Consider the following 72,089-nt stretch of genomic DNA (forward strand, 5'->3'; position numbering starts at 1 on the left):
ATCGATGTGCTTTATTGTTTGGAATATTTTCATCAGGGAATATTTAATTTTGTACCGTAGAAACACTAATTGGTTCCATAGGGAGATGCCAGTCTACACATTCGTATTTTCCAGGGAGAAAGCTAGAGGAACTGCGGCAAACAAACATGATATTTCCGTTTGTATACATGACATTTTTTGCACTTACCTACCGAAACGACTTAGCTTTTCTCCAAAAACATTTTTACTGTGATTTTCTCAGTGCATTACATCCGAATTCCACCAAACTTTTTCTCGATATGACTGGATGAAACCAGAAATATCCGGTTGTGTTTTGGCTAACTGACTCCCAGATATTGCTACAGCCTCTGTGTTTGTGATTTTGGATATTATTAATGGACTTGATGGTTTTGAATATTTTTTATCAGGGAACATTTAATTTTGTGCTGGGAAACACTAATTGGTTCCACTTGGAGTCACCAGCTCTACATATTCGTATTTTCTAAGGAGAAAGCTAGAGGTACTGCGGCAAACAAACATGATATTTCTGTGTGTATAGATGACATTTTATGCACTGGCCGAAGGAAAAATCTTTGCTTTTCACCAAAAGCATTTTTACTGTGATTTTCTCAGTCCATTACATACGAATTCCACCGAATATTTTCTGGATATGACTGGATGAAACCAGAAATATCCGGTTGTGTTTTGGCTAATTCCATCCCAGATATTGCTACAGGCTCTGTGTTTGTGATTTCTGGATATTTCAATGGACTTTATGGTTTTGAACGTTTTTTATCAGGGAACATTTAATTTTGTGCTGGGAAACACTAATTGGTTCCACATGGAGACACCAGTCTACACATTCGTATTTTCTAGGGAGAAAGCAAGAGGAACTACGGCAAACAAACATGATATTTCTGTTTGTACAGATGACATTTTATGCACTTGCCCAATGAAAAGGCTTTGCTTTTCTCCAAAACCATTTTCACTGTGATTTTCTCGGTCCATTACTTATGAATTCCATACCACTTTGTCCGGATATGGATGGATGAAACCAGAAATATCCGGTTGTGTTTTGGCTAACTCAATCCCAGATGTTGCTACAGCCTCTGTGTTTGTGTTTTCTGGATATTTTCCATGGACTTTATTGTTTTGAATGTTTTTTTCATAGAACATTTAGTTTTGTACCGTAGAAACACAAATAGGTTCAACATGGGGACACCAGCTCTACACATTCCTGTATTCCAGGGAGAAATCTAGAGGAACTGCAGCAAACAAACATGATATTTCTGTTTGTATAGATGACATTCTATGCACTTGCCTAAAGAAAAGATTTTGCTTTTCTCCAAAACAATTTTTACTGCGATTTTCTCGGTCCATTACATACGAATTCCACACCACTTTGTCCGGATATGACTGGATGAAACCAGAAATATCCGGTTGTGTTTTGGCTAACTCAATCCCAGATATTGCTACAGCCTCTGTGTATGTGTTTTCCGGATATTATCAATGGACTTTATGGTTTTGAATGTTTTTTATCAGGGAACAGTTAATTTTGTACCGTAGATACAATAATTGGTTCCATACGGAGACACCAGCTCTACACATTCATATTTTCTAGCGAGAAAGCTAGAGGAACTGCCGCAAACAAACACGATATTGTGTCGGAGGCCACCCGACAAACCACATGGAGACACGCAGCACTCAGTCAATTCATCACCACGTTTATTGCCTCATCGCGTTCCAAGCCATAGTTGGGGGCCCGGCGATGAGGGACTGGAGGCAGTCTCCCTAAGGAAACACTTCATTCTCCATCAGCAAGCACCAAGAAACACAAGGACATATACCCCAGGCCCCATACAGATAACATTCATTGTGTGCAATCATGCATAGCACAGGAACAGAGCAAGTTTACAAAGTAGCAATGATCAGGGTACAAGCTCTGCAGATAGTGCAAAGAACATCATAAACCTTCATCAGAAGTCACATCCTGCCTGCAGGAATATGGGATGAAAAGTCTTGGAAACAGGATTAGATAAGGGACAGCCTCAGCCTGCTGCATCTCATGTCGGGCCAGGGCCACTGGCCCCGAAATCTCCCCCTTCCTGTTTGTACAAGAGTGGCCTGGTGTTTATGGTAACCGGTGTCTACACTGTCCAGAGGGCCGCAGGGGAGGATCCATCCCCCACAAGTCCCTCGCGTTAAATGCTGAATGGCGTGGACTCATGCCTGTCTTAGGTGCCCCGCAGCGCTTACTCTGCTTACCCGTCATCAAGGATATAGGAAGCATGTCCTGCCCTCTGTCTTAGGTTGCTAGAGAAGCCTGCGAGTGCTTACCCGTCGTTGACTACCGGTCCACCCTAAGAACAGTGTAGGAGCAAGCGGTCAATGAGGCAGTTAGGAAGAGAGAGACTGAGGCTTTCACGGCATATCACATACTGCAGCCCCCTGTTTTAGAGTGTCCTAGAGGGTATGTACTGTCCTTTTGATAGCCTCTCTGTTTGCACACATTGGAACGGTGGGAACGTTTGGTTGTATTACTTCACATCAGTCTACAGGCAGGCAGAAGACAGAGGTTGTGGGGGCTGGCTCCCCACAGCTCCCCCTTTTTTTACTTTAGGACCAGCGCCTGTCTTAGGCGCCCCTGAGCGGAGTGGCAGCTTACCCGTCTTTGCCAGAGGGTCGACTTGCATGAGCAGTCTCAGCCCTCCGCTGTCTTAGGTTGCATGCCATCCCTCAAGGCACTTACCCGTCTCTGGCTACTGGTCCAAGAAACCAAGAAACACCTGCTGTATTGCAGAGGAGGGGGGTTTTGTAGCGATGACTTCGAATGGGGACCAAATATCTATGTCCAGTTGTGTTAAGAACCCAATCTCTTGCCGTAGTTCACGCAGCAAACGAGTGAAATTACTATCCCAGGTATGGTTTAAGGTGGCACCTAAAGAGCGAGACAAATTAGCAAGATGAGTATAGTTATGCCAGGTAAACGGAGTAGCGCAAAGCACGACAGATTGAACCAAGCAGGGGGTTCCCCACATCCCCGTCTAAGATTCAGTTCTTCCTGGAGAACGTTGACCCGTTGGTTTAGTAATAAGATTCCTGAATGGATATGCTGATCCACTGCCACTCGGAGCGTTCTTGTTTGATCATTCTTCTGGAGCATGGGAATAGGTGACCTTTTTTCCTTTTAGGAATTTCACAAGCCAAGACTGACCTTGACTTGTCTATGACTTGTTTATGGGCTGCCTACATCTCCCCCTTTTTTATTTAACTGAGAATGGCCTCTGTCTTAGGTTGCCCTCAGTCATCTCTGTCCTTACCCGTCATTGGTAACTCTGGCAGCTTGGCCTAGAGCCCTGTCTTAGGTTGGTACAGGATGCTGAGCGTCTTACCCGTCTCTGAGTACCATTCCAGCCCAACATTAGGTGAGAGATGAAACATACAGCCAAATATTAATTATTTGTGATTACAAATAATGATGAATGTCAGTTCATACAGACTGTAGCCAAGTCAGCATAAAATGCAGAACACACAGAAAACATCCCATACCAAGTAGGAAAAGCAGTAGTGGTCCAGTCAACATTAATAACCAATGAATCCATTGAAACCCTCCAAATGTTAGGGGGTTAGTAATAAACATGTTTTGTATTTTACTCTTAAGTTTATCAATAACAGACTCTATATATGGCACATTGTTAGTAATGTTAAAACAACATTTTCCTGTTACAGATTTACAACTTATATGATTTTTTAACATCAAGTAATTGTTAGCTGCATGGTTTAAAAGTACTCCTGAGTGAACTTGATCCAATGTTTCGGCTATATTGGACAGTCCAGTAGCAGTAAGATTAATTGTTTTGGTCACTGAATATGCAAGCCTTCGCAGTCCACGGTTATTTCCAAAGGCCAGTCCAGGAACACTTACTACTGGTACAGCCATGGCCAGGGCAATGTCCTCTCCTATTAGGATGACATTGCCATTACAGTCTTTAGGTGAAGCATGTTGCCGATGCGCTCTATCCGCCACTGTAAATACAGATGTCAGCATCGGGGCCACACAGTCCAGGGAGCAATTGCAGAAGTTATCAGAGGCTAACGATGTGAAGGCATATTTGCTACATAAAAAAACCCACCCCTTAGGAGTCCATGTCCCATACCAGTATTGGATTAGGTGTATATCATTGATTGGCGAAAGGATCCCTTTATTGTACCGATTGTAAAACCTTAATAACTTGTGCAGGCTGTGCACTCCGTAACTTGTCATTTTAATTTTTACTCAATCCTGAGCAGAGAGCCCATTCCTTTGCCAAAGAGGCGAACTGAGGGTCTTTCCAGCCAGAAACTTTACAGGTTACACATTCGACTTTAGTTTTCCTTTTAAAGAAAGGAATTGTTTTGTATACTTGTAGATTCTGTTGACTATACCAATTTGTGACAGCAAATTGTTTTTTAGCTGTCTGCTGTGCACAGACTTAGTTACTTTTAGTTTAATCTGCAAGAAATACGCTGCAAGCCTTATAGTGCACACTAAAGTTATTTAGAGGAAAGATGGTAAAGGAGTATAGATTAACAGAATGTTGCAATAAACATGGCTCCATTGCTTTAATAATACTATAGCAAGACAGTCCACTGATTCCTGTTGGGAGGGCCTGAGGCTGGCCCCGCTTCCAGTTTTCTAAACTCTGTTTTTTAATGAATTACCTTTTTTATCAGTTTTGGAGTGACATTTATTGGCCCAATGCCTTCCCCTTTAGCACTGGGGGAATATACCAGGAGGAGCCTTATTTTGATTTTTGACTTTTGGACAATTTTTGTACATGTCCCTGCTGTCCACATTTATAGTACCCTCATTTATTAGGTAGTCCTCCTTGATGATTTTTGTAATGACATACCATGTAGAGCGGCAGGTTCTGAATGTCCTGTTTTTAAGTGAATCCATTTTGCTAATCCCTCATCAAAGGAACTGTCACAGAACACCTCAGTCATAGTAGCCAATTGATTCATGTTTACATTGTACTCACGTTTAGCAGAATTAATAGTGCCGTGGGCATCACTAAGCAATCTTCACAAAGCACCGGAAAAGAATCCATACTGAGAATCAGACATTATTAGTAATCATTACAGGCATGTTTAACATGTAGCTTGACTGTGTGTTCCCCTGGGATGAAGCAGCAGCAGCAGAGGCTTGCCCCGGCTCCCTCTCAAAGCCCCAAGGACAAGGGTGGCTCATTGCCAAGATTTTAGGCAAGCAGTGCATCCCGTCCCGGATCTTGGCCAGAGAGCCAAGACATGAAGCATGCCCACCTGTTTATCAGAAACATTCCTTTATCCTCCTCCCCAGGAACTGGCCAGGCTCCCAAGGAGCAGGAGAAGGTCATTTGGCAACAAAGTTACTTGTCCACCAGAGCTGAACCTAGATACAAGCCTCTTTATTTTAAAAATTTGTCCTTACATTTGGCCCTAGGGCTGCATTGAGAGGTAGACATAATTAACACATTATAAGAATACAATACAAATTTTTCATACAAGTATATATCCAGCAATCAAACACAATAATACTCAATGTGTTTTAAGGGTAAATTGAAACATAACTGAGGGAGAATAGCTTCTTGGGCACCCATGTCAAGGACATAAAAAACAGTACCATTCCAATACAACAACTCAAGCTGCTGCAGACAGCCTGAGAACTGGCTAGACAATCCCATGGCATGGAGATCTGAGGCATTGATACTTGTTAAACAGACATGTTGAGGCGCACACAATCCAATTAACAAATGCGCTAACATTTTGCATTACTCTGAAATTAGTGATTTGGGTTTCATTAAATATTTGTAACATCTCTTTTTGATAAGACAACAAATTTTTTAGCGGATGGAACATGGTGGGTAACCATTTAGCCATAATGATAGTAGCCTCTTACTATCTGTAATTGTTACATTTTTGTAGGTTTGTGCAATCTTAACTACTTGTGGCATATTTTGATTTACATTTTTTAAAGCCAACCACGCATAATCTGCCCAAGCATTCCTATCAATAATAAGGGTAGAGTTAGTACATAATACAAAAATAGAATGGGTAGTCCAGACACTTTGACACTGCTTGCTTTGTTTCTTTAAATGCGCATTTTCCATAGTTATGGCTTAGAGGGGTTCCTGAGAAATTTTTTGTCTTTTAAGTCCTACACGTGCCAATTGCTCCCCCCTTTCTCCTGCAACCGGCGTCCCAGGAGCTTTTTAACAAGGCCTTTATATCCTTGTCACATTTAGATGTGACTGTATATTCCCCATGGGCAATAGGAGAGGCTCCCCGGGCAAGCCCTAGTCTGCCACGCCCTACTCGTGCTTATGTGCCTCCCTTTTAATCCCTACGGCCTGCTACCGCCACAGCCTTCCCTCTTACAGAGGCTTACCTGTGGATGAGATGAATCCGAGTCACGGCACCAGCTGTCGGAGGCCACCCGACAAACCACATGGAGACACGCAGCACTCAGTCAATTCATCACCATGTTTATTGCCTCATCGCGTTCCAAGCCAAAGTAGGGGGCCCGGCGATGAGGGACTGGAGGCAGTCTCCCTAAGGAAACCCTTCAGTCTCCAGTAGCAAGCACCAAGAAACACAAGGATATATACCCCAGGCCCCATACAGATAACATTCATTGTGTGCAATCATGCATAGCACAGGAACAGAGCAAGTTTACAAAGTAGCAATGATCAGGGTACAAGCTCTGCAGATAGTGCAAAGAACATCATAAACCTTCATCAGAAGTCACATCCTGCCTGCAGGAATATGGGACGAAAAGTCTTGGAAACAGGATTAGATAAGGGACAGCCTCAGCATGCTGCATCTCATGTTGGGCCAGGGCCACTGGCCCCGACAATATTGCTGTTTGTATAGATGACATTTTATGCACTTGCCTAACGAAAAGACATTGCTTTTCTCTTCCAGGATCCAGAGCAGGAGGAGCAGGTCCTGATTTGCTCCAAGCAGAGGTAGTTCTTGATTCCCTGTGTAGTAGGAGTCAAACCTTGTTAAGTTGTCACATCCAGAAGCCATCACAGAGGGACTGTGGGTGCTGCGGAGTAACCTGCAGAGGCATGTAACCAAAGGTTCAGAGGACTGGGTGGCCGTCAAGCTATATAGACACTTCACTTGAGGACTAATGAGGGCTTGATTTCCAGGGAAGACAAAACAGCTGATAAAATCTTAAACAGCATCCAGTTTCTTTTGAAAGAATTAGGCTGGTTAGGTTTAAGATGGAGTTGCTTGAGCTAACTGCATATTGTTCTGCTTCTGTGCAAATTGGCTGGGCTTGCAATAATTTTTGCAAGAAATAAAAATGCTTTCATAAGATAGCTGAACTTTAGCTGAACTTGCAGTATGTAATCGTTTTTGTAACCGTTTTAGGAACTATAAAGGCAGAAGTTAACAAAAAATTGTACCCAACCTATGTCCTGTTTTAATACCACAAGTTATTACACACTACATTGACCCCTGCCCTTGCTTGCTCAAGCTAGAAATGAAAACCACAAGGCACGTACAGCATGTAACTTCTTCCCTTTTACCCTGGAAACCCCCTTCTTACCCTGTAATCCTTTAGGTTACCAAATGAAATTGTAACACTGTGGAAATATGCTAATGTTGTGGTTTTAAGCCTTAAATACTCTGTGAAATTGATGATCGGGGCCACTCTCTCTGCACTGCACTAGAGGGTGCTGTTGTGTTGTTGAGACGGCCCATTTGCAAATGCAATAAACTTCCTCTTGCTCTTGCAGCGATTGGAGTGGAGTCTGTGTTTCTGGGGGTCCGGATTGTGGGACACCTGCTTAAGGGGTCTTACATTTCTTGGGGGCTCGTCCGGGATTCAGACCCCCCCAGATTCACCCTCCATCTCCCAATCGGAGGTAAGTCTCTTCTGTTTCGTGTATTTTTGTGTGTTTCACTGTCCATTTCCCCGGGGCGCCTGGCGTACCGGTGTTTATGTTTACAGGTGATAAGAGCCAGTAGTAGGTAAGGACAGACGTGTCCGGACCCCTGGCTCAAGCCCTGGAGGACGCTCCAGCGGTGTTCTGGGAGAGGGCTGGTTAGGCAGCCGCTCCCATCGGAAGTTTTGGTTTCAGTTTTGTTTCGTTCCATTGTCGCGTGCAGTATGATTGTGTGTTTTGTAATTACGTTCTGTGTTATGATTATGATTTACTTTTTCTTTCCCAATATGAGTCAGGGATTAACCACGCCTTTAAGCCTTATTTTAGATCATTGGAAAGAGGTCCAAGAACGGGCCCAAATCTTGTCCGTGAAGGTGCGAAACCAGGTGCAAAATCCCCCAAATTGGGTAAAACCTTTTCTTTTCTCCAACAGGGTGGTGGCGGAGCTCGATCCCGCTGCTCCCGTCACCGCCCTAAAAATGAAGCCCAGCCCTGAGTTGCCAACGGCCACCCCGGCGGCGGAGTCGGGCCCCAAACCCACTCCGCCCCTATCTGTGACACCTCTAGACCCACTTTTGCAGGCCCTCCTGACTACGGAAGAAAGACAACGAGTTCTCACGGAAGCTCGGAAGAGCGTTCCTGGGGACAATGGTCAACCCACCCAACTTGCAAACGAAATTGATGCAGCTTTCCCGTTAACCAGACCAGATTGGGATTTTAATACGGCAGCCGGTAGGGAACGACTCCGTCTCTATCGCCAGATTCTCCTGACAGGTCTCAAAAGGGCAGGGAGACGCCCTACTGATTTGGCTAGGGTAATCCAGGGTAAGGAAGAGACCCCAGCGGGGTTTCTGGAAAGGTTAGCTAAAATCCTGGTCACCGCAGTGAGCAAATTAAACAGACAAGATAGGTCATGTTACGGTAGAGGTCAGACAGGGAAATACCCGGGAGATAATAATAGACCACGGAAAAGACCACAGATAGAACGAGACCAGTGTGTGTACTGCAAGGAGAGAGGACACTGGGCCAGAGACTGTCCAAATAAAAATGTCACCAGAGAAAAGAAGGAGGACGGTGTGGGGGCCAGTGAGGCCCTACTGAAACAGCTGAAACAGGAGATGTCCCTGCTGCCCCTAACGGAGCCTACCATCACCGCCAACTTTAGCCTCTTTGCTCCCTTTGGCAGTGGCTGCCCGATCAGCGGGCAGAGCCAGCTGAGGGGGGCCTTTGGAAGTGGGGCGCTGCCCACTGGCCCCGACTACTACTCCCAGCTGCTTACCAAGAATAACCTGAGTAACCCTGAACGTATTCGGTTTGAAACAACGACCTCCCTCAATCCCGCCACACTGCTACCGGAACCAGGAGACCAAAACGCAGGTCAGTCATAACTGCCAACAGGTGCTGGCCGAAGTCCATGGGGCCCGAGAGGACCTGACAGATCGGCCCCTACCAGATGCTGAGTACACCTGGTATAATGAAGACAGCAGCTTCCTCCATCAAGAAGCCTTCCCGACCAAGGAAGGAACCGCACTAATATTTCCCCGATTTGGACTACCAAAAGGTACTGGGGTCAGACAACGGACCCGCTATCGTCTCCCGGGTGAGTCAGTTGGTGGCCAGGGTGCTGGGGATTTAGTCAGGTAAAACGTATGAGCAGAACAATTAAGGAGACCTTAGCTAAATTAATAGTGGAGACTGGCACTAGGGACTGGGTCAAGTTGCTGCCGATGGCTTTGTTGAAGGCTCGTAATATTACTGTTGCTAGACTTTAATTGTCCGAGGACTAACTCTGGAAAGGAGCTAAAGTTAACTATCTGTTTTAATTGACTGAGTGTTTTGCAGTAGTCCTGATTGATCTGGCTTTGTTAGTCTTCTGGTGAGGTAAGAAGAGCCAACCAGGCTCTATGGAAAACATCAAGTATAAAAGTGTGTACTTGGTAAAGAATGTTGTTAGTAAGAAGGGCTAAAAAGAAAAGAGCTTTTTAAATAAGGAAAGGACATGGTTTGTAAGAATGACTTTATCCTGATGGCTAGTTTACTCTAGACTGGAATGGAAATGGTAAAATATTTAAAGTAAGTTGAAGAGGGTGAGTGAAAGTTACAAAAAATTATAAAAATAAAAAAATGATGGGAGGCCGGCACAGTGTTCCTAAGGCTACTGTCACATACCATAAGACAGATAGCAAGAGAAAATACCCAGATCTCCCTCGACGCCCATATGCCAGCTGTGAAGAAGTTACGGAAGACGGAACTCCATCCATAATCCCAAAATTTTGGGTATTCCGCTTGAGGGAAAATGTTAGGCAGGAAGCCAGTTGTGAGCTTATGTGTGTGTGACAGGCCTAAAGATAAGGCATTTATATGCATCCGCATCTCAAACACCCTGCTCCCCTCCTTTGTTTCAAAACAACAATTAGGGAGACCTTAACTAAGTTGATAATGGAGACTGGCACTAGAGACTGGGTTGAATTGCTGCCAATGGCTTTGTTTAGGGCCCGCAAAACACCTTCTGTATGTGGACTAACATCTTATGAAATATTGTATGGAGGCCCTCCACCCGCGGCAGATTTGTTGGGACCCAGTATTGACTCTTTTGCAACATCCCCTACTTTGCAGACTCGTTTCCGTGCCTTGCAGCTGATTCACAAGCACATAGGGAAGCAGCTGGCTGCCGCATATCAGTCCAAAGGCCCCGTGCTCCCACACTCGTTCCAGGCTGGGGACACCGTCTACGCCGCGCTGGAAAGGACCTTACACAGTACTACTGACCACACCGACGGCGGTAAAGGTGGACGGAATCGCCGCCTGGATTCACGTGTCGCACGTCAAGAAAGCAGCAACTGAACAGAGTCAAGGGACAGGCAGCCCTGCCGACAAGCCGACACCGGAATGGAGACTACAACGCACTCAAAACCCCCTCAAGATAAGACTATTTTGCTCTTAGTATTCTTTTTCAGCATGGTTGTAGTAAACTCAAGTCCTCATATCCCTTATCATATTACTTGGCAGCTTATTAATTTAAGAACCGGAGCAATTGTCAATAGCACCTCTGGTTTTAATGTTCTTAGTGATTATTTTCCTGAATTGTATTTTGACCTTTGTCAACTTTTTGATGCTGATGATGTATGTGTTGGGAAGGGAGGAACCTATGTCTGTCCCGGGGGAAAGAATGGAAAATCCCTTCCTGGTTGCGGGGGCCCCGAAGTAGGATACTGTGAAAAATGGGGATGTGAAACCACTGGAAGTGCACACTGGAAACCCTCCTCTTCATGGGACCTGATTACTATCGGGGCGGCTCCAGGTATAATATTTAGTAACTGTGGGGGTAGGGACTGTAGTACTTGTATAAATGGGACGTTGGGTAGGTGTCACCTCCAGATCCTTCGCTTCACAGATAAGGGAAAACAGGACAAATGGGTTGGGCCTAAGTCATGGGGCATATACTTGTATAGACCGGCCAGAGACCCCTTTGCCCTATTCGCCTTGAGCCGGACAGTTACTGTCGCAGCCGTATCGGTTGGACCAAATAAAATATTAACAGATCAGAGGAGCCCAACCTCCCCACACTTTGCAAAGGGGAAATCTCTTGGGCAGGTACTTGTCAGAAATCGGCCCAGTCAGACGCCTGCCAGCAGTCAGTCCAGTCTGGCTTCCCCGACAACCGTTTTCCCGAATAAGCACGTAGTAGCAACGCCTCCTCCGCCCGGCCCCGAAAATTCCTCCTTACCCGGAACGGGGGATAGGCTCCTCAACCTAATACATGGGGCCTTCCAAGCATTGAATGGCTCTGACCCCGATAGGATCCGGGATTGCTGGCTGTGCCTAGCCTCACCTCCCCCTTATTATGAGGGAGTAGCTGTCGTTGGAAATTGGACCAACCATACCAATGTCCCTCCCCAGTGCTCCAATCTGCCATCCCACTGACTAACTCTTACAGAAGTATCAGGACAGGGACTTTGCGTAGGCTCCATTCCCCCTCAATATCAGGGCCTCTGTAATAAAACTATGACTCTCAAACCAGGCACCTATTATTTAACAGGACCAAATGGGACATTTTGGGCATGCAATACAGGCCTAACCCCCTGCTTGGCAGGACAAGCTCATAATCGAACTCATGAATGGTGCGTCATGGTTGAAGTATGGCCTCGGGTCACACTACATGACCCTGAGGAAGTCTACCGACAATATGAGGGAAACCTCCGGCTCCCTAGGGAACCCTTATCCATAACGCTAGCCCTCATATTGGGAGGACTCACAGTCGGGGGCATCGGAGCAGGCATAGGTACCGGAGCCACTGCTCTGTCAAAGACAAATCAGTTTCACCTGTTACAGCAAGCTATGCATTCAGATTTACAAGCTTTAGAAGAATCCGTCAGTGCCTTGGAAAAGTCCTTAACTTCACTTTCCGAGGTAGTATTACAAAATAGAAGGGGGCTGGACCTGGTATTTTTAAAGGAAGGGGGACTATGTGCAGCCCTAAAGGAAGAGTGTTGTTTCTATGCGGATCACACTGGAGTGGTCAGAGATAGCATGGCAAAATTAAGGGAGACTAAAACAACGACAGAGCCATTTTGAGGCAGGACAGTCATGGTTTCAGAGCTGGTTTAACTCATCCCCTTGGTTAACAACCCTAATTTCCACCATCACAGGACCTTTAATAATATTACTTTTAATTTTAACCTTTGGGCCCTGCATAATAAATAGGCTTCTTCAGTTTATTAAAAGTAGATTGTCTATCACCCACGCCTTGATCCTGACCCAGCAGTACCAAAGTTTAAAAACGGAGGACATAGAAGAAAAATTTTAGGATGCAGCTATTCCTTAAATTTTAAGATTAAAATTTGCCAAGAAAAAGAGGAGGGAGTGAAAGAATTAGGCTGGTTAGGTTTAAGATGGAGTTGCTTGAGCTAACTGCATATTGTTCTGCTTCTGTGCAAATTGGCTGGGCTTGCAATAATTTTTGCAAGAAATAAAAATGCTTTCATAAGATAGCTGAACTTTAGCTGAACTTGCAGTATGTAATCGTTTTTGTAACCGTTTTAGGAACTATAAAGGCAGAAGTTAACAAAAAATTGTACCCAACCTATGTCCTGTTTTAATACCACAAGTTATTACACACTACATTGACCCCTGCCCTTGCTTGCTCAAGCTAGAAATGAAAACCACAAGGCATGTACAGCATGTAACTTCTTCCCTTTTACCCTGGAAACCCCCTTCTTACCCTGTAATCCTTTAGGTTACCAAATGAAATTGTAACACTGTGGAAATATGCTAATGTTGTGGTTTTAAGCCTTAAATACTCTGTGAAATTGATGATCGGGGCCACTCTCTCTGCACTGCACTAGAGGGTGCTGTTGTGTTGTTGAGACGGCCCATTTGCAAATGCAATAAACTTCCTCTTGCGCTTGCAGCGATTGGAGTGGAGTCTGTGTTTCTGGGGGTCCGGATTGTGGGACACCTGCTTAAGGGGTCTTACACTTTCATTCTCTCCACACAAGAATCTGAACTGCTCTCACACCATATCCATTAACACATGTGGCATTAGAGCTCTGCTAATGCTTTTTCCTGAACACAGAGTAACAAAATAATAGTAAAAAACTTTCTATCCTGGAAACCAATACTGGGCCTAAAATGAATGATTTTTGTAGTGTCATCCAGGGCAGAACCAGGGGCTAAGCACAGTGCTGGTCACCTACAAAGGTCTTTTGTTAGAAGTGACAACCAGTTTAGAACAAAAAGTTAAAAAATATATCCCTTACATAAAACATCCCATCTGTATTTCAGAGCTTTCTGTAGAAGTCCTAACTCAGTGTGTAAAAATGGGTAAGACCTTGATTAACAAGCCAGCTTGCATAATTTTCTATTAGTTTCATTGAAGACAAAGGATCATCTCTTGTGTACCTAAACTTGTTCAGCCAGTTCTCTATTTTGTTTTTATGTGTTTGTCAGAAGAGAACAAACTGTTAGTGTATCACCAAAAAACCAATATACTTAGTGTAGATGAAAGCTTAACCCCAAACAATCTTATCAGAGATGCTCATATTCAAGCACTATTCCTTCTGCATGGTCCTTCCTGTCCCTTTTCAAGAGTCAAAGGAACATGCCCTCCTTTGAAAGTTGTTTTGTATCTGAAGTGATGAGAGTTTTAGGCAGGTAAATATAGGATTATAAGGACCAGTTATCTCATGATCCCTTTTCTCTTTCCTTCCTCCAGCTGAATCTTCACACTTATGTATATTCTTCTAGGGGAAAAAATGAGCACATACCAGGTGAGTTCACGTTTTAATAACCAGTGTGTTTTACAGTAAATTTCATAAGAGTTTCTATGTCAGTATATTTACATGGACAAGTAGAATAGAAATGGACCAGACACATACATAGAAGATACTCTTCTAGAAACACACAGGTGACTAGAAGAGCAAGGGTGGCATGCAAGTAGATGCAGGGTTTTATATCTGCATTACAAATTTTACCAAATCAAACTCCAAATTATTTCTGACATTTTTGATAGTCTTAGCAGAATGGCAGACTGGAAATGATATGGGAAAAAGTTAAAAGGTTTACATTGATGAGAAAGATAAAGCAAACCTCTTCCTCATGAGATATAATCATGAACACAAACATGTTTGTTGTTCTTCAAGTGGTTGTTTAAATTAACTTGCTGAAATAACAGAATGTAACATCTACTTGTTCTTCATAGAAATAGAAAATGTAATGTTAAATGCAAACTTGCTCAGTACTGTTTTTCAAGAACTGAAACACAGTAATTAAATTAGATTTGTTTCCTACGAATCAACTGACTGTCCTGAAAATTACTCTCCATAAACATTTTTCTTTTTGACAGGCAGAGTGGACAGTGAGAGAGAGAGAGAGACAGAGAGAAAGGTCTCCCTTTGCCGTTGGTTCACCCTCCAATGGTCACCGCGGCTGGTGCACTGCGGCTGGCGCAGCACGCAGATCCGATGGCAGGAGCCAGGTGCTTCTCCTGGTCTCCCATGGGGTGCAGGGCCCAAGGACTTGGGCCATCCTCCACTGCACTCCCTGGCCATAGCAGAGAGCTGGCCTGGAAGAAGGGCAACCGGGACAGAATCCAGCGCCCCGACCGGTACTAGAACCTGGTGTGCCGGCGCCACTAGGCAGAGGATTAGCCTAGTGAGCCGCGGCGCTGGCCATAAACATGTTGAGTACCCATGATACTCAGACTGTTCAGCAGATGATCTATAATTCTGGCTTTTTCAAATGTTCCCACAATTTTCATTCAACTTCAAATATCTCTGATGCCTTGGTGTCTTTTCACACTTGCCTAGAATCTCCAGTGACCTAAACTAGATTACAATCAAATCAAGTGAATGTTGTCTTGTCCTTTCTTTACTTGACTTTACTATAACACTAGCCTGTACTTCTCACTCTGCCCTTCTGGAAAGTTCTCTGAGAGTGACACTATCAGCCCTTATCTTCTTTTATCATTTCACTTAAATCATCCTGTTTTCATCCTTGGCCCTTTGTCTTCTTTACTTTGACTGATTTCATCCTCTCACTTTTTTCTACAGCTTTATTGGGTTTCAATTCACCCATTTAAAGTAAAAAGTTCAGTGATATTTTTTAGTATATTCACAAATATGGGCAAAAATCATCAGAGTCAAATCTAGAACATTTTTATTTCCTTAAAAAGAAACTATATACTTTAACTAACATTCCATTGTGTTGTAGCTCCAAGAAGTCAATAAACTCCTTTCTTTAGATTTGCTGAACCATTTCATTAGTTCTTGTAGGACAGTTTTCTTGTGATTAATTGTCTATATTTTTCTTCATCTGAGAAGGTATTAATTTCTCTGTTCTTGCTGAATATAGAGGATTGTGGGCTAATAATCCTTTTCTTTCAGCACTTTGAATATGTCATCCCGCTGCCTTCTACTTTCTATGCTTTTTCATTAGAAACCATTTTTTAATTTTTATTTTATTTTTTTAACTTTTATTTAATGAATAAAAATTTCCAGTGTACAGCTTATGGATTACAATGGCTTCCCCCTCCCATAACTTCCCTCCCACCCGCAACCCTCCCCTCTCCCTCTCCTTCTCCCCTTCCATTCACATCAAGATTCATTTTCAATTCTCTTTATATACAGAAGATCAATTTAGTATAAAGATTTCAACAGTTTACACCCACATAGAAACACAAAGTGAAACATACTGTTTGAGTACTAGTTATAGCATTAAATCAAAATGTACAGCACATTAAGGACAGAAATCCCACATGAGGAGCAAGTGCACAGTGGCTCTTGTTGTTGACCCAACAAATTGACACTCTAGTTTATGGCGCCAGTAACCACCCTAGGCTGTCGTCATGAGTTGCCAAGGCTATGGAAGCCTTCCAAGTTTGCTGACTCTGATCATATTTAGGCAAGGTCATAAAAGACAGGGTGAGGATAGTAACCAATGATCCTAAGAGTGGCATTTACCAGGTTTGAACAATTATACAGCATTAAGTGGAGAAGAGGACCATCAGTACACACAGGTTGGGAGTAGAGCCATTGGTGGTAGAGTTGAGGTTATGATTACAAAGGAATGAGGCCCAAGTGTGCTAGACAGGGTCTAGAACAAAGGACAGAGTCATATTAGAGCAGCTAAGAAAGGTGCTGTCTAAGCTACAATGAAGTTTTCTGATTGAGAGGCAAATAGAACCTGATAGAAGGGGCTTGATAATAATCTGTTGGGCTTTAGGCCTTGAAAGTTAAGAGGCCCAGGCCTATCTATCTCTTCACATGGGGTATATCCTAAGGGAGGTGTGAACCTCCTAGGGGAAGGCACTCTGTTGACTTTCATTACTTGGCTGGGCTAGGAGGAGAGCTGGCCAGGTAAAGGCAGGTGGCATCTCTAGCAAGAAATTTACAGTTCTGCCTGCAATGTTGCTGACCCTACTTGACCATCCCCTCAGCTGCAGTGGTCACTTTGGAAGTTGGGCTGAGTGAAGGGCTTTTCAGCTTAGAGCCAATAAGATCTGTGGCTCTGACCTGGGCATCCTTCGACTCCAGGGCAGGTCCATTTCCAGTGATCCAACTCTTGGCAGAGCTGCCAGCGCTCTTCACAAGCTGACTTCTGCTGAAGCCCAGGCTTACCACATTGAAAGCACTGCAGTGGACTGGCCTGTTGGATCTCCTTGAAGGCAGATCACTGTACAGAACAGCCATTAATAGGCCTGCCACCCATTGCTTCTGATGCCTAGCTTTCTTTTCCTCCTGGTTTCTGTTAAAGCAGACCAGAGGATGCAAGTCAAGGGAGTGCCCGTTACCCATCTCTAATCTTCTGTGGCCTGAACTACAAGTCTATAGTCACAGGCATGTTCTGTAGTAGTTTTTCTAAGGCAGACAATGCCCATGAGGAAAATTATATTCTCACTTTAAAATTTTCTTTCCCTTTGGTCTGAAAGGGAGGTTTTTTCTACTTACTGTATACTTCACTGATGGCGAAGTGAATCTAGCTATGAGATTATTAGTTAAGTTCTTATTTTGGCTATGCTATTACAGAAAAATGTTAGCCATCTCTTTTATAAGGTCTAAAGATTAAATTGGGCATCCTACAGATTCCTTCATAATAGAATTAGTTTCCTACCTTGAAGAGAATAGAGAAATGAAAGAACAAGTTGGGCTTAGAATAGAGAAATGAGGGAGCAAGTCCTAGATCGCTTGCTGAAAATAGCAATATGACATGAATACTTAGCAAACAGTTAGAAACCATTTTTTAAAAATATGATGTCATTTCTCTCTTGCTGCTTTTAAGAGTATCTGTTTGCCTTTGACTTTTTAACACTTTATCATGTGCCTAATTGTAGTTGTCTTAACTCCAAGATTATCCCACTAGAGATTTATTGAGCTTTGTGAGTATATAATCATGTTCATCAAATTTAGGAACTTCTTTTTTTTAATCTAAAGATTTTTTTAAAACTTTTATTTAGTACATATAAATTTCCAAAGTACAGTTTATGGATTACAATGGCTTTCCCCCCTCCCCATAACTTCCCTCCCACTTGTACCCCTTCCATCTCCCGCTCCCTCTCCCATTCCATTTACATCAAGATTCATTTTCAATTATCTTTATATACAGAAGATCGATTTAGTATATATTAAGTAAAGATTACATCAGTTTGCACCCACACAGAACATAAAGTGTAAAATACTATTTCAGTACTAGTTATAGCATTAATTCACATTGGACAAATAATTAAGGACAGAGATCCCACATGAGGAGTAAGTGCACAGTGACTCCTGTTGTTGACTTAACAATTTGACACTCTTGTTTATGGCGTCTGTAATCTCCCTAGGCTCTAGTCATGAGTTGCCAAAGCTATGGAAGCCTTTAGGGTTCACCGACTTCGATCATATTCAGACAAGGTCACAGTCAAAGTGGAAGTTCTATCCTCCCTTCAGAGAAAGGTACCTCCTTCTTTCATGGCCCCATTCTTTCTACTGGGATCTCACTCACAGAGATCTTTCATTTATGTCCTCTTTCTTTTTTTTGCCAGAGTTTCTTGACTTTCCATGCCTAAAATACTCTCATGGGCTCTTCAGCCAGACCCAAATACCTTAAGGGCTGATTCTGAGGCCAGAGTGCTGTTTAGGACATCTGCCATTCTATGAGTCTGCTGTGTATCCCGCTTCCCATGTTGGATCATTCTCTCCCTTTTTAATTCTATCAGTTAGTATTAGCAGACACTAGTCATGTTTGTGTGATTCCTTTGACTCTTAGACCTATCAGTGTGATCAATTCTTAACCATTATTTGCCCACTGCCAGACCTTTTCTCACTCCCTCTCCGATGTGCTCATTATGCTATCCACAGCTCTTTTTTTTTTTACCTTTTTTTCCCAATCTGTTTCTCAGGCTGCATAATCTCACTGACTGTTTTATCTAGTTATTCATCCTTTTAGTACTCAAACCTGTTGACAGATTTTTTTTGTTGTATGAGATTTTTTTGTTTCAGTTATTATCCTTTTCAACTCTAAATTTTCTGTTTAGTTCCTTTTTATAATTTCTGTCTGCTAATTGATACCTTTTATTGAATGAAATACTGATCTCATACTGTGCTTTAGCCCTGACATATCATTTCCTCTAAGTCTTTGAGCAATATAAAAGAGCTGAATTAAAGTCCTTGTATAGTTAAGTCTATTGTCTGCTTCTTCAGAAGCAGTGTCTATTGATTACCCTTTCTTTTCCTGCATGTAGGTTATAATTACTTATTTACTTTTAAAATAATTTTTGTTGCAAACTAGATATTTTAAATAAAATCATGTGGCTATAGTCACCATACTGTGCAACAGAATATCAGAACTTATTTATTCTTTTTAATTTTCTTAGATTTATTTTATTTATTTGAAAGACAGCAAGACAGAGAGAAGGAGAGACAGAGAGAAGAGATCTTCCTTCTGCTGGTTCACTCTCCAAATGACTGCAATGCCCAGGTGGGCTAGATCAAGGCCAGGAGCCAAGAATTCTATCCAGGTCTCCCATGTGGGTGGCAGGGGCCCAAGTGCTTAGGCTATCCTCTTTCCCAGCTGTATTAGCAGGGAGCTGGATTGAAAATGAAGCAACCAGGACTCAAACTGTTACTCTTATATGGGATGCTGGCATCGCAGGTTGCGATGTAACCTGTTGTGCCACAATGCCTGACTTTATTTCCCTTTTCCAACTGTAACAGTATCCTCATTGACCAGAAAGGTTGTTGTTGAATAATTTTTAAAACTAACTCTGTAGAACCTATATTTCTTGTTATTTTTAGTAGCTGAAGTCTCTATAGAAATTTCCTGAAATGCTTGAACCAGTAAGTCTCCTAGTCTATGTTAGGGGGCTTTCTGCAAGTTGGGCATTCCTTCAGCAGTCATCCAGGCAATTTACTACTTTGCTGGCCTTGATTTCCTGCTTACTTCAAACCTTGAGGTCACCCAGAGGTGACAGCTTCAAGCTTTCTCACATCTTTCCTGAGCAAGCTGACAGCTCTGGGCGTTATGTTCAGTGCTGTTCATTTAGGTGGCCATCTACAGTCTCAGGAGTGTATCAGAACTATTCAGAACCTTTATGAATATCTCACTCCTCAGATTTTCCTTTTAGTTTTTTTTTTGGACAGGCAGAGTGGATAGAGAGACAGAGAGAAAGGTCTTCCTTTTCGCCGTTGGTTCACCCTCCAATGGCCGCTGCAGCCGGCACATCGTGCTGATCCGAAGCCAGGAGCCAGGTGCTTTTCCTGGTCTCTCATGCGGGTGCAGGGCCCAAGGACTTGGGCCATCCTCCACTGCCTTCCCGGGCCATAGCAGAGAACTGGCCTGGAAGAGGGGCAACTGGGATAGAATCCAGTGCCCCAACCGGGACTAGAACCCTGTGTGCCGGCGCTGCAAGGTGGAGGATTAGCCTGTTAAGCCACGGCACCGGCCCCTTTTAGTTTTTGATGAGCTGTTTTTTGTTATCCACCACCTCAGGTTGCTGGTTGCTCAGTTAAACAATTACCTTTAAATGTTTTGAACAAATGCCTCTAAGGATTGGGCCTCTTCATACCAAGTGAGCTCTGATTAGTTCAAATAGTCTTATAGGTAAATTCCTCCAAAGAACCATCATCCACGTCAGATAATGGCAGTGTTCTGGGGCTAAAGCTTTGACAGTACCATAACCCAGTTGACTTATTTCACAGTGTGGTTTTTCAAAGCTACCATGCAGTTGGAGAGAGAGGGATGGGTATAGGACAAGTTAAAATGCCATTGAGGCACTTTGACCATTTTGAGTAGCTATTTTTCTGGTGTATATATGTTCCATAGATTGTACAGGCCTTTAGTTAGCTTCATGTGTTCTGAAAAAGTTGATTCTATAATTATTGTAAATTTTTCACTGATATGTGGGACAGAGAATTTTCTCAGAGACCTGAGCTTCTGCTTGCAAATTGCTGTGAAGCCTTAGGGTACAGCCCAGTTTGACCCCATGCTGGGTTTTGAGGCCAACTCAAGGGCTGGCTCTCTGCCCTCCTTTATGCTGCTGGTGCTTCTAGTAGTGATTGTTTTCCTGGCCTTTACTACTAGAGCACTTCTTCCTGACACATCTTGCTTCCAGAGAAGGAAATGGAGCCGCAGGGCCAGGTTCAGTGCACAGAGATGGCCTGCAGGCATCTGAAGAAGTATATCTGAATATCTCTTGCTCTTGGTGGGCAGACATAAGAAACAGATGTACCAGAGGGGCCAAATTATGGTCACCTCACCAGCAACCTACTGGCTGGGAGGGTCTGGGGAAGAGATGCGAAGATGACAAGGTTAAACTACAGAACAGCATTTCATATCAGGTAGCAGACCTACATCATTTAAAGGGGTAACTTGTTGAGCTTAATCAGGAGTTTCTTCCACAAGAAGATCAGCTTCAGCACTACAGACAGAAAAGTACTTTCCTTGTGCAGTGGTTAGCATATGAGACTTTTCAGTGTGGACAGCAGGTCAAGGAATTAAGAGCATGATATGAAGAAAAATTAGCAGACCATTTTTTTCAACAAAATCAAGAGACTCACAAAGTTCAAGCAAATGATGGAGAATAATCAGGTGTGAATGATCATGTAGTAGCTAAAAATATTCCAAAAGTAGCTGAGAATGAAGAACCCCCAAGTTATACTACATATGGGAAAGAACAAATCAAAGAGGTGGTGATGTGGGATGGCTGGAATAGAAGAGAATGACCTAGTGATGATCTTCCCACTGCTTTAAAGAGGACTTCTATTTCAGTTTCTGAACATGGAACTCATCAAACAATTTCCCATCTTCCAAGTAGACAACCTCTGTCCACAAATTTGGCTGAAGATGCACAGGTGAACCACAATGCAAACCTTGGTACTCAAAACAGAACCCTTCTAACATTCTTCAGCATTTAACTAGAGGCCCAAACTTGGAGAGTGAACCCAGAATTCTAACAGCTGTACTAAACAGACTTCCAAGGATAAATTTGGTGTCTTCCATAAATTGAAGCAAAACAATGAAGAATGAGAGCTTCAGGTGGACTTTGCAAACTGTGAAAAGCAGCATTTCAATGATGTCCTTTCAATCCTAAGGAAAAACTTAAAAAAAACATAAAGTACTGTAAAATGAAATTTCTACTCCATCATTTTTACTTTTTTAATAAAGATCAGTTCTATGGGTTGTAAAGATACATTGAGATAGATTTAAGGAATATTTTAATGAATCAATATATCCATGTATATATGTGAACCTTTTCCTATTATATTCTCTAAGTAGACACTTTATTTGTTATGTTACGGTTGAGCCAAAACAGTTAATCTTTGCATTTAAAGCAAACTACTGTGTTTTTCACATTTTATTGAGCCCAATAATTCTTTCCACAAGTAGACAAGCAAGGAAAAATTGTTGTACATTTTATGTTTCACATAGTTTAATCAGAGTGAGAACAGTTACTCAGTTGAAAACTTTTTATGTAGTAATGTATTGTTAGCCCAACAGATGTTCTATATCTATCCCTTATTTCATGATCTTCAAGGAGTTATACCTATAATAATTACATAAAAAAGGGGAAATGGAAAATAAACACTGGACAACATGTGTACAAAATTCCCTCCCTACTCCTGTTATTTTACATGAGTGCTAATGTGTTTTGGCAAATAAGTTTTCAGTTGGGGCCTGCTAAGACATGACAGTATTCATGAGTTATATCTTATATCTTATTTGGTTCTTGAACTTGTGGAATGCAGGATTCATATGTATTTTCAGTTTTTATTTTTTCCTCAAGTAACACCAGTACTGCTTCACTATGGCCATCACTAGCTAATTTTTTTATATTTTCATAGTTCAGACTGGTGAAGATATTTGTGATTGAAATGCCAGATCCTGAAAGGGGCTAAATCTACTTTGAAATGAATCTGCAATCAGGATTTCAAAGCTTTTCTGATCATTTTAGTGATCTTTTATGACTAGACTTTTTCAGAAGTACTACATAAAGAATTTTAGCATGTTTTTATAAATGCACAAATAAATGTAAGTACAGTGAGGTCCCCTACTATTTTATTAAAATAGCTTAAAATTTATAACAAAAATGAATCATTGTCATTAATATGTTAGTTAAGAACACATAAAGCTCATATTTGTTAGACTTACAAAATTATTTAAATGTATTTGCCTTTTATTTAACTCTATTTAATAAAATGTATAAGTTAGCTAATCCCTGTTCTCTGATTTAAATCATTTTAAAAATCTTATCCCACCTCCTAAAACAAAAAGTTTTAATCATAAATAGAAATTTAAGATTGTCAACCCTGTTTTTCAGAAGGATGACTGTTAATTGCACACAAACAACATGAAATGCATTTCCCCCTAGTTCTAATATTTCAGTCAAAATTCAGACTAACAGTGGCTAAGAGATACGTCATTCACTTGCTGAGGTGCTCCAGTTCTTAAACTTCAGCTTCAAATTAATTAATGACCATGAAAAGATGCAATAATCTACTGTTTTTCCCACATTGTCAAACAATCCATGACTTTATCGTAATTAGAATCAGGCCATATTTAAGAAGTATTATGGTTCACAGAATTTTTTAAATGTAATTAAAGGGAAGTGACATACATCTTTTGGGCCTTAGTGTGAGGAGATGAATCTAAAAATACTCCTAGTTGTACTTCTTTCTATTTAATTTTGTAAAATCTGTACAAAAGAAAATCATGAAATTACCTTAGTTGCTTTGTCATAAAAACCATTTGGTTGTATGGTAGCTATTACATAGCAAAATTTCTTCAATTAACAACTAAGAATTTTTTTTAAGTTTTATTTATTTATTTGAAAGGCAGAGTTACAGAGAGAATGGAAGAGACAGAGAGAGAGAGAGAGGTCTTCCATTTACTGGTTCACTCCCCAAATGGCCACAATGGCCAGAGCAAGGCTGAGCCAGGCTAAAGCTAGGAGCCAGGAGCTTCATCCTGCACTACCATTTGGCTGTCAAGGGCCCAAGTACGTGAGCCCTCTTATGTTGCATTTCACAGACCATTAGCAAGGAGTTAGATTGGAGCTAGAGCTGCTGCCAGGGGGTTGAATTGGTGGCCATGTGGGTGCTGGTGTCACAGGTGGCAGCTTTACTACACTACAACACCAGCACCAGCAGCCTAGACATTTCATAACTGGAGAAATCCCAGACTAATTGATAATATTTTTGACCGTATTAACTATGTGAATCTTTTAAAAAAATATTTGTTTATTTGAAAAGCAGAGTTAGAGATGGAGGAGGCAGAGAAAGATCTTCCATCTGTTCACTCCCCATTTGGCCACAACCACTGGGGCTGGGCCAGGCCAAAGCCAAGAGCTTCTTCTAGGTCTCCCATATGGGTGTCAGGGGCCTGGATCAGAAGTAGAGCAGCTGGGACACTTACTGGCACCCATATGGGATGCCAGTGTCACAGAGGATTGCTTAATCTCCTATGCGACAACAACTACCCTATGTGAATCAACATTCTACAATCTGTTTTAGACATACTGTTTTTATGTTTTACTTCTGCCTTAAGCTTTCAGGTTTTCTTGATGTATTTTTTGCCCTAATTTAGTGTTAAGTTGATGGAAATCATCTCTTGCTGGGTTCTGATAAATTAAAAATTGAAAAAAAGAGGCTATTTATCTCTTTATGAAAGACAGAATCTTCCATCCACTGGTTCATTCCTCAAATGGTTGCAACAGCCAGGAGCCAGGAACTCCATCCTGGTTGCCCACATGGATGGCAGGGACCCAAGTGCTTGAGCCATTGTCTTCTCTCTTCTAGGTGCATTAGCAGGAAGCTGGATCAGAAGCAGAATACCCAGCACTCAAACCTGAACTCTAGTATGGAGTGTAGGCATCCTAAGTAGCGGCTTAACCTGATGGACCACAACATCCACCCCTGAAGTCATCTGGAATCTTTTCCTTTTATCAGTTTCCAAGTCTACTAGTTTTCATAGAATTTTTCTTTAATTTGTGGCTTGTAATTTTTTCTTCCAGCGTCTTTAATATTCATGATTCCTTGAATGGTGTTTTGCTACTTTTCTTTTCTCAATCCCCTTGTGTTCAAGGAAGTTTCTGTCTCTAATAACTTCAATTTCCACCCAGATGGGCAATGATTCTCAAATTCTGTCCTCATCCTAGAGTTTCCTTCTGCATTCTGAAATAATGTTTCCTGGCAATTCTGCCTTATTTTCCAGAGAATCTTAATGTTTCCACATGAACAGTTCTGTCTCACTAAAACTTTTTAAAAAAATGTAAAATGTCATCCTACTTTAAAACATATTTTATTTACTTAAAAGGCAGGGTGACAAAGAGAAAGGGAGAGACAAAGAGAGAAAGAGATCTTCCGTTCTTTGGTTCACTCTCTCAAATGGCCGCTACAGCCAGGGATAGGCCAGGCTGAAGCCAGGAGCCTCAGACTGAGTCTCCCGTGTCGGTGGCAAGAGTCCAACCAAGTATGTGGGCCATCATCTAGTGCTTTTCCAGGCACATTAGTAGGGAGCTGGATTAGAAGCAGAACTAGGCCGGCACCGTGGCTTAACAGGCTAATCCTCCACCTTGCGGCACCGGCACACCAGGTTCTAGTCCCTGTTGGGGTGCCGGATTCTATCCCGGTTGCCCCTCTTCCAGGCCAGCTCTCTGCTATGGCCCGGGAAGGCCTTGGAGGATGGCCCAAGTCCTTGGGCCCTGCACCCGCATGGGAGACCAGGAGAAGCACCTGGCTCCTGGCTTCGGATAAGCGAGATGCGCCGGCCTCAGCAGCCATTGGAGGGTGAACCAATGGTAAAGGAAGACCTTTCTCCCTCCCTCTCTCTCTCTCTCACTGTCTAACTCTGCCTGTCAAAAAAAAAAAAGAGTACATAGGAAAAGTAGTGATTTTTCAAAGATTTCTAATTCTAAATGTTTGAAATAAATTTGTTGTCACAGGGATTGGTGTCATTTGAGGATGTGAGTGTGGACTTCAGTCAGGAAGAATGGCATAAAATGAACCCTGCTCAGAAGACCCTGTACAGAGATTTCATGCTGGAGACCTACAGCCATCTCGTCTCAGTAGGTAAGCAGACCTTATTACGTGTCTCCTTGTAGAATATATATCCTTTCTTTTTCTGTTAACTTTTTTTAAAAAAATATTATTTATTTATTCGAAAGGTAAAATTGGAGAGAGGGAGAGGCAGAGGCAGAGAGCAAGAAGTCTTCAATCTGCTGATTCACTCCTAAAATGGCCACAAAGGCCAGGGCTGGGCCAGTGCAAAGCCAGGAGTCAAGATCTTTGTCCTAGCATCACACATGGGTGCAGGGGCCCAAGCACTTTTCCAGGCACATTAGCACAGAGCTGGATCAGAAGTGGAGCAGCCAGGACTAGTTCTAGTACCCATATGGGATGCCAGCACTTTAAGCGACAGCTTAACCTGCTATGCCACAATGTTGGCCCCAATATACATCCTTTTTAAAAATTATCATGACATATGGGCCCTTATAGAGATGAATATTGTACTGGCTTTGAATTAAGAGGTCTAAGGTTAAGAGACAAAAATGATGGTTTTATCCCATTGAAAACTTTGCCATGTTTTTGAATCTTCAGAATCCCAAAAGCCCATGAATCTCATCTATATATATTCTCAATTATTCTGTTTATAGGATATTGTGTTACCAAACCTGATGTGATATTCAAATTGGAACAAGGTGAAAAGCTGTGGTCCTTGGAGGACAAATTGCTAAACCAGCAGGAACCAGGTGAGTGAACACTGACAGAAAGAGATCTGGGGTTGTTTGACCTTAGAAGAACACTTTTGTTAGTTTATTTTTTTAATTATTGAAATAGTTATTGAAATATAATGCACGTATCATATACTTCCTTATTTAAAGTGCAAAGTTCAGTGACTTGGCATATGCACAAATTTATACAAACATCACCACAGTCAATTTTCATCACTTCCGAAAGTAACCTGTATCTTTCAGTTATCACCCTTCTAATCCCTAGCCTCTCTGGTCCTAAGCAATTACTAATGTCCTTCTGTCTCTACATTTGCCTATTCTGGACATTTCATATAAATGGAATTATATAACATTTGATCATTTATTACTGGTTTCTTTTGCTTAGTTTACAAGATTGATATGTATCAGTACTTCATCCTTTTGTGGCCAGATAATATAACATTGTATGGACATACCACATTTTGTTTGCCTATTCATTAGCGATTTGCCTTTTGGCTGTTGTGAATAAAGCTGATATAAACATTCATTTACATGTTTCTATATGGATATATGTTTTTATTTTTCTTAAGTATATACTTAGGATGAAACTGCTGGGTGATACAGCACCTCTTTGCTTATATCTTTGAGGACCTAATTTTTCTGATTTATACACATCCTCACCATAGTAGGAGATTTTATTCCAACCATTCTTATGGATATTAAGTGGTCCCCTTGTGGTTTTGATTTATATTTCTGTTAGTCTGCTGGAGCTTTCATAATAAAATACCATAAGCTGAGTGGCTTAAACAACAGAAATGTATTTCTTACAGTTGTATAGGCTGAAATTCCAAGATTAAGGTGCCAGTAGGTTGATTTCTGATAAGGCCTCTCTTTTTCTTTTCTTTTTGAAAGATTTTATTTATATATTTGAGAGGCAGAGTTACAGATGGTGAGAGGGAGAGACAGAGAGGAAGGTCCTCCATCCATTGGTTCACTCCCCAAGGGGCTGCAATGGCCAGAGCTGAGCCAATCCAAAGCCAAGAACCAGGATCTTCCTCCAGGTTTCCCATGTAGGTGCAAGGGCCCAAGTGCTTGGGCCATCTCCCACTGCTTTTCCAGGCCATAGCAGGGAGCTGGATCAGAAGAGGAGCAGCTGGGACTAGATCCGGCGCCCATATGGGATGCTGATGCTGCAGGTGGAGGATTAACCTACTGTATCATAGCACCAGCCCCAGGCCTCTTTTTCAATTCTACAGTCACCTTCAGACTGTGCCTTCATATGGCCTTTTCCTTATGCACATGCAGTTGAAGAGAAAGAATATCCTAGTGTTTCTTCCTTTACTTACAAGAACTCCTGTCCTGTAAGTTAAACCCCACACTTATGACCTCATTTAAAACCATACTTCCTCATTACACATGAGGGTTAGGGCAATAACATGAAATTGGGGAGGAGACATAGTTCAGTCCATAAAAATCTACTGGATCAGCCAGTACCATGGCTCACTTGGCTAGTCCTCTGCCTGCGACACCGGCACCCTGGGTTCTAGTCCCAGTTGGGGCGCCGGATTCTGTCCTGGTTGCTCCTCTTCCAGTCCAGCTCTCTGCTATGGCCCAGGAAGGCAGTGGAGGATGGCCCAAGTGCTTGGGCCCTGCACCTGCATGGGAAACCAGGAGGAAGCACCTGGCTCCTGGCTCAGATCAGCGCAGCACATTGGCCGTAATGGCCATTTGGGGAGTGAACCAACAGAAGGAAGACCTTTTTCTCTGTCTCTCTCTCTCTCACTGTCTAACTCTGCCTGTCAAAAAAAAAATCTACCTGATCACTTAGGACAGCAGTGACCTTTTTATATGCATATTAGCCTTTGTCTATGCTATTAAGCAATCTTGGGAATTTTCAAGTTACATTTTTAAATTATTTATTAAAAGAAAGTAAAATTATCAGAATTATTAGGAATAAAGCATACTTACGGAACATTTTTGTTATGGAGAAATATAAATAAAGGGCATAACATAAACGTTGACATAATTTACATCAAGTCTATCTTCCAGTCAATGCAAATAACTGGATTAGTTGAAAACAATATCTCTAAATAAGTGACTTAGAAAAATTGTAATGAAAGATGTTGAATTAATAAAATAATTTAGGACTCATGTCCTGTTATTAAGATTTTAACTTAGGGAATAAGTGCATTAAATGAAGAGTCCCTTTTAGCTCAAGAGCACAGATTAGAGAAAACCTTAAAGTATTTTAATGACTAAACAGAAAAGTACGTCAGTGTTCATAAAATAATGGAAAGAGAATTGGAAATGAAAAAAAAACTGGTGTTAAATTGGAAATGGCATAGAAAATTAATTAATTAAAAAATTATGTAGGATCTCTGTATTTAATGTGCTGCACACTATTATTTAATGCTATAACTAGTACTCCAATAGTATTTTTTAAATTTTGTGTTGCTATATGGGAGCAAACTGTTGAAATCTTTACCTAATATATACTAAACTGATCTTCTGTATATAAAGAGAATCGAAAATGAATCTTGATGTGAATGGAAGGGGAGAGGGAGCGGGAAAGGGGAGGGTTGCCAGTGGGAGGGAAGTTATGGGAGGGGGGAAGCCATTGTAACCCATAAGCTGTACTTTGGAAATTTGTATTCATTAAATAAAAGTTTAATAAATAAAAAAAAATAATGGAATTCTAACGACCTAAAACTCAGTAGAATTAGGAACTCATACTGTCTCCTCAAATAAGGAACTCATAACTCTGTCTCACCTGAACATTAAATAAACACCCCTACAGAAGGTATTAGTGACATTTTTATTAAAGTGGACCATACATTCCATTGTATGCCATCTGCAAAAAACAAACCTTTCAAGTTCCTACAAAATAATCATACAATATTGAAAATATAAATTTTAAAGAGAGAATCACCACAAATATTACTTGAACATAGTTTGTAAAATCTAGAAATTAATAATTGAGTAAACAAAAACACTTGAAAAATTTTCTAAGTTATCTTTTAAACATTGTATAAAAGGAAATCAAAACCAAATTTATATAATACTTAAGAAATTATAAATGTAACTGCAAATTAGAAACCTTCAAATGCAGCCAAATTAGTGAGCATTGATTAAGCAGGAACAGTAACAAAAGTACATTGATGAAAACAGAAGACTTTGAAAGTAGAATCAGAAATTATTACATTGTAAACTGAGAAACAGAATGTTCTTAGAATAAAAAATGAGCTGACATTGTTGTGCAGCAGTAAAAGCCACCACCTGCAACACTGGCATCCCATACAGGTGCTGGTTCATTTCTCAGCTGCTCCTCTTCCAAACCAACTCCCTACTGATAGCTTGGGAAAAGCAGTGGAAGATGGCCCAAGTGTTTGAGCCTCTGCTACCCATCCAGGTGGGAAACCCAGATGAACCTCCTGGCTCTGAGCTTCCACCTGGCCCAGCCGTCACCACTGAAACCATCTGGGGAGTGAGCCAGCAGATGGAACATGTCTCTTTCTCTGTCTCTCCCCCTTTCCTTGTAATTCTGAATTTCAAATCAGTAAATGTGTTCAAAAAAGAATAAAAAACAAAAAATAGATGACAGACAAAAAAAGGAATCATCTACATATCTATCCTTAAACTATAATCTTGATTAACTTATTAATTAGAATTAGGTTTTGGAATTAGGCAGTTTTCTTATCTTCTTTATTGATTTTAAAATGACCTTTTTAATCCTCACAAAACAAGTATTGAAGCATTTTAAGGGACTATGTTGAATTTATAAATCAAATTAAGGAGAATTGTCATCTTAGAATTTAGAATTTAGTTTCCCAGTCCATAAACAAAATATACCTCCCACTTATTTAGGATTTCTTTCATTAATGTCTTGTGGTTTTCAGTATACTATACCAAGGCTTTGGTGCTATGATAAATGATACTGTTTCTCTCATTTCAGATTCCAGTTGATTTGTTCACAGGTGTAAGATTGTTTGTAGACCACATATTCTGCCCTTGTTAAAAATTCTTACTAGGGAGTAAGCATTTGACATAGCAGACCATATTAGAGACCTGCTTCTGATTCCAGCCTCCTACTCATGTATACCTGGGAAGCACCAAGTGATGCCTCAAGTAGTTGAGTCTCTGCTTCCTTTATGGCAGACCTGAGTTGAGTTCTAGGCCCTTGGCTTCAGCCTGGGCCAGTCCTCGGAGCACATCAGAGAATTCACACTGGAGAGAAACCCTTTGAGTGTAATGAATGTGGGAGACCTTTTGACCATATTTCTGTACTTAGAGCACATCAAAGAATTCACACAGAGGAGAAACCATACAAATGTAATAAGTGTGGGAGATCTTTTACATATAATTCAGCCTTCAGAGCACATCTGAGAACTCACACAGGTGAGAAGCCTTATGAATGCAATAGCTGTGAGAAAACTTTTGCCCACAATTCAGCCCTAAGAGTACATCAGTGAAAACACACAGGACAGAAGCCCTATGAATGTAATGACTGTGAGAAAACATTTGCACATAATTCAACCCTCAGAGCACATCAGAAAATTCACACTAGAGAGAAACTCTATGAATGTGGTGAATGTGTAAAAACATTTTCCCAGAAGACACACATCAAAGAATTCACACAGGGGAGAAACCCTATAAATGTAATTAAAGTGTGGGAAAACTTTCTCACAGAAGTCATACCTCACTGGACATGAGAGAATTCATGCAGGGGGAAAAAACCTTATGAATGTAACATATGTGGGAAAACTTGTGTCTATAAGTCTGCTCTCATAGTGCATCAAAGAATTCACAAAGGGCAGAAACCCTATGAATGTAATGCATGTGGGGAAAGTTTCTCCCAAAGAATATACCTTTGTGCACATCAGAGAATTCATTCAGGGGAGAAACCCTATGAATGTAATGTCTGTGGGAAAACTTGAACAGATAATTTGGCCCTCAGGGGACATCACAGAATTCACACAGGGGAGAAACTGTATGAATGTAATGAATGTGGAAAGACTTTCTCAAAGACATCACATCTCAGCGCATCTGAGAACTCGCAGAGGGGAGAAAACCTACAAATGTAATCAATGTGGCAAAACTTTCTCAGAAAAGTCATATATTAGTGCACATCAAAGAATTCACACAGGGGAGAAACCCTATGAGTGTACTATATTTGGAAAAACATTTGCCCATAATTCAACACTCAGAGTACATCAGCGAATTCACACAGGTGTAAAGTCCTATGAATGTAGCGAGTGTGGAAAAACATTCTTCCAGAATTCACACCTTAGTGCACACCAGAGAATTCACACTGGGGAGAAACCTTATGACTGTATGAATGCAGGAAAGCTTTTGCTCAAAATTCAACTCTCAGAATAAACCAGAGAAATCACACAGGAGAGAAAGCTTATGAATGTGACAGATGTGGGAAAGCCTTTGTCCATAAGGCAGCTCTCAGAATACATCGCACCAGGATGCACACCAGAGAGAAAACTAATGTGTAAAGAATTTGGGAAGTCCTGAATTAGTTCAAGTGTTATTAGGTAACAGAGAGTGGGGGAACTCATGTCATGAAGATGGATAAATGGTGCTACATAACAAACGTGGTAGAATGCACAGTGAAAGAAGCTTGAGCACAGAACTGGATTCTCCATTTTACATCTTTACAAGTTGGTTTTCTTTTTTCCCATGCATTAAGTTTGTAGTCTGTTGAGCTCTTACAGCTGTAGTCTATTAAATGCATATATTTGATCAATTCTTTGTCCAAGTAGGTTGAAATCTTTTGCATATATGTCCAAAAACTAGAAGGGATCAACTTATTGTATGTGAGAGACTTAACATGAGGAGAAAACTTTGTATTAACATCTTGAATAGTTAGAAGCCTTCTTTAAAAATCAGGGAGGTCTAGGGGTAGGCCTTGTCATGCAGTGGGTTAAGCCACTGCGTGGGATCCTGGCACCCCATATAATAGCCTGCCCAAGTCCTGTCTGCTTGCAATCCTGCTCCCTGCTAATTCTCCTGGGAAAGCAGCAGAAGATGGCCCAAGTGTTGGGCTGCTTTCTCCTACACAGGAGACCCAGATGGAGTTCCCAGCTCCTGCCTTTGGCCTTTCCTATCCCTGGCCATTGCAGCCATCTGGGGAGTAATCCAGTGGATGGAAAAAATGTTCAATAAATATATCTTTTGGCCGGCGCCGCGGCTCACTAGGCTAATCCTCCGCCTTGCAGCGCCGGCACACCGGGTTCTAGTCCCGGTCGGGGCACCGATCCTGTCCCGGTTGCCCCTCTTCCAGGCCAGCTCTCTGCTGTGGCCCAGGAGTGCAGTGGAGGATGGCCCAAGTGCTTGGGCCCTGCACCCCATGGGAGACCAGGAGAAGCACCTGGCTCCTGCCATCGGAACAGCGCGGTGCGCCGGCCACAGCGCGCTACCGCAGCGGCCATTGGAGGGTGAACCAACGGCAAAAGGAAGACCTTTCTCTCTGTCTCTCTCTCTCACTGTCCACTCTGCCTGTCAAAAATTAAAAAAAAAATAAAAATAAATATATCTTTTAAAGAATCAGGTAGGACTCAGGGAGAACAGAAGACTTTATAAAAGTGAGCTGCATTAAACATCAAGTAATTATAGTAAAATTCTATATGTTGTATAAATGACTTTTTTTCCACCTGTTTTCAGAAAATAATTTTCTGAGAAGATTTGTCAATCTCAGAATCAAGGATAAAATTACTAAGAACTGATGTACTAAAACAAGTACTTTCATATGATATCAAAAATTCTATATAAAATTACAAGAAAATACTTACAGACAAATTCACTGTAAAAAAGTCTTTAAAGTGAAAAAAAATCACTTGAGGGGGCGGAGCCAAGATGGCAGATAGTGAGGACGTGCGCCTTAGTTTGGGAAAATAAAGTTTCATAAAAGTGGAATTACTGTAGCCTCAGGAAAAGACTCCAGAAAAAAACTGCAGAGGAAACGCTTCCGGATCTAGTGGATGTGAAACAGAGGACTTACAGGGAGCCCACCGCGTGGAAAACCAACCAAGACGAGCCGAGCGGCGGGAGACGAGCCAGAGCCACAGAATCTCGCCAGCGTGGGAACCGGAGGGGGGTAAGACAAAGACCTCAGAAACCTGAGACATTGGGGGGGGACAAGGGCCTCTCCCTTCACTCACCAAGCAAAACAAAGAGCACCGCGATTTTACATATGTAAAGCGCAGCCAAACTCAGTAACTTTAGTGAAACTCGAGAACACATTGAGGGCTGCATAAACTCATTGTGTGGTCCCAGGGGTAGATAAAACGAATACTCACAGAGGCCAGATTTCAACTACCCTCAACTCCACTCCCAACTGAGTCAAAAAAAAAAAGAGAGAGAGAGAGAGAGAGAGAGAGCCAGCAAGGAGCAAGTGAGTGAGCAATCTGGGAGAGTGTCTCTTTACACAGCCTTAAACCTGAAGAATCAAGCATAGCTCTCTGGCCACACCCATCACAGTCCCTAAGGCTCCAACAAAGCAGACAGCTCACTTAGAGGAATAGTTTAACGAGAAAAAAAAAACACCACAGCAAAAAAAAAAAAAAACACCATAAGTTATCTCCAACATGCCAAACAACAAACATAGAAGCTGAGGTAACAAGAGCAAGGAAGACACTATGACGCCCCCAAGTGAACAAGACATGCCAATGCAAGATTATGAAGATGAAGAGATAGAGGAAATGCAAGAAGCAGATCTCAAAAAATTGATAAGAACATTAAGAAGTTCTCAAAAACAAATTCTTGAACTACAGAAATCCTTAATGGACAAGATAGAAAATCTCTCCCGTGAAAATGAAATATTAAGGAGGAATCAAAATGAAATGAAACAACTAGTAGAACAGGAAACTGAGATAGTGACAAAAAACCACAAGGAAATGAAGAACTCAATAGATCAAATGGCAAACACATTAGAGAGCCTTAAAAACAGAATGGGTGAAGCAGAAGAGAGAATATCGGAATTAGAAGACAGAGCACAGGAAAGGAAACAGTCAAATCAAAGAAAAGAAGAAGAAATCAGAAATCTAAAAAATACTGTCAGGAATCTACAGGATACTATTAAAAAACCCAACATTCGGGTTCTAGGAGTTCCTGAAGGCATGGAGAGGGAGAAAGGATTAGAAGGCCTTTTTAGTGAGATACTAGCAGAAAATTTCCCAGGTTTGGAGAAGGACAGAGACATCCTAGCACAGGAAGCTCATAGAACCCCTAATAAACATGATCAAAAGAGATCCTCACCACGGCACGTCGTAATCAAACTCACCACAGTGAAACACAAAGAAAAGATCCTAAAATGTGCAAGAGAGAAACGCCAGATTACTCTCAGAGGATCTCCAATTAGACTTACAGCTGACTTCTCATCAGAAACCCTACAAGCCAGGAGAGAATGGCGAGATATAGGCCAGGTACTAAGAGAGAAAAACTGCCAGCCCAGAATATTATATCCTGCAAAGCTCTCATTTATGAATGAAGGTGAAATAAAGACCTTTCACAGCAAACAGAAATTGAAAGAATTTGTCGCCACTCGTCCAGCCCTGCAAAAGATGCTTAAAGATGTGTTACATACAGAAACACAGAAACACGGTAACCAATATGAAAGAAGGTAAAGGAAGGAAACCTCACAGCAAAAGATCACAAGAATCTCAAACCAGATATTAGAAAATATCTTTGGCAAATGGCAGGGCAAAGTTACTCCTTCTCAATAGTCACATTGAATGTTAATGGCTTGAACTGTCCAGTTAAAAGACACCGATTGGCTGATTAGGTTAAGGAACAAAACCCATCTTTTTGCTGCTTACAAGAAACTCATCTTTCCAACAATGATGCATACAGACTGAAAGTGAAAGGCTGGAAAAAGATATACCATGCCAACAGAAATGAAAAAAGAACGGGCGTAGCCATCTTAATATCAGACAACATAAACTTTACCACAAAAACTGTCAGGAGAGACAAAGAGGGGCACTATATAATGATTAAGGGATCCATTCAACAGGAAGATATAACAATTATCAATGTATATGCACCTAATCACAGGGCACCAGCTTATTTAAAACACTTGTTAAGGGACTTAAAGGGAGACTTAGACACCAATACAATAGTACTGGGGGACTTCAATACTCCACTCTCAGAGATAGACAGATCAACAGGACAGAAGATCAACAAGGAGACAGCAGATTTAAATGACACTATAGCCCAAATGGATCTAACAGATATCTATAGAACATTTCATCCTACATCTAAGGACTTTACATTCTTCTCAGCAGTACATGGAACCTTCTCTAGGATTGACCACATACTAGGCCATAAAGCAAGTCTCAGCAAATTCAAAAGAATTAGAATCATACCATGCAGCTTCTCAGACCACAAAGGAATGAAATTGGAAATTAGCAACTCGGGAATCCCCAGAGCACGTGCAAACACATGGAGATTGAACAACATGCTCCTGAATGAACAACAGGTCATAGAAGAAATTAAAAGAGAAATCAAAAATTTTCTGGAAGTAAATGAGGATAACAGCACAATTTACCAAAACCTATGGGATACAACAAAAGCAGTGTTAAGAGGAAAATTTATATCAATAGGTGCCTACATCAAGAAATTGGAGAGGCACCAAATAAATGAGCTTTCAAGTCATCTCAAGGATCTAGAAAATCTGCAGCAAACCAAACCCAAACCCAGTAGAAGAATGGAAATAATTAAAATCAAAGAGAAATCAACAGGATTCAATCCAAAAAAAAAATTACAAAAAATCTGCCAAACGAGCAGCTGGTTTTTTGAAAAAAATAAACAAAATTGACACCCCATTGGCCCAACTAACTAAAAAAAAGAAGAGAAAAGACCCAAATCAATAGGATCAGAGATGAAATGGGAAACATAACAACAGACGCCACAGAAATAAAAAGAATCATCAGAAATTACTACAAGGACTTGTATGCCAGCAAACAGGGAAATCTATCAGAAATGGACAGATTCTTGGACACATACAACCTACCTAAATTGAGCCAGGAAGATATAGCAAACATAAACAGACCCATAACTGACACAGAAATTGAAACAGTAATAAAGGCCCTCCCAACAAAGAAAAGCCCAGGACCAGATGGATTCACTGCTGAGTTCTACCAGACATTTAGAGAAGAACTAACTCCAATTCTTCTCAAACTATTCAGAGCAATCGAAAAAGAGGGAATCCTCCCAAATTCTTTCTATGAAGCCAGCATCACCTTAATTCCTAAGCCGGAAAAAGATGCAGCATTGAAAGAGAATTACAGACCAATATCCCTGATGAACATAGATGCAAAAATACTCAATAAAATTCTGGCCAATAGAATGCAACAACACATCAGAAAGATCATCCACCCAGACCAAGTGGGATTTATCCTTGGTATGCAAGGATGGTTCAACGTCCGCAAAACAATCAACGTAATACACTACATTAACAGACTGCAGAAGAAAAACCATATGATTCTCTCAATAGACGCAGAGAAAGCATTTGATAAAATACAACACCCTTTCATGATGCAAACTCTAAGCAAACTGGGTATGGAAGGAACATTCCTCAATACAATCAAACAATATATGAAAAGCCCACGGCAAACATCCTATTGAATGGGGAAAAGTTGGAAGCATTTCCACTGAAATCTGGTACCAGACAGGGATGCCTACTCTCACCACTGCTATTCAATATAATTCTGGAGTTCTAGCCAGAGCTACTAGGCAAGAAAAAGAAATTAAAGGGATACAAATTGGGAAGGAAGAACTCAAACTATCCCTCTTTGCAGATGATATGATTCTTTATTTAGGGGACCCAAAGAACTCTACTAAGAGACTACTGAAACTCATCAAAGAGTTTGGCAAAGTAGCAGGATATAAAATCAATCCACAAAAATCAACAGCCTTTGTATACACAGGCAATGCCACGGCTGAGGAAGAACTGCTAAGATCAATCCCATTCACAATAGCTACAAAAACAATCAAATACCTTGGAATAAACTTAACCAAGGACGTTAAAGGTCTCTACGATGAAAACTACAAAACCTTACAGAAAGAAATAGAAGAGGATACCAAAAAATGAAAAAATCTTCCATGCTCATGGAATGCGAGGATCAATATCATCAAAATGTCCATTCTCCCAAAATCAATTTATACATTCAATGCAATACCAATCAAGATACCGAAGACATTCTTCTCAGATCTGGAAAAATTAATGCTGAAATCATATGGGGAGACAGAAGACCTCGAAGAGCCAAAGCAATCTTGTACAACAAAAACAAAGCCGGAGGCATCACAATACCAGATTTCAGGACATACTACAGGGCAGTTGTTATCAAAACAGCATGGTACTGGTACAGAAACAAACGGATAGACCAATGGAACAGAATAGAAACACCAGAAATCAATCCAAACATCTACAGCCAACTTATATTACATCAAAAATCCAAAACTAATCCCTGGAATAAGGACAGTCTATTCAATAAATGGTGCTGGGAAAATTGGATTTCCATGTGCAGGAGCTTGAAGCAAGACTCCTACCTTCCACCTTACACAAAAATTCACTCAACATGGATTAAAGACTTAAATCTATGACCCGAAACCATCAAATTATTAGAGAGCATTGGAGAAACCCTGCAAGATATAGGTACTGGCAAAGACTTCTTGGAAAAGAACCTGGAAGCACAGGCAGTCAAAACCAAAATTAACTACTGGGATTGCATCAAATTGAGAAGTTTCTGTACTTCAAAAGAAACAGTCAGGAAAGTGAAGAGGCAACCCACAGAATGGGAAAAAATATTTGCAAACTATACTACAGATAAAGGGTTGATAACCAGAATCTACAAAGAAATCAAGAAAATCCACAACAACAAAACAAACAACCCACTGAAGAGATGGGCCAAGGACCTCAATAGACATTTTTAGAAAGAGGAAATCCAAATGACCAACAGACACATGAAAAAATGTTCAAGATCACTAGCAATCAGAGAAATACAAATCAAAACCACAATGAGGTTTCACCTCACCCCAGTTAGAATGGCTCACATTCAGAAATCCACCAACAATAGATGCTGGAGAGGAGGTGGGGAAAAATGGACAGTAACCCACTGTTGGTGGGAATGCAAACTGGTTAGGCCACTATGGAAGTCAGTCTGGAGATTCCTCAGAAACCTGAACATAACCCTACCATACAACCCAGCCATCCCACTCCTTGGAATTTACCCAAAGGAAAATAATTTGGCTAATAAAAAAAGCCTTCCACACATTAAAGTTTATTGCAGCCCAATTCACAATAGCTAAGACCTGGAACCAACCCAAATGCCCATCAACAGTAGACTGGATAAAGAAATTATGGGACATGGACTCCATAGAATACTATACAGCAGTAAGGAACAATGAAACCCAGACTTTTGCAATAAGATGGAGGAATATGGAAAACATCATGCTGAGTGAATTAAGCCAGTCCCAAAGAGACAAATATCATTTGTTTTCCCTGATTGGCGACAACTGAGCACCAAAGGGGAAACCTGTTGAAGTGAAATGGATACTATAAGAAACAATGACCTGATCAGCTCTTGTCCTGACTCTAGATGTACAATGTAATACTTTATCCTTTTTAGTATTTATTGTTGTTGTTGTTGTTCTAGTACTAGTGGTTGAACTCTGTAATTAACACACAATTATTCTTAGGTGTTTAAATCTTAACTGAAAAGTGATCCCTGTTAAATATAAGAGTGGAAAAAGAGAGGGAGGAGATGTACAATTTGGGACATGCTCAATCAGACTTGCCCAAATGGTGGAGTTATAAATATGCCAGAGGATTCCAATGCAGTCCCCTCAGGGTGGCATGTACCGATACCATCTCACTGGTCCAAGTGATGGGTTTCAGTTCACAATTGATGGCTCTGATAGGTCTGGGAGTCAAAGGGATCACACAGGCAAGACAAGTGTCTGCTAATACTAACTGATAGAATCAAAAAGGGAGAGAAGGATCCAGCAAGGGAAGTGGGATACACAGCAGACTCATAGAATGGCAGATGTCCTAAGCAGCACTCTGGCCTCAGAATCAGCCCTTAAGGCATTTGGATCTGGCTGAAGAGCCCATGAGAGTATTGTAGGCATGGAAAGTTAAGATACCATGGAAAGAAAAAAAAGAAGACCTAAATGAAAGATCTCTGCGAGTGAGATCCCAGTGGAAAGAACGGGGCCATCAAAGATGGAGGTACCTTTCTCTGAAGGGAGGAGAGAACTTCCATTTTGACTATGACCCTGTCGGAATAAGATCAAAGTCAGAGAATTCTAAAGGCTTCCATAGCCTTGGCAACTCATGACTAGAGCCTAGGGAGATTACTGACGCCATAAACAAGAGTGCCAAATTGTTAAGTCAGCAACAGGAGTCATTGTGTACTTACATCTCATATGGGAGCTGTCCTTAATGTGTTGTCTAATGTGCAGTGATGCTATAACTAGTACTGAAACAGTATTTTTACACTTTGTGTTTCTCTGTGGGTGCAAACTGATGAAATCTTTACTAATGATATACAGAATCGATCTTCTGTATATAAAGATAATTGGAAATGAAAAAAAAAACAAACAAACCTGGTGTTAAATTTGAAATGGCATAGAAAATTAATTAATTTAAAAAAATATTATGTAGGATCTCTGTCTTTAATGTGCTGTACACTGTTATTTAATGCTATAACTAGTACTCCAACAGTATTTTTTTTTTACTTTGTGTTGTTATATGGGGCAAACTGTTGAAATCTTTACTTAATATATACTAAACTGATCTTCTGTATATAAAGAGAATTGAAAATGAATCTTGATGTGAATGGAAGGGGAGAGGGAGCGGGAAAGCGGAGGGTTGCGGGTGGGTTGGAGGTTACTTTGGAAATTTATATTCATTAAATAAAAGTTTAATAAATGAAAAGAAAAAAAAACCTGACTCTTGATGGACAGTATCCCTGGACAATAAGAAGTTTTGAAGATGACACAGCTGTGCACTTAACTCTAAGTCAGGCTCATACACTCAGAGAAGACCAGGGTGACAGGGACACTGGACACTGCAGCCTTTGTGCCAAGCCTAAATAAATGGGCAGAGCAGCAAAGAAACAGGCCCTTGAAGGGAAAAGACAGAATGTGGCAGCAAGGTGGCAGCCTAGGGGCAGTGTGGGATGCAGGGCTAAGGAAGTGCTAGGTGAGGGCTGAGCGACTTTCCCAGGAAGACCAGGCCTTGGGAAGCCCTGGTCTCCTCCATGTGTTTTGAGCAGGGGAAAACTCATCGCTGAGGAGCCATGTATCTGATCCCAGGCTGTGGATGGGTCTTAGGTAGTTGCTGCCATGGCCAGGGTGGAACGGGCAAGAGAGGCATATCCTGGAGCCTGAGGCAGGGAGGGGCTGTAGGGGCAGGCACATCTTCTGTTCTTCCTTGTTCACCTCCCGGGTCACAGCAGATGGCAGAGTTGGAAAGAACTGATAGGTGGGGCCACCACCTAACACGGAGGGAAGAAGCCATTTCCCAGAGAGTCTTTGCTCTCCCGGGCTTCCTCAAACCCAGACCAGGTCATTAGGGGCTGTATAGCCAGCTGCCTTGTGATCCAGAGCAGGGGTTAATCCAGGCTACTTCTGTCCCCATCATCATGGGGCCATTGTCTCAACCTCATCCATGAGTGCTGCACTGAGGGCCACAAGAGCACATGAAGGGGTGTGGATTCCTGTCCTGCCAGGCCCACACACCTCATGTAACCTATGTGCCTGCTAGTATGAGTGAGCTGCCCCATGGGGCTGGGCTCTCTGCATTCTTCCACTCTCACCACCAAAACAGCCCAGCAATGTATGGTGGGAAAATTGAGGGACACCTGGTGGCATCTCAGTGCAGCAGGCATGCCATGAGGTGACAGTGATAAAGACACGAACTAGTATTTTGTGCTTCAGATGAGGAGTTTCTAGTCCTGGGGGTCTTGGAGCATGTGCATCTTGGGCACACAAGTGTAATGCAACAGAAGAACACGTGAGCATCCTAAAGCAGAAGAGAGCTCATCCTCCCCTGTGTGTGCAGTGAGGAGGCAGCCTGAGCTGGAGCCCATGAGTCTGGGCATAAGCTGCTGGGTCCCTAACTTCTGCAGAGCCAGTGGTGACCACAACAGGCCAAGGTGCTGGAAGGGCTGAGCTGCTGCTAAGAGTGACCCCTGCATCCCTCAGGAGTGGGTGTCCTTGCGATTGGCACTATGGGCAGCTGCAGGCTCCTGACCCACATGTGCTGTCCCTGTGCTTTTTGTCAGCAGAGCCGGTGTTACCAGCATGTGGACCAGGTGCCGGTGCAGAGGATTTCCCAGTGCTTTGTGCCTTAACCTCTTGTCAGTGGCCAGGACAGAGTCCTTGTTTCTGCTCTGGACAGTCTGGGTTCTGACAACTTGGACTCCTACACTGGTGGCGATCAGCTGTGCTCCACTGCCCACTGGCAAGGATGACTGCCTGTGCCCGACACCTAAAGCACCATTGAGGAGTAGCAGGAACAGAGCAAGAAGGGACAGCTGGGTCAGCAATGCTGGTATGGGGCCTGTCAAAGGACAGGAGGTTGCACCCCCAGGAGTCCCAGTTCAAGTCATTGCAGGGGCAGCAGTGGAGTTGGGGACCTCAGGAAGATGGACAGGCAGGTAGGGGGTTCCCTGTGCCACCTTGTATTCAAATAAAGAGGCCTTCACAGCTGTTCTATAATAAAATTACATCGTAGGAAAAGGAGGAGGGACAGGAAGTACAGGTTTCCTGGGACTTTGGACCTTTCCAGTAAGTGGTAGAAGGCACCTGCACCACTGGTTCATGGCACCCCTCCAAGCCCTGCCATCTCTACCTGGGCCCCAGCCCCACTTCTGGTGCCCTTTAATGAAGCCAGGGCTGACTACCCTGACTGCTCCCACAGCAGAACACTAATTGTGACTGGTTGGCAGGATTCTGTGATGTCACAGTCACTGAGGACTACACATCTGGGGTGTGGGGCAACCAGTGGCCAGTAGTGCATCTAATGCCAAACTGACTTGTTGTTGGTAGCATAGGCAAGAGGCATGCTTGGTAGAAGTGGACGTATTTGCAACAGAGGTCAGTGGGACTTATTCTCTGCTTGTGCTGTAATGTGGGGAAGGTTGTTCCCAAGAGGATGGCACTGGTTTCAACCAACTGTTTTCCATGTGTGATGTCACTGAGCTCTCAGTGGTACCCCTGTATGCACAACATGTACAGTCATCTCAGTCCTCACCATCTGCTGGTCACGAGTTGTGAATGTGCCTTTGTGTGAGTCCATGTTGACAACAGGTCAAAGACTAGGTGTTCTGATTAGCTGTTATCTATGGTAGGGACAATGAGGCTGGATCTAAGAGCTCCAGAGATGTGGGAGCCACGAATGGGGCAGGCAGACCCCTGTGCTTGTGCTCCCTGGAGGAGCATCCTTCTTAAAAGCAGGGGAGGTGAGACAGGGATTATCCCTGCCTCATCTTCCCTAGTCCTTGTGCTCTGTTTGAGTCATCCTCCTAGGACCTGGCCACCAGGTTCTCACCTGTCTGTGGGGCTGTCTCCCCCACCCATGGGGAAGGATCTCGGGGGCAGCACTTCCTGTGGGCTCTCCTGTACTGAGGCACTATCATGTCTGTGTTTGACAGGAAGGATGTGAATGCCCTGAGGATCCAGAGGGCCCAGAATTAGCACTGATCATCGTCCAGTATGAGCAGGGTGCTGGGAAAAGGCAGGTCTCTGCCTTGGGTGTTGTGCTTGTGAGAGCAGGACCCATCCCTCCCTGGAAACTAAGAGGAGGGAGGGTGGCTCAGCTCTCCCAGTGACTGAGCACCCTGGGCTTCTCACATGGGTCCCCTGGTGGCTCAGGGGTGCATAGAAGCGGCACTGTTTGAACCTGAAGAAGAGGACAATGAGAGCTGTTGCCTCGTCCCAGACAGGCTTGGATTCCTGCAGTGAGTCCTCCACATCCCAGCTCACCCAAGGGCAGAGATTGGTTTTAGAAACCCTCACCATGAGGCAGCACACCTGTCCCCAGGTCCTGCCCTGAGCCAAGCAGCTTTCACAAGTAAGGTAAGCATTTGCTAGAACTGAATGACCCAGCGAGTGACTTAGGACAACAGGCAAGGATGGAGTTGGATGTGGGGCTGGCACTGGGCATTCATTCTGAGGCCTGCTTCTGTTAAGTAGAGGAGGCAGTCTGAGGGTCTGGCCCTGCTCCAGGGGATACAACCTGGACAGAGCTGTGTCCACAGGGTCAGAGCACCAGCCTGGCAGGTGAGCCATTGTTCAGCAGGTGTGTGAATCTCAATGGCTGTGGTAAAGGCTTATTGAGGCTGGGCCTGAGGGACAGCCAGGGGTGTGGCCCCTGGGGTTATGATCCCACAGTACAGACTAGGGTTGGGTGGATTGTAGCTATGGGCCCTCCCCCTAGGTCATTGCAGGGTGGAGTGGGACCTGGGGGCAGAGGCCAGGCTTGAAGACTATTCCCACAGTGGTCTAGAACAGCAGAGATGCCCTGTGGTTGGAAGGTGGGCTTCAGTGACCAGGAAAGAAGAAGCTCTGGACTGTCTCTGGTCATGTCTCAGCAGTATGCCTTAGAACTGGGATTAGGGGGTTCTGGCTCCACATTGTGACAGAACCGGGAGATAAAGAAGGGACCGACTGATGAAGAGATGGCCACGATCTCGGCTGACAGAGGGGTGAGGTGGGGAGCAGGCACCTCAGGAGGCTGTGCACAGGGGAAGAGGGTGGGTGAGGGGGAATTCTGGGGCAAGGGTGTTGGTCCCAGATGCCATGAACCAGAGTGCAAGCTCACAGAACTAAGCAGCCCTCAGGCAGGCCAGCCAGGCTCAGTTAATTCCAGGGTGACCTTTTTGGAGAGCTGATGTCAGAAGACAGCTTCCTCACCCCTGGGCAGCCTGTCTCTTCTCAGGAGAGCAACCGCACAGTAGCTGCTACACACCCAGGAAGATGTGCCTATGACAGGCCTGGAGACCCCTACTGACAGGAAAGTCATGTGCCTGGCCCTGGGCTCCCTGTGCTCAATGTCACCAGCCCCTTCTAGGTGTCTGCTGGCTTGATGGCCACAGCCTCCTTTCCCTTCTCAATCCCCTGGGCTGAGATGATCTTGTTGGTTTTACCCACTAGGGAGGTAGAAATATCTGATCTTGTCACCTGTCCTCAAGTCTACTGCCCTTGCTTTCCAGTGAGCAAAAGCTGCCTGGGACAGCACCCAGGAGGCAAACGTAAGACCAAATCCTTTCTGTGGGACAGTCATCCTGGAAGCAGAGCTGGGCAGGGGGAACGTGGGTCTCAGCAGTTGTTACATGAAGAGACATAATATCCTGTACATGCAGAATTTACACAGCCCCTGCTGAAATCTTAACACACTCATCTGTCCCTAAACTGAGCCACAGCTCTGGGTTCTCTGCCTGTTGACTACCATAACCAATTAACATGATTGGGATTGCCTGACTGTAGCTCAGAGGCTCTGCCCTGAGGACAAGGTGTGCTTGGGTCAGAGGTCAGGGCACTGCTGTACTCCCAGAAGATCTGGGGCTCATGGCTTGTGCCTTTTCCAGTTCCTTCCATTTGAGTGCCCACACATTCCTGAGCTTCATCCAAAGGCCACTCTCAGAGGCCTGCACCTGAAATCACACTATTTTCTTTCCTTTTCCAGTGTAAACGTTATGAGTTCTACAGACTCCAAAAGTAGGTGAAAATGCTGAAAAATTATAGCAAATATTGCAGCAGTGAGAAGGTACCGTGGAGATGAAGGCCCCTTGGGACCACTGTGAGCAGAGTTGAGATGACTGGTGCTATTGCCGTGCTAGGCACCTCCTGCATCTCAGATGCCCAGAGGAAACTGTCCAGCCCCTAAGTACACAGGTCATCCACACCCCTTTCCCATACGTGAAGGACATGGTAAAAAATCTGATGTCACTGCTGAAGACAGTTCTAGATGCAGGGCCTGGTGCCTGGTATGGAGCAGTCAGTGCACCGCAGAGCCTGTGCCTCTGAGACTTCAGCCCTCTTGTTACTATAGGTCTCACAGATCCCCTGGCTGCTAAGACAGCATGGAGCTCCTGGCTTCCCACTCCTAATGCCACATCCTGTACAGCCTCCTCAGAGAGGGCATGTCACCACCCACCAGAGGTTCCTCTTTCCTCTACTTTCATCATAGATTCTACAAAGGAATCCCTGCCCAGGCTGGAGGGAAGGTGTGGGTCCTGATTTTGGATGTGCACAACAACAAGGCCCAGAATTTGGGCAAATACATGGTATGGCTCTGACTCACCTTAGGGAGCCCAGTCTGCTCAGGCCTTGTCGGGAGTCTGTGTCTCCCATGGTGGTGGTGGGGGTCTCTCATTAAGATCTTGGAGGCCTTCTCCCCATCCTGCCTACCTCTCCCTGGACACTCCTCAAGGTCTCTTCCATGTCGCCCCAGACCCAGCTGGGCCTGGACATCTGTGCTTCCTGTCTTTCTCCCTATTTGGCTTACCAGGGCAGCTTGGTGCAAGGCGGGCTGGGAGAAATTGCTAGGTTCATGATGGGCAATGGTCTCTTGGCAGGAGATCACAGTAGTGTGTGCTATAGACCCTCCCCATACTCTGTGCTAAGAAGGTCTGCACACACCTGGCCTGCCCTCCCCTAGGTCTGCTCTCACCTGGGCCTGCCCATATCTGGCCCTGCCTTCATGTGGCCCTTGCCATTGCTATTGCCAGGAGTGGCTGGTCCAATTGTCAGACTCAGTTCTCAGCTGCTGCTGGGATTTGTGGGTGCTAAGGCCTGAGTGAGCAGAGGGTTGGCAACTGCAGCTGGCTCTCATATTCACTGGCTACCATCAGGTAGCAGGGCACAACTGGCATGGCCAACTGCGCCCTCCACCAAATCTCAAGTTTGGTGCTGGCCCTGGAGGCTGGACCTGGAGATAGTCATTGCCCAGGATCAGCTCAAAGACAAGGGCAGCTTCTTATGTCTTGATGGGCCCCTCCAGCAGGGGCAGCATTGAGGAGTGTCAGGGCGTGACTTACTCCTGTAGGGCAGGGCCTGGGGTGCCCATGAGGAAGATCTGAGGCCTGATTGGGTCCAGGCTGAGTCTGTGCAGGGAAGTATAGTATGCAGGCAGGGGGTAGTGCACAGGGCACTTACAGAGCCCCTGAATGATGCTGACCACAGGGGATCCTCAGTGGTCTTCTCCGCCGTGATGCTGGCACATTGTGGGGGGGGTGGTTTGTAGGCACTAAGGTGAGTGAGGACCCATGAACCTCTCTCCTCTTGAGACCCTGAAGGGAATGAGCTTCCTGCAGAGATCTCTCTCACCAGGAAGAGCTGATGTGGATTTGGGATACATGTGTGGCAGAAGGGGTTTTATAGTTTTAAAGGTGGTTCCTCCCTCTTGGACCTGCCCTGCAGGAGATAAAGGAGCAGGCCAGGCTGTGATCAAACCAGATCCAGAAGACTGACTTGGCCATGACATCGACATTTAGAAATTACCTGATGTTCAAAAAAGATATGGAATCAAGTGATGGTATGAGTTGGAAGGGCCCCAGAGGATGGGGAGGAGCAAGAGTCCTGGGGTACGTGGGGTTCCTGGGAGAGACTTGGTTACAACCCTAAGCGCAGTTCATTTAAGACAGAAAATAATGGATCCATGGGCCTCTTTTTTATTATGTATTCTTTACAAAAGACACTTTGGAGAGAATGAAATGAAAATAAACACAATGAGAGACAATATTAAAAATGATATCTAATAAAAAGTTATATTTCTAGAATATACAAAGAATCCTCAAACTCAATATCAAGAAAGCAGTGGACAGCCTCCCAGCACCCTAGGGATACAGGCTCAGGAGGGACACTTTGTGAAAGCACACACAATTCATCCAATCGACATATGAACACACGCTTAGTACCTAAGTCACAATCGGTACCAGTACACAGCTATTAGAAGCGATGAAATGTAACCACTGAGGATACCGGGTGCTCTTGGGAATGTGTGGTGAGCACTACTCTGGTTCATTGCTAGGAGCAGCACACAATGGTCCAGGCACTCAGCAGCACAGCAGGGCGGTTTCTCACAGATAAACACAAGCCTTCCATATTAACCCACAACACACATGTACATTTACCTGACCATTAGAAAACAGGTGCACAGAAAACCCTCATGCAAGAATCAGTGTTGTACTCACAATCAGTGCTCACAATCACAAAACACGGGAAGCAGCCTGGATGATGTTCAGCAGGAAATTGTTAAGTAATCTCTGTTACATCTAAATCTTAGAATAGCATTCAGGACAAGGCACAGGGCTCTGGGCCAACCTGAATGAATCTCAAGTACATCCTGCTAGGAGAGAAGTGTCCCTCAAAGTCTACACAGGCTGCAATCCACCCATAGGACATCTGCAAGGAGCCAAGCCCAGGGCAGAGAACAAGGCATTGGTGGCCACAGGCTTGTAGGATGTGCAGAATTTGGCCACAGAGGGCCCAGAGGAACTGGTAGGCCAGATGAACTTCTCTCTGCATGACTGAACTGGCTCTTGGAAGGCTAACTCTCCATGGCACTGAGACCCGTGGAACCCTGACACTCCCACAACAGGACACTCCCCTGTGCACCTAAAGGAAATGAAATTTCATGCAACTGCACCCCCGAGATTTGTGCGTGTCATTGTAGACAGCTCTCACCTAAACAGTAGACTAACATGCAGGTGCCTTGAGGACATCATTGCTTATTTGTCAGAGAATTTCATGGACCCTGCATGTTGCTATCAGATCTTTTAGGCAAAGCTGCACTGAGAGCTTCAGCAGGAAAGCAAGAAGCATAACCTTTGTCTTCTCTCTTCCAGGCGATGGACTTTGTTTGAAATTCTAATGGCCTTCTCTGTGTACAACACTGTCAGTATTCCAGGATAATAATCCCAGGTCCTTTCCCAGGCTGAGTACCCAGGATGTCCCTTTTGAGAGAGTTCCCAGCCTGGGTTGAAGGTGCTTCTCCCAACCAAAACTCAGAGTCAGAAGCCCTAATGACTTCCTTGGACTCAACCTCAAGTTCTGGGAAGAGAGTGAAATCTGTGCTAGTCTCCAAACCTAGGAGCTTAGCAGCATTGGGATGCTCCTTGAAGTACAGGCATTCCACAAATGGAAGGATGAGATGTACAATTTGCTGTAGTCATCAAAGTTGAGTCTGGGTCCTGCTGATGCCATTGCACCCATCAGACATGTGGCAGGTGCCAAGGGCTTGAATACCACTCCACATAGTACCACTGCCATGCTGACCCACTCAGACCTTTCCAGTGAGGGGAGCAGGTTCAGAACACCATGGGTGACCCCAGCAAGGCCTGTGTACCCCATCCTTCTGACCTGCCACTGTCAACCTTGTCTGGTGTCCTGGGGGATGGCACTCAGAAAGCCCAGGACTGTATACATAACAGACTCATGGCTCCCTGAACAGGCCCTTGGTAGCACTTCCTGAGTTACTTTCTCCTCACATGAGACCACCAGGACATCATCTGTAGAGCACAGGGATCCAGGGGCTGCCATGAGAATGGAGCCTGGATTTCCATAGCAGACTTACCCATGCTGACATCTTGGGGGTGCATAAGTGTCCTTGCCTCTGGTCTTCCCCTTGCAATCTCTAAGCTTAGACCCTGTAGGATTCTCTCCAAGAATTTTGTTAACTGGTATGGGCTCCAATTCTTGAAGTCCTGATACCCAAGGCATCAGTGAGGCACAGTGTCTGCATTCTCAGTATTAATGGACCCTTCAGGCTGTGACAAGTCCTGCCAGAGAGCCTGGACATCCCCCGTGTGATCATCCTAGGTAGGCAGACATCACTAAAAGGTATTCTAGGTTCTTGCAGGTGGTGGACTATAGCCATGGCCTGAGCCATGTGGTGGCCCTATTGTTGATGTGGCTGAATGCAGAAGAGGCTTTTTGGGCCCTGGTCCAGCTTATGGAGAATCACAAGCATGCAATGCATGGTAGGTGGGTGGTAGTGGTGGGTCAAGTGCATATAAGTCCACAGGTGGCCACGAAGCCAAGTGACTGGGCTTTGTCCATCATTTGTTCCAGTAGGATAATCTCTCTTTGGGAGGGTTCCCTAGAAGGAATGGCTGGCAGATACCTCCTATACCGAGCCATACTCCTAATATTCCTATCATCCAAAGACCCCACATTCTGTATGTGGAAAACTACAGGCCAATGGGTCCTGTCCTTGTCTGGTTACTGATGTCCCTACTGGCCCTTCTGCCTCATTTCTCTCTACCTAGACTACCACCTACAAAGCCACTCCCAAGGAACTTCCTGAAGGCTGCAACACCCTGTCCAGTCACACCCTCCTTACAACAGAGTGTTGGAATGGCCATGAGGCACCCAGTCTGGCTGTAGTCACCCCAGCAGTCACGAGGGGGCAGCCTGGACTGGACTGGACCCCATATATTATCCCACCTGTACCCAGCTTCAAATGTGGCCCCTCTGCCATGACCAGGTATATTCCCACATGCCCTTGTTAGTATCTCCCCTGACCTGAATTCTTGGGAAGACTCTGCACTATGCATTTGGTTCTCTAGCCTCCCTGGAAGAGGCTCTGATGTGAGTAGGGGAGGGAGCTGATATTCCTCAGGTTTATACAAACTGGGTTCACCAAAACTGGAGAGATTACAGAAACATGTAAAATATCGTACACTATGCATTCCCCTCACTAGAGAAACATTTGGTAAGTAAAGCATCTTCTTGCCTCCTCCCAGGGGCTGGATAAACATGGATGCAGAGGTGGGGAACGGGAGGTACACAAATGTGTCCTTATTCCTTCTTGGGTCGTGTGAGGCCATAGCCTCAACAAGGCTTTCCCTGGTTTTATTAGAGCCTACAGCAGCGTGGGCCTTTGGTTTGCTTTTCCACCACTTGGTCTGCCAGAGTTTGCATAGATTTAAGGGAGACACTCTTTCCATGGAAGAGCGGATTGATGGACATGTGTCCCTTCAGGAATCTGCATGGCTGTGAGAGTAGATGCACCTGCTGCTTGGCTTCCTACACCCTGGAGATTTTACTATAGGACTCAGATTAGTGGGAGTTCTAGGCAGGTCCTAGGCCCTGAGCTCCTCTGTCTCTTCTATAGAAGGAGGAAGTATGCCTTAGGGACTCCACTGCCCACTGGTTTACTCAGTGCCTTGTGGATGTAGTAAGTGTCCCCAGGGACTCATCGCACAGAGAAGTTCTTGCCCTAGTTCCTGGCTCTCCTGCCCTGGTGTCCTGTGGCCCTCAGGAGGACTGAGATCTCGCAGCCCCAGCAGACACAGAAGGGTCCCTGCTGTGTAGACAAGGCAGGCCCTGCCCAGCAGGGGGTGGCCCAAGCTGAGACTGAGTCCTGGGGCCAGCAAGGATGTGACAGGTCCCATCAGGACATGTCTGGAGGCCTGGCAAAGCCCAGAGCCTTCCAGGAAGAGGCAGGAGATCCATAAGGCCCTGAGTGTCACAGGGTGGTGTCAGGGCAACCTGAGAATTGACTCTTTGCCCAGGTCACAGGGGAGTCTGGCATCTCCAGAGTGGTTTCTAAAGTGCACAATGCAGTTTTAGTGGCCTCCAGGGTCCTGGATGTCCTGAACAGACCTCAGTGCTCCTGCTTTCTGGGTCTGTGGCACCCTGAGTGGACTAGGATGTGGCCATTACACATGGCCCCACTGACCAATGAAATGAGTCCCCCACCCCCACCCCAAGTAGGAGCTCAGGACTCTTATTGATGCAGCCTCTGGAAAGTCCCCTTGTGCTAGGGGCAGTGACACTGCACACCCACCCCACTGTGGGCTCTGCAGAGGCCTGGGTCAGTGGAATCCTCCAATGCCTGCTCTCCCCCAGATGCTGTTCCCCATGGCAATAAGAATATGGGATATTTACATCCTGGAAGGTGAGCATGTGCTCACTACCATGGCCTGCATGGCCCTCAAGTTTCATAGAAGTAAATCTTCAGGGCCCACAGAGGCCAGGGTACTGAGAATGGAAGAGCTGGGGGTTCCCTTCATGTCTCTAGTGAGCAGGGCTTGAGGGAAGGACAAGGAGTTTTGCAAGTGCTGTGTCCCCTTGGGGAGAGCGCTGTGAATTGCCCTGTCGAATCCCCACCCCAGCAACCCACAATCCACAGGGAGGAATGGACAGGGATCCTTCCCCAGGAAGGAGCACCTAGAAACCCCTACCAGTGCTTTGCTTGACATCCAAGTGTGTCCAAGGTGGGCCTGCAGACTCTGTCCAGTGCAAGGAAAGGGATTGGAGCAGCTGCAGTTGCTGTGTCATCCCTGGGGCCCCTGCCAGCCTGACACCCACAATTATGTCTAGAGTGCTTGCTGAAGATACCTGGGGACAACCTCCAGGAGTTCCTCTGGGTGACCCTGAAGCAGACCTGGGCCCTGGATGAGGATATGACTATCAGGCAGCTCCAGGTCTCCACATGTGAGCTGGGGAAGCTCCAGTGCCTCCTTCCTCCCCAAGGTGGGCCTAGCAAACAGTTGTGAGTAATTGAATTACCCCAGCCCTGGCAGCCCCACTCCAGGGCCTTCACCTCTTCCTCATCCTCCTTGTTTTACCCCTGCTCCACAGTTCTGCTTTAAGAAGCTTCTGATAGCAAGGCCAGGTGGGGCCTTGGGCAACTTCCAGACCTGCTCCTGTTGTGGGGTTCGGGGGTGGTTTGTGGGGATGACAGCCCTCCCACCACAACTCTGGGGGCAGCACTGTGGAGCTATCCTCAAACCCCTGCTTGTGGCCATCACTCCTCAACTGACCTCCACTCTGAGTTGGAGTCCAATCCTGCCTTGAGTTTCCCCATCTGGGACTGGAGCAGGGGTTCTCAGCTCAGTGCACCCAGGAGCCCTAGCACATCTTGACCCCATTCTCCACCAAGATGAGAAATGTCTCTGCCTGCCTCAGGGACCCTTTCCCTATTGACCCAACACAGTTTCTGTGCCTGATTACCACAGCTGTCTTCAGACAGAACCCTCATACAGCTGTCTTCAGACAGAACCCTCATAGGACAGGTATGGGCAGGGTTCCTGCCTGTGTGTGGGTAGGTCTAGCGGAAGGTGGGCAGTGGAAGATCCTGTGCTATGAGTGCCAAAGTCAGTTGGGAATTCAATCCTTTGTAGCCATCTGAGGAGAACCTGGAAGCCCCAGGTACTCTGACCCCATTTGTGGGGGCCAAATTTCACCCTAGTAAATAGGGGTGGGCACAGAGGCAAGGACCCATGGCAGAATCTAGAGTTAGCTGAGTGTAAGAGTTTGCAGTCCTAGCCTTGTGCCATCAGCTTTGAGGGCACATAGAGCAGCAGGAACTGGAGCATCACCCACCTGTGGGCTCTGGTGATGAGTACCCTGTGCTCATCCCCTGCTGGGACTGCCATAAATGACTTGAGCCTGGTTCACCATGTGGAAGAGAAATTCATTTGTCAGTGTTATAGAGGCTGGCTGTGGGGACCTCAGTTGTAGGCTATTCGGGCACTGGTGAGGCACAACTCTGCTTCCAACTGTGCCTCCCACTGGGTCATCACGGGAAGAAGCAGGGAAGGCTGAGCCTCACAGTGGAAAGGGCCAGGGTTGTGCAATCAAGTAGTAGAGGCACAGGGGCAGAGGACACAGGGTATCTCTGTCACCTCTGTATAAAAAGCACTCCCCTGTCCCTGAGGGTCTGACCCAGACTTCATGTCTTCTCAAGACTCTCAGCTCATCACCTTAGTCTCAGTTCTATTCTAGCCTTTTAGGAGGGAATCAGGCACTGGTTACTCAGCCATTCCACTGTTAGGGTACAGGGAAGTCAGGTGGAGTAGGTTATGGAAACACCTCTGGGTCCTGAGTTTGATTCAGATGTCCCCAGAGATGAGTGTGTGAAGCACAAATGGTCAGGACCTGACATCTCTACTGGGCTTTCCCAAGGAGCCAGAGGTGTCTCCAAGTTCCCATGACCCAGGTTGCACAAACACTTCCCTCTGGGGTCAGCAGCCTAGAGATGTCCTTAGCATCATACTGGGTGGTAAGGATCCCAGATCAGGATGGGGCAGGCCACCCTGCAGACCAGACAGTGTCTGTGGCAAAGCAAACCATTTCTGTTCTCTTTCAGTTAAGGTGAGTGAGTATTGCACAAGATCCGTGAGGCTGGCACTTGTTTCCCAGAAGCACATTCCTGCACCCATAGCTCTGAAGGACAAGAAGACCACTCAGGACATGGGGATCCTGTGGGAGTAGACCAGGGGTCTAGCTTCCCACCCAGAGGGATACATCCTCTAGAAAGTTCTAGAATCTAAGATTCCTTGAAGAAAGACACAAAGGGGGATGACAGGAGCTGTGATGGAGGCAGTCCAGAGTCCCCTTGGCCTCGGCTCTTCTATGGGGTTCTCAGCGTATCCACATGTGGCCAGTCCCTCCAAGACGCCAAGGAGTTCATGGGGGAAAGGAGGGCTGTGCCATTGGGCAAATTTCCCAAATATCAGAATGCCTGTCAAAGATGAAGATTGCCAGCCTCCAGAGCTGGGAAACCAGCACCACCTCCGGACCCCTTCCCCACCTGCCCTGGCATCCCTGGGACCAGGTCCCATGCAGGCTGCTCCAGCCCTGGGCTAGGGCTGAAGACTCCCCACCTGCATGATATTGTCCCTGGAAGTCACCTGCACTTTAGGGACAGTCTGTGGCTGGGGCCTGCAGGAACCAGCCCTATGCTGAGAGAACAGTACCGGGTGCTGTCTTTTGCTAGAGACCTCCTTGCCTCCCACTGCATGGGGCAACTGGATGTTTGGAGGCTCCTGGAAGAGAGGCCAAGTCCATCATGTTCTCAGCACAGGCTGGGCAGCAGCCTGCCATGTCTCCACACTGCAACTTCTATGTTAGTCTAATCTACACAAGATTAGACTCTTCTTGGAGGCTCATTTCCCCCTTCCTGAGCAGCCCTTCCCAGATTCTTCCTGGAGCACAGGACAGAGCGACATTAGTAGTGCTGTGGGTACCCCCAGAATGGAATATGACAGAGCACAGACCCATGATCCAGTGGGCTGTTCCCACCTCCACCCTCAAATCTTTAAGCCTTTATCTCTCTTTTATTAAAATTTTTATTTAGTAGATATAAATTTCCAAAGTACAGTTTATGGATTACAATGGCTTCCCCCTCCCCCATAACTTCCCACCCACCCACAACCCTCCCAGCTCCCACTCCCTCTCCCATTCCATTCACATCAAGATTCATTTTCGATTATCTTTATATACAGAAGATCAACTTAGTATACATTAAGTAAAGATTTCATCAGTTTGCCACACACGGAAGACAAATTGCCAACTTACTCTTTGAGCACTAGTCATTTCATTAATTCACATTGAATTAAGGACAGAGATCCCACATGAGCAGTAAGTGCACAGTGACTCCTGCTGTTGACTTAACAAATTGACACTCTTATTTAAGGCATCAGCAATCTCCCCAGGCTCTAGTCATGAGTTACCAAGGCCATGGAAGCCCTCTGAGCTCACAGACTTTGATCTTATTTAGACAAGCCCATAGTCAAAGTGAAAGTTCTCTCCTCCCTTCAGAGAAAGGTACCTCCTTCTTTCATGGCCCATTCTTTCCACTGGAATCTCACTCATAGAGACCTTTCATTTAGGTCCTTTTTTTGCCAGAGTGTCTTGGCTTTCCATGCCTAAACTACTCGCATGGGCTCTTCAACTCTTCAGCCAGATCTGAATGCCTCAAGGGCCGATTCTGAGGCCAGAGTGCTGTTCAGGACATCTGCCATTCTATGAGTCTGCTGTGTATGCCACTTCCCATGTTGGATCATTCTTTCCGTTTTTTATTCTATATTTTAGTATTAGCAGACACAAGTCTTGTTAATGTGATCCCTTTGACTTTTAGACCTATCATTATGGTCTATTGTGACCTGAAATTGATCACTTGGACTAGTGAGGTGGCATTGGTACATGCAACATTGATGAGATTGTATTGGAATCCCCTGGCACATTTATAACTCCACCACTTGGGGAAAGTCAGCTTAAGCATGTCCCAAATTGTACATCCCCTCCCTCTCTTATTCCCACTCTTATATTTAATAGATATCACTTTTCAGTTAACTTTAAACACCTAAGAGTAATTGTGTGTTAATTACATAGCTCAACCTATCGTATTAAGTAGAACAAACAAAAGTACTAAAAGGGGTATAGTATTAAATTATACATCAACAGTGATGATAAGGGATGATTAAGTCAATGTTACTCATTGTGTCCATTTCACTTCATCAGATTTCCTTTTTGATGCTCAGTTGGGCACTGGCTTATTTCACTCAACATGTTTTGCAGATTCCTCCATTTTGTTGCAAATGACCGGATTTTATTGTGTTTTACTGCTACATAGTATTCTATAGAGTACATGTCCCACAATTTCTTTATCCAGTCTACTGTTGATGGGCATTTGAGTTGATTCCAGGTCTTAGCTATTGTGAATTGAGCTGCAATAAACATTAAAGTGCAGACAGCTTTTGTGTTTGCCAATTTAATTTCCTTTGGGTAAATTCCAAGAAGTGGTATGGCTGGGTTGTGTGGAAGGCTTATATTCAGGTTTCTGAGGAATCTCCAGACTGACTTCCATAGTGGCTTAACCAGTTTGCCTTCCCACCAACAGTAGGTTAGTGTCCTTTTTCCCCCACCTCCTCTCCAGCATCTGTTGTTGGTAGATTTCAGAATGTGAGCCATTCTAACTGGGGTGAGGTGAAACCTCATTGTGGTTTTGATTTGCATTTCCCTGATTGCTAGGGATGCTGAACATTTTATCATGTGTCTGTTGCTCATTTGGATTTCCTCTTTTGAAAAATGTCTTCTGAGGTCCTTGTCCCATCTCTTAAGTGGGTTGTTTGTTTTGATTTTGTGGAGTATCTTGATCTCTTAGTAGATTCTTGTTATTAACCCTTTATCTGTTGCATAGATTGCAAATATTTTTTCCCATTCTGTTGGTTGCCTCTTCACTTTCCTAACTGTTTCTTTTGAAGTACAGAAACTTCTCAATTTGATGCAATCCCAGTAGTTAATTTTGGCTTTGACTACCGGTGCTTCCAGGTTCTTTTCCAAGAAGTCTTTGCCAGCACCTATATCTTGCAGGGTTTCTCCAATACTCTCTAATAATTTGAATGCATCAGGTCATAGATTTAAGTCTTTAATCTATGTTGAGTGGATTTTTGTGTAAGGTGAATGGTAGGGGTCTTGCTTCAAGCTTCTGCATGTGGAAATCCAATTTTCCCAGCGACATTTATTGAATAGACTATCCTCTTCAGGGATTGGTTTTAGATCCTTGATCAAATATAAGTTGGCTGTAGATGTTTGGATTGATTTCTGGTGTTTCTATTCTGTTCCATTGGTCTATCCGTTTGTTTCTGTACCAGTACCATGCTGTTTTGATAACAACTGCCCTGTAGTATGTCCTGAAATCTGGTATTGTGATGCCTCCAGATTTGTTTTTGTTGTACAGGATTGCTTTAGCTCTTCAAGGTCTCCTGTTTCTCCATATGAATTTCAGCATCATTTTTTTCCAGATCTGAGAAGAATGTCTTCGGTATCTTGATTGGTATTGCATTGAATGTATAAATTGATTTTGGGAGAATGGACATTTTGATGATATTGATCCTCCCATTCCATGAGCATGGAAGATTTTTTCATTTTTTGGTATCCTCTTCTATTTCTTTCTGTAAAGTTTTGTAATTCTCATCGTAGAGATCTTTAACATCCTTGGTTAAGTTTATTCCAAGGAATTTGATTGTTTTTGTAGCTATTGTGAATGGGATTGATCTTAGAAGTTCTTCCTCAGCATTGGCATTGCCTGTGTATACAAAGGCTGTTGATTTTTGTGCATTGCTTTTATATCCTGCTACTTTGCCAAACTCTTCTATGAGTTTCAGTAGTCTCTTAGTAGAGTTCTTTGGGTCCCCTAAGTAAAGAATCATATCATCTGCAAAGAGGGATAGTTTGAGTTCTTCCTTCCCAATTTGTATCCATTTAATTTCTTTTTCTTGCCTAATAGCTCTGGCTAAAACTTCCAGAACTATATTGAATAGCAGGGGTGAGAGTGGGCAACCCTGTCTGGTACCAGATCTCAGTGGAAATGCTTCCAACTTTTCCCCACTCAATAGGATGTTTGCTGGGGGTTTTTCATATATTGCTTTGATTGTATTGAGGAATGTTCCTTCTATACCCAGTTTGCTTAGAGTTTTCATCATGAAAGGGTGTTGTATTTTATCAAATGCTTTCTCTGTGTCTATTGAGAGAATCACATGGTTTTTCTTCTGCAGCCTGTTAATGTAGTGTATTACGTTGATTGTTTTGTGGACGTTGAACCATCCTTGCATACCAGGGATAAATCCCACTTGGTCTGGGTGGATGATCTTTCTGATGTGTTGTTGCATTCTATTGGCCAGAATTTTATTGAGTATTTTTGCATCTATGTTCATCAGGGATATTGGTCTGTAATTCTCTTTCAATGCTGCATCTTTTTCCGGCTTAGGAATTAAGGTGATGCTGGCTTCATAGAAAGAATTTGGGAGGATTCCCTCTTTTTCGATTGCTCTGAATGGTTTGAGAAGAATTGGAGTTAGTTCTTCTCTAAATGTCTGGTAGAACTCAGCAGTGAATCCATCTGGTCCTGGGCTTTTCTTTGTTGGGAGGGCCTTTATTACTGTTTCAATTTCTGTGTCAGTTATGGGTCTGTTTATGTTTTCTATATCTTCCTGGCTCAATTTAGGTAGGGTGCATGTGTCCAGGAATGTATCTATTTCTGATAGATTTTAGTGTGCTATCATAGAAGTCCTTGTAGTAATTTCTGATGCTTCTTTTTTATTTCTGTGGTGTCTGTTGTTACATTTCCTTTTTCATCTCTGATTTTATTGATTTGGGTCTTTTCTCTTCTTTTTTTTAGTTAGTTGGGCCAATGGGGTGTCAATTTTGTTTATTTTTTCAAAGAACCAACTCCTCATTTGGCTGATTTTTTGTAATGTTTATTTGGATTCAATCCTGTTGATTTCTTCTCTGATTTTAATTATTTCTTTTCTCCTACTAGCTTTGGGTCTGGTTTGTTACAGTTTTTCTAGATCCTTGAGATGACTTGAAAGCTCATTTATTTGGTGCCTTTCCAATTTCTTCATGTAGGCACCCATTACTATAAACGTTCCTCTTACACTGCTTTTGTTGTGTCCCATAGGTTTTGGTATGATGTGCTTTTATCCTGATTTACTTCCAGAAAATTTTTGATTTCTCTTTTAATTTCTTCTATGACCCATTGTTCATTCAGGAGCATGTTGTTCAATCTTCATGTGTTTGCACGTGCTCTAGGGATTCCTGAGTTGCTAATTTCCACCTTCATTCCTTTATGGTCTGAGAAGCTGCATGGTATGATTCTAATTCTTTTGAATTTGCTGAGACTTGCTTTATGTGTTCAATCCTAGAGAAGGTTCCATGTACTACTGAGAAGAATGCAAATTCTTTATGTGTAGGATGAAAAGTTCTGTAGATAATTGTTAGATCTATTTGCGCTAGAGTGTCGTTTAAATCTGCTGTCTCATAGTTGATCTTCTGTCCTGTTAATCTGTCTATTTCTGAGAGTGGAGTATTGAAGTCCTGCATAACTATTGTATTGGAGTCTAAGTCTCCCTTTAAGTCCCTTAACAAGTCTTTGAAATAAACTGGTGCCCTGTACTTAGGTGCATATTCATTGATAATCGCTATATCTTCCTGTGGAGTTGATCCCTTAATCATTATATAGTGCCCCTCTTTGTCTCTCCTAACAGTTTTTGTGGTAAAATTTATGTTGTCCAATATTAAGATGGCTACACCTGCTCTTTTTTCATTTCTGTTGGCATGGTATATCTTTTTCCAGCCTTTCACTTTCAGTCTGCATGCATCGTTGTTGGAAAGATGTGTTTCTTGTAAGCAGCAAATAGATGGGTTTTGTTCCTTAACCCATTCAGCCAATCTGTGTCTTTTAACTGGACAGTTCAGGCCATTAACGTTCAATGTGACTATTGAGAAGGAGTAACTTTGCCCTGCCATTTTCCAAAGATATTTCCTAATATATGCTTTGAACTTCCTGTGACCTTTTGGTTTGGAAGGTTTCCTTCCTTTACCTTCTTTCATATTGATGACTGTGTTTCTGTGTTTCTGTGTGTAACACATCTTTTGCAGGACTGGACGAGTGGCAACAAATCCTTTCAATTTCTGTTTGCTGTGAAAGGTCTTTATTTCTCCTTCATTCACAAATGAGAGCTTTGCAAGATATAATATTCTGGGCGGGCAGTTTTTCTCTCTTAGTACCTGGGCTATGTCTCACCATTCCCTCCTAGCCTGTATGGTTTCTGATGAGAAGTCTGCTATGAGTCTAATTGGAGATCCTCTGAGAGTAATCTGACATTTCTCTGTTGCACATTTTAGAATCTTTTCTTTGTGTTTCACTGTGGTGAGTTTTTTTTACAACGTGTTGTGGTGAGGATCTCTTTTGTTCATGGTTACTAGGGGCTCTATGAGCTTCCTGTACTAGGATGTCTCTGTCCTTCCCCAAACCCGGGAATTTCTCTGCTAGTATCTCACTAAAAAGGCCTTCTAATCCTTTCTCTCTTTCCATGCCTTCAGGAAATCCTAGAACCGAAATGTTGGGTTTTCAAATAATATCCTGTAGATTCCCAACAATATTTTTTAGATTTCTAATTTCCTCTTCTTCTTTTTTTTGGTTTGACTCTATACTTTCCTGTGCTCTGTCTTCTAAGTCCGATATTCTCTCTTCTGTTTCACTGACTCTGTTTTTAAGGCTCTCTAGTGTGTTTGTCATTGGATCTATTGAGTTCTTCATTTCATTTTGATTTCTCTTCACTATCACACTTTCCTGTTCTACTAGTTTCTGCATTTCATTTTTGCTGGGTCTTAGTCCACCCGTACAAGGATGGACTGGGTCCGAGGAAAGGTGAGTGCGCAGCTCGTCCGTTCCCCAGCCTCCCGATCCCGGAGACAATCAGACGCAGCGGGGAGCCAAGTCTAGCAAGGACTCATTTACTTCCTGAGAAACAGAACCTTTTATAGTACAAAACTGCAGAGTCATTGGGGCAGGGCTAAGGACCAGCCAACCACTTAAAAATTCACCTTACGGGGGGCTTTCTATAGGACTAGCCATATGTCTATACACTTGTTACTAGTTTTGTTACCTCCCCTGATGTTGCGCAGCCAATCAGTTTTAGTGGTAAACAACTTTGGATTCCGCCCACCTTACTTCCCCTGGGTCCATCATGTAACTAATTTCCCCACATATTCCACCTTTTTTGTTTTAGCACGCGGTCCCTGTCTTAGGTTGCCCCTGGCCGTCCTTGCCCTTACCCGTCATTGGTAACCCAGGCAGCTTGGCCATGAGCCCTGTCTTAGGTTGGTGCAGGACGCTGGGTGCTTTACCCGTCTTGGGGTGTCGCGTGACTTGTTATTATGGGAGCGTGGTGAGCTTTCTCCACCGCCTGTCTTAGGTTGTTCCGGTCCATCTGGAATCTTACCCGTCGTTGGCAATGTGGAGAGCTGCTCGGCGCCGTCCTCGTCCAGCAAGAGACAGAGACCGAACACTTTGCACGGGGTTCCTTTATTGCTCGGCAAGCAGGAGATCCAGCTTCGATCTCTTCTGGGCAGGAACTTCCCTTACACCCGCGTAGCAAGGGTTTATATGCACAATACACGTCACAAATCAGGTGATAGGCTAGAAGCGCGGGGATAGGACAATCTCGTGGCAAGGCGGGAAGGAGCGAGCTAGAGCGGGAAATCTAAGGCGGGAAGGAGCGAGCAAGAGCGGGAACTCCCTGAGATGAGGAAGAACCCGGAAGCAGGGAGTCGGCGCCATCTTAGGGGCACGGTTCCTCCGGTCTGGTTCCCTACATCTCCCTCCTTTTGTTTTTGCACAAATCACATCCCCGACGGCCCTGGCTCATGAGGGCCGGGAGAATATTTACTAGGCAGAGAGTAGAGGTGCATACCCAGCGTGCTTGTGATCCGTTAGTTACGGAACTTCAAGGGCCTGGCCACAACCCCTGATGTCTCCGTTAGGGATCAGTTTTTATTCCCTTTTGCTGGGGCAGGCTGGGAATTGAACCTGCATGCATATGCATATGCTCTCCCAGGACCCCCGGAACCCCCGGGTGGACTCCTGCTGCAGTACCTTTGGTCTCGCATACCCAGTTTTCGCTCCCCGTCAGGGATGGGTGATACAGCCCAATGAATGAGAGGGGGAACAAGACAACTCGAGGAAGGTGTGTGCCTGATGGAGGCATTGTCCATATGTGAGGCGTGAGTAGGGATGGGGGGACGAGGGTTTTAATCGCTTTGTTAGCTGTTGGTGGCGGAGCTGGTCCTGTGGGCCTCCGCCATCAGAGATATGCACGGGTGCCGTAGTGCGCCAGCACGCCCACTGTCCAGGCGTACCAACACAGGGGGCTGAGAGGTAGGGGGATGAATGGACTACCTGTGGCAAATGGTCAGGACTAGAGGACCTGCGAGTACTTTGTAACTGGGTGGCATAGTACGACTGACCGCCAGAAGTGCATTGGAAGTATGAGGAATCGCAAGAGCTGTGCATGGATTCTTGAAAGGTCAAGCAAGGACAGGAGTGGTTTTTGCTATGGGGATCAGAAACGCGGGGTTTGGGCACACATATGTAGCCGCGTGGTAGGCCGGGGATCCCCTGGAGGGGCAGATATGCAGTTTTGTCCCCACAATCAGCTGTGGCGATGTGAGTACGCTGCAGTACGGTGTTGCTGGTCCCCCCCTTGCAGTCGCAAGGGTTGCCTACGTTCTGCAGTAAAGCAGTGGGGTTGGAGTTAAAGCCCGCATAAGAGCCAGGGAGCAAAGCCGCTGCCAGTATGAAGAAGCGGAAGGGGTGCATCTCACGTCTCGTTGTTTTGTTGCAATTTGTCGTCCTGTGAGAGCGTGGTAATCTCGGTTATCTCGGGGGAGATGTCGTCCGTAGGTGATAGAGGTGTATCTTGCGGCGGCGGGGCTGTTTTTCTGACCAATCTTTCCGGTATCCAGAGAGGTTCTCTTCCAGATTCCTGTGGGAAGACACAGACCGCGCCTCGGTTCCAGCATAATACCGGATCCGGGCCGTACCACTTTCCCGTGAGGACATCTTTCCAACGGACATAGCCTCGTGAAGATGGCTCCTTTAACATGTGTCTCTCAGCGGGGGACATAGAATGATCTGTCAAATTCAAAAAGTTTATAGTAAACAGTGCAAGGGAGAGGCGCATTCGAGGGGTTTTGCCCGTGGCAATTCCCTCCTTTTGTTTTAAGAGAAAAGCCTTGAGGGTTCGATGAGCCCTTTCAATTATGGCCTGTCCCTGAGGGTTATAAGGGATTCCAGTTTTATGTTGTACCTGCATACGGGTGCAGAAATCTTGGAATGATTTACTTGTGTATGCAGGACCATTATCTGTTTTTAAAGTTTTTGGTTTGCCCCAGGCTGCCCATGCAGCAAGGCAGTGATTAATGACATGGGTGGTACGCTCACCCGTCTCCAGAGAAGCAAAAATTACTTGGGAACAGGTGTCAACTGACACATGAACATACTTTAAGGTCCCAAACTCGGATATGTGGGTGACATCCATCTGCCAGATATGTCCTGGTAGTAATCCTCGGGGATTAACCCCCACCGAAGGCACAGGGGTTAAAGTAGGGCATGCGGCACAATGGCGAACAATATCGCGAGCGGCAGCACGAGAAAGACCGAATTTGGCGGCAAGGGTTTTTGCGTTTACATGGAACTCTGAATGAAACTGGATAGCCTGCTCTTCTGGGGAAGAAAATTGGAGTATCCAAATGGGGCGTGTGGCTTGATCAGCTATAGCATTGCCTGTGGTCATGGGTCCAGGTAAGGAAGAATGAGCTCTAATATGAGTAATAAAGAAAGGAGCAGACCGATTCCAAATAGATTTTTGCAGGGTGAGGAAAACTGTCGCTACGGAGGATGAAGAATTGACTAGTCCTGCGGCCTCAAGGATAGACACAGAATTAACCACATAGCGTGAATCAGACACAATATTGACAGGTCCGGGGAAATCAGAGAAGACTTGGTTAACTATAAGAAGTTCAGTTACCTGGGGGGAGTTAGTAGCGAATTGGAATGTTTTTGGCACAGATCCTGAAACAACATATGCACCGACTCCTGTTTTAGAACCGTCGGTATACACTACTGGGGCTCCCTGTAAGGGCTTTTGGGATGTGGACTTTGGAAAAATAACTGGGTGAGACTGAACAAAGGTTAGCAAAGGATCAGAGGGTGTTCTGTTTGTAATAGTTGCGGAAGTGGAGCAGACTAAAACCGCCCAAGCATCAGTACAAGCGATTAGCACACGTACCTGTTCCATGGAATAGGGGACAACAATGGTGGATGGTTCGCGTCCAAAATGTTGGATAGCCCTCTGAATGGCTAGGAGAGTTATCTCCGCCACTGCCACGGGATAGTAACTAATAGATCTAGTAGATGACATTGAGGGATGGATCCAGAGGAGAGGCCCATCCTGCCATAGGACCACGGTGGGCTGTTTAAGGGTGTCGAGGACCCAAAGAGTAAGGTCTCCCGCAGGGTCCCAACGTTTTAGGGCAGCTTTACTAAGGGCATCGTTGACAATTGACAGTGCTTGTTTGGCCTCAGAGGTGAAGGTTCGGGGGGAAGCAAGATCCGGGTCTCCTTTAAGTATATTAAAGAGGGGCTGCAATGCAGCATTAGGAATGTTAAGGTAGTGCCTAATCCAATTGATATCCCCTAAAAGTTTTTGTAAGTCATTTAGAGTGGAGATAGCATTGATTTTTATTTGAATTTTTTGAGGTCTAATTTGAGTAGGGGCGACTATAGCCCCAAGATAAGAAACTACAGACGACAATTGCACCTTATTAGGTGCAATATGCAGCCCTGCCCCTTCCAGCACTTGTTGGAGTGTACTGTATAAGGCCAGGAGCCTCTCTGCTGTGGGGGCTGCACACAGTAGGTCGTCCATATAATGTAGGCACCTGCAGTCGGAATATCGGTCTCTAAGAGGTTTTAGTACTTGGGCTACATAGACTTGACACATGGTGGGGCTATTAGTCATACCCTGAGGCAAGACTGTCCACTCCCAACGCTTGTCCGGTTGTTCCTGGTTCTGGGTGGGGACAGTAAAAGCAAAACGTGGGGTATCCTTTTTGTCCAATGGAATGGAAAAGAAACAATCCTTAAGATCTATTACAATAACAGGCCATTGGTTGGGAAGTGCCGAAAGCAGAGGAAGACCACGTTGCACAGGGCCCATAGGCTGCATCTGTGCGTTGACTGCCCTAAGATCATGTAAGAGTCTCCATTGACCTAATTTTTTGCGGATGGCAAAAATAGGCGTATTCCATGGAGAGGTGGATGGGATCAAATGACCAGCGTTGACCTGCTCCAAGACCAGAGTGTTGACTGCCTCCAGTTTCTCCTGAGATAGGGGCCACTGTGGAACCCAGACGGGTACGTCCGTTAGCCACGAGATGGGTAAAGGCTCCACTGGTTTAGGAGGCGAAACAGTGACCCCTAGGAAAAACCCAGGCCAACTTTACTTGGTCTTTGTTTTGGCTCAATGGGGGAAGGGTGGCCCTGGAGCTGGACACCGAGTCCCTTGCCTGGGACGTAACCCATATTTTGTAGCATAGATCGTACTGCAGGGGAAGTGGTGACCAAAGCAACATCCATTTCGGCCAGGACGTCTCTCCCCCAAAGGGAAATGGGTAGAGGTAAAATGAATGGAGAAAACTGTCCTCTATGACCCTCGCTATCCTGCCATGACAACAAGGCTGCACTGATTTTTGGGAAATGAGCAAAACCAAGTCCTTGCAAGGTTTGTTCCGCCACATTTGTAGGCCATGTACTAGGCCAGTCCTTTGTTGCTATAATGGATTTGTCGGCTCCTGTGTCTAAAAGTCCCTTAATGTCCTTGCCATTAATCTGCAACACTAAAGTGGGACGTTCATTTAAAAGCATATGTAAGCCGGTAAAATTAATGCCAGAGGACCCAAAGTTACCAGCGCCGCGAACGTGGTTTTTAGCTGGGATTAAAGAGTGAAGACTGGGCAGTAATAACATTTGTGCGATACGGTCTCCAGGATTGATTACTAAAGGTCCCTGAGGGGCCTGAACCATGATCTTTACTTTACCAGTGAAATCAGAGTCAACTACCCCGGGGATCACAGCTAGCCCTCGGAGGGCGGCGGAGGACCGACCCAACACTAATCCAACCGAATCCGGGGGCAGAGGACCGGAGCAGTCGCTCTCCACTAATTGTACCCCCATCTCCGGAGTTAAGAGGAGAGGGGAGGTGGCGCGGAGGTCCAGGCCTGCGGACCCGTGAGTGGCACGGGCTGAGGGTGCACTGGGTGTAGCGCAGACACGGGAGGTGGAACCTGAGAGTAGATTTGATTTTGGGGGCTCCTCGCTGGGTTGGGGAGCCCCCTCTGGCCGTTTTTTGGCCCCTGGGCGCTACCTGTAAGTGGGTTGCCATCGATATCGAAAGCAGAACGGCATACCTCTGCCCTATGAGGGCCCTTGCGGCAACGGCGACAAGGCTCTATGCCTGAAGGCTGTGCCGTGGAATACCCATGGCTGAGATTGGGGCAATCGCGTTTTCTGTGACCCGGTTGATGACATTGGAAGCAAAGTCCTGAAGATATGGGGGGTCGGGTCGATTTAGATTTTGGACTGTTTTCTTTGACTTTTGCCAGCATCGCAGCTAGGCCCGCATTAGTAAGTGGCCCACCGGTATCTCTGCAGTATTTTAACCAGGAGTCCAGAGATTTATGTCTATATTGTCGAAGAATGTTTTTGCACTCTTTATTAGCCTGCTCAAAAATAATTTGTTTGACCAGTGGCTGAACGTCAACCTCGGAAGGGAAAATACGCGACGCAGCCTCAAGTATGCGAGCGACAAAATCAGCGAAGGGTCCGGCCGTGCCCTGAACGATCTTGGTGAGGTGGCTAGCTGAGTCACTTGGATTGGACGCCTGCCTCCACGCACGTTGGGCACAGTTGGAAATTTGCCTGTATACTTGTCTAGGGAATTGGGTCTGGTCAGCCTGATAAGGTCCACGCCCTAAAAGCATATCAGCATTCCACGTAGGGTGGCCGTCCTCAGCATTTTCATCTGCCTGGTCATGACAGCACTCTGTATTCATAGATTGCCACAAAAGAAAGCCGCCTGGACTTAAACAGGCCCGAGCCAATTGGGTCCAGTCGCTAGGTGTTAAAATGGACTGGCCGACTGATTCAAGGAGTGACAATGTGAATGGGGCTGTGGGTCCATAGTCATGGACCGCAGCCTTAAGTTGTTTTAATACTGTCATGTCCAATGGTTCGTGCCGGGCCTCTCGCGTGCCCAAAGCCAAAACAGGGTAAGCCTGAGCGGGGGCAGCGGGAGCGCCAGTTCGCAACTGTTTCCAGGCTTGTTGATGAAACTGTCTGCCTGAAAAAGGTGGCACATTTGGGACGTTTAATGGCCATGGCGGCACGGGTGTTAGATGGGGCTGAGGCACGCCTACATGACCGCCAGTAGGAGGCGCTGCGTCTTTAATCTGATGGGCGGGCACGACATCGATAGGAGGAGCCGTAGGCACTAGAGGGCGTAAACAGGCATCTTTTAACTTTTGCCGCAGCTGCGCATACGTAGGAGGCGGGGATTTAGGATCGCCGTCCCCTTCCCCCTCAGACTCAGAGGAGGCGGAGCCACATTCGGAGCCTGAGGCCAGTGAGGAAGTCTGGCATCCCGTGTCCTTAAATTGTATGAGGTCCCGGGCGCCGTCCGAGCTCTGAGAACGAACTTCCTCGAGAGCCTCGCGAACCGCCGTAAGAGTCGGGCGGTCCGCTCCCACCGACCTCTCCTCTTGGAGGCACGCCCGCAGTAGTTCCCATAAGGGGAGAACAACGGGGTCGATATCGGGTTCCTGGGGATCGTTAACTGTGCGCCGGAGATCCTTTCCTAATTTCTCCCAAGACTCAAGAGTTATTTGGCCCTCGTGGGTGAGCCACGGCGCAAAGAAATCAACACTTCCAAGGAACCTGACAAGTGTGGTCTTAGAAACCTTAATCCCTTTGCTACGCAATAATGCTTTTAACGGATTAAGCAACATTGAATGGCTAGATGAATTTCCCATTTTCAGTTTAAAGCGGGAAGACACGTCCGCTATCTTATTTTCAGTTTAAAGCGGGGGAACAAGTCTGCTATTCTTTCAGTTTAAAGCGGGGAAACAAGTCTGCTATTCTTTCAGTTTAAAGCGGGGAAACACGTCCGCTATCTTAGGGTGCGTCCACCCTCCAACCACGAGATATACCTCACTCGCGGGGCCCAGACGGTAAGACTGACCTCGCTTACCTTCTACTTACCGGGCAACGTAGAGGAAGCTCCCCGTACGGGCCACCAGCTGCTCGGCGCCGTCCTCGTCCAGCAAGAGACAGAGACCGAACACTTTGCACGGGGTTCCTTTATTGCTCGGCAAGCAGGAGATCCAGCTTCGATCTCTTCTGGGCAGGAACTTCCCTTACACCCGCGTAGCAAGGGTTTATATGCACAATACACGTCACAAATCAGGTGATAGGCTAGAAGCGCGGGGATAGGACAATCTCGTGGCAAGGCGGGAAGGAGCGAGCTAGAGCGGGAAATCTAAGGCGGGAAGGAGCGAGCAAGAGCGGGAACTCCCTGAGATGAGGAAGAACCCGGAAGCAGGGAGTCGGCGCCATCTTAGGGGCACGGTTCCTCCGGTCTGGTTCCCTACAGAGAGCACCGGGGACACTTCTCCAGTTCAGGGGATCATAGCCCTCTGTGGCTAGCAACCTCTAGTAATGAACCTCAACCTGTCTTACCCTTGTTGCCTCTATGTGCTGTTGTATAAACTGTATATGCATGGGCCAATAGCAAGGATTAAAAGCAGGGCAAGAAGCAGTCCAAGAAGAGAGAAGAGGTAGGGAAAGAGTCCATTAAGGCCCGTCCAAAGGGGGCTTTCTTGGAGTTCTCTTCGTCTTTTTTTAGGTCCTCCTGAAGTGTTTTGATGATCACGTTTGGGTCATTGAATCCCCCGTCACTGGGCTGGGCACTTCTTGTCAGGATCACAGTGAAGAGTAGCGTCCGCATCATCACCTGCCTCTGGATCTCCGTCCGTTTCTGGAAGAGGAAAGACAAGGGGATCTCCCTCAGGGGCAAACTGCTCCCTGGGTGGGTTGTTACTTGCACCGGGCATAGGCCTGATATTTCTGGCCGGTATTCAAATTGGAGTCAACTCCCCTATGGGGAACACACAGCCAAATCCTCTTCCCAACTGAATCAGTGGGTCAGGCCCTCTCCAGAGTCGGGTGAGAGGGTCTCTCCATCTAACGAGCATCTGAGGTTTAGCGGTTAAATGTCCCCAATGTTTTTGGAACCTTGACTCCCTTGACCCTTTCAAAAAATCTAAAATATTGATAGTAAACAAGGCCTTATGTAACTGTAGATGGGGGGTAGCCACTCCCCCTTTTTGTTTTAATAACTGTTTTTTGAGGCATTGATGGTTTTTTTTTTTGTTTTTTGTTTTTTGTTTTTTTTTCCACATTAGCCTGTTCCTGTGGGTTGTGAGGAATTTTAGTAGAGTGTTGAATCATTTTACATCTTGGCAGCACTTTTAAACATCCCAATTGGTTATTATCTCTGTATATCTTTTGATATCTCCAGGGGCCCTTTTGGAGATACCAAAAGTTTAGAGAATTTAGAACTTTGATTTTTAGAAAGTTTGTTAAAGGTGCCAAGAGAACTTAAAGTATCTGGTTAGAATAGAATTCCTGAAATGATAGCCCTTTATTAGACAGGATGATCTTAACACTTTTAGACCAGATCTAATCATAAAGGTATTTAGCAATGCTTTTCATCAATTTACACAATACATTACCTTGACAGAACATGAATTTTATGTTTTTTGTTATTGAATAAACCAGAAATAAACACCTTGAACATAAGAGTTAGTATACAAAATGATTACATGACTTAGAACTACTTAACAGAGCTAAAAAGAGCTTACATGACCTAACTTTAGAAATGGCAGAGTAACCCATTAAGCAGACACTGTTAAAAAGAGACACTATAGTTTTTGCAAAAGCAGATCTGTAAAGGAAACAAGTTTAAAGCATAAAAACTTATAAGACCACCTTAGCTGGAAAGCAAAAACATGAATACAACATAGGTCCGACATCATTTACAATATTTTAATACACTGCATAATTTGAATAGACTCAAACAGTTGTTACTTTAACAAATTTAGAGTCCCATCCTTTGAGAGTTCCAGGGATCCTACTGGAAGTCCCAAAGTTGTTAAGACTCCATTTGAGAATTTAAACTGTTAGAGAGTCCAATCGCTCAGCCAAGAACTAGTACGTATAACCAAAGCTGTGGGGTAGATCTGATCAGAGTTAGGTAATCACTCAAACATTAAAGACAGACAAATCCAATAAAACACGAAACCTTCAAGACACATGCAAACTCTCAGATAAGTTCTTCCTGTATAGAGGAAACGGGTAGAAACTTAAGGTTTCTGGCTGGAAGCCAGATTGGGGCTGTCTCCCCTATGGGGAAGACACATCCAAATCCTCTGCCCATGGTGATTAAGGGGTCTGGTCCCCTCCATTGTTGCGTTAGAGGGTCCTTCCATTTAACCTGAACCTGGGGCCTGGGGTTTAATTGGCCCCAGTGTCTTTGGAATTTTGATTCAGTTGACTCCTTGGAAAAATTTAAAATATTGATAGTAAACAAAGCCATTTGTAATTGGATATGGGGGCTAATTCCCCCTTTTTGTTTTAAGAGTTGTTCTTTTAGGCATTGATGATTTCGTTCTACAATTGCCTGGCCCTGAGGGTTGTAAGGTGTTCCTGTGATGTGTTTGATATGCCATCTGCTAAAAAAGTCCAACATTGCTTTGCTAATAAAGCAAGGTCCATTATCCGTTTTAACCTGTGCTGGCAGGCCTAGAGTGGCAAAGCATTGAAGGAAATGTGATTGTGAATGTTTAGCCTTTTCTCCTGTATGTGCTGTGGCCCAACAAGCTCCTGAATAAGTATCGATGGAAACAAAAACATATTTAAGCTTACCAAAGGCTGAAAAATGGGTGACATCAGTTTGCCAGAGAGTGTTGGGTTTGAGGCCTCTAGGATTTACTCCCTGTGTCTGTAATGGGGGCACCTTCAGGAAGGGTTGACACGTTTTACAAGTGTGAATGATTTTTTTGAGGTCCCATATAGGGACTTGGGGGAACCTGTATCGTAGGCCCCTCCAATTGATATGGGTTAAGTCATGCAATTGAGTGGCTTCTTGTAAAGTTAATGCTTGTGAGCCGGTGGCTAGTTGATCAGCCCAATTATTTCCAACAGACAGAAACCCAGGGAGCTTTGAGTGTCCCCTCAAGTGCTGGACATGAATGGGAGCCCCCCGTCCCTCCAATAAACCTTTGAGGGTAACCATGAGGGGGGAAATAGGGTTACCGTCTAGTCTAATATGTGCTTGGGGGACATGAGGAAGCAGGTTAACCATATACAGGCTATCAGAATATAAGTTAAAGGGCCCTTGAATGTCCTGAAGAACCATAATTACAGCAAGCATTTCTTTATATTGTGCTGATCCTTGGCAGGGTTGGAACCTTTGGCGGCTTGGGGTTTCCTGTTGACCCTTGAAGGCTGCATAGGCAGAGCCTGCTTGACCCCCATCGGTGAAAATATGAGGGGCATGGAGGATGGGTTTGGAAGAGAATAAAGAAGGCATTTTTAAGGGAAGTCGCCATAGCATGACGGTCCATTTGGATGGCCCATAATGGCAATCGATGTGTCCCAAAAACCCTTCAAGGGAAAGGGCAAGACGGGCATTTGCCCTGGTAAGCCATTCAACGTCTGACATCCGAAAGGGGAAAACAATGGAATGGGGGTCAGAGCCATAATGCCTCTGGGCCTGAGTTCTGCCCTTGATTATAGAATCAGCAAGCTGATCAGCCTGAGAGTATACCCGAGGTGTGCCCCCCAAGGGGGTGTGAATCCACTCCATTGGTTCCCCTTCCTGAGTCAGGACTGCAGAAATCAGGGTAATCCCTGCAAACAGCCACAGAGAGAAGGGCTTATCGGCAGAATACCTTTTTAAAGAAACTTTATCTAGGGCTTCTTGAAACTGTAGAAATATCACCCGATGACTATCTGTAAAGGTAATATTATCTTGTGGCATTTTATTTTTTAGTAGTGTGAACAAGGGCACAAGACTATCCTTGGGGATGGGTACCCAAGGCAGTAGCCAATTAATTTCCCCCAAAAGCCTTTGAAGTTGAGTTAGGGTCATGGAGGTTGGGATATCCAACAGAGGTTTAAGGGGACTGACTTGGGTTAGAGTTAAATGGGTACCAAGCACCTTAAAAGGGGGTACCCTCTGAATCTTACTAGGAGCCACCGTGAATCCTCCCTCCGTGAGTGTTGTAAGGACCTG

The 72,089-nt window shown here is 44.5% G+C and overlaps 1 protein-coding gene and 1 pseudogene across 1 annotated transcript; both read left to right on the forward strand.

Moving 5' to 3' along the window:
* Positions 1 to 10,790: 10,790 nt before the first annotated feature.
* LOC133754927 (MLV-related proviral Env polyprotein-like) lies at positions 10,791 to 12,708 on the forward strand. Its single transcript, XM_062185267.1, is given in 3 exon segments — positions 10,791 to 11,471; positions 11,580 to 12,445; positions 12,447 to 12,708. Coding segments are annotated over 3 exon segments (1,809 nt in total).
* Positions 12,709 to 20,859: 8,151 nt separating this feature from the next.
* LOC133754928 (protein GOLM2-like) lies at positions 20,860 to 31,052 on the forward strand (annotated as a pseudogene).
* Positions 31,053 to 72,089: the final 41,037 nt, after the last annotated feature.

The sequence above is a fragment of the Lepus europaeus genome, unplaced genomic scaffold (assembly GCF_033115175.1).
Source record: "Lepus europaeus isolate LE1 unplaced genomic scaffold, mLepTim1.pri SCAFFOLD_32, whole genome shotgun sequence".
Lineage (NCBI taxonomy): Eukaryota > Metazoa > Chordata > Mammalia > Lagomorpha > Leporidae > Lepus > Lepus europaeus.